The 72,089-nt window shown below is 40.3% G+C and overlaps 1 protein-coding gene across 1 annotated transcript; it reads left to right on the top strand.

Annotated features, from left to right (window-relative positions):
* Positions 1 to 19,901: 19,901 nt before the first annotated feature.
* tab2 (TGF-beta activated kinase 1 (MAP3K7) binding protein 2) lies at positions 19,902 to 71,551 on the top strand. Its single transcript, XM_038294337.1, has 5 exons — positions 19,902 to 20,226; positions 58,218 to 58,410; positions 62,188 to 63,856; positions 71,146 to 71,306; positions 71,400 to 71,551. Exons 2-5 carry the CDS (start codon positions 58,309 to 58,311, stop codon positions 71,523 to 71,525), a joined length of 2,058 nt encoding a protein of 685 aa, XP_038150265.1. The 5' UTR covers positions 19,902 to 20,226; positions 58,218 to 58,308; the 3' UTR covers positions 71,526 to 71,551.
* Positions 71,552 to 72,089: the final 538 nt, after the last annotated feature.

The following is a 72,089-nucleotide window of genomic DNA, read 5'->3' as shown; positions in this document are numbered from 1 at the left end:
CTCATGCAGGCACCATAGCGTGGAAACATTATAAAGCCTTAATTAATGATGGCATCAACAGATACCTACTCCTTTCTGATCATTGCAAATTCTTTTAGACTCTTTTTTTTTAGTCATACATCATTTAGTCCATCTGAATATTTTAAAACTACTGACCATCTAAAGCTGGATTTGACTTTTTAAAAAGGTAAGGATTTTTTTTTTAAATATCTTTATCCAAAATTGAAAACAAAATAGAGCTATGTTTCTATTCTCCCTAACTGTATGCAAAACTCCACATGTGCTAAAGTTTACAGTAACTTCTGCATGCCTGGGAGCAGAACAGCCCTCTGCTGTCCCCAGCATCTCTGCATGCAGCCTGTTTGTTCAGGAACGCCTGTGTGACCCTGTAGTGGAACAGCAGACAAGCGGAGATGTTCTCTTAAGACAGGAGTAATGACTGGTGGATCAGCGCAGAGCAGAATCGAGACCGCTGACCCACGACAAGCTGTCCTTGGACCATGAGAAACAGGCGTCCTTTCGTGCCAAGAATGTGGGTGGCCTGCTTCTTCCTCCAGGAAGCATATCAGAGGAGTGTGCTGGTTGCAGCGGGGGGATTTTCTTCTTCCAGGCTACTTGTGTTCAAAGCATATGTTTCCCCTTTGGTCAAGTTGGCACGGCATGAGCATGCATCACATGCATGCAGCACCTTGCAAAAATATTCCTGCACTTTTACTTTTACTATTTTGTTACATCACACTTCACTAGTCTGACTTTTAATGGAAGGTTTGCATAAACAGCCGTTACCAGGCAGAACATCCCTTCTGATGTTTGCATCCTGCCATGTAAGACTGTAGCATACAGGTGCTGGTCATAAAATTAGAATATCATGAAAAAGTAGATTGATTTCAGTAATTCCATTTAAAAAGTGAAACTTGTATATTATATTCATACATTACATACAAACTCATATATTTCAGATGTTTATTTTGTTTAATTTTGATGATTACAAATGACAACAAATGAAAATCTCAAATTCATCATATCAGAAAATTAGAATATTACTGAAGACCAATAAAAACAAAGGATTTATAGAAATGTTGGCCAACTGAAAAGTATGAACATGAAAAGTATGAGCATGTACAGCACTCAGTATTTAGTTGGGCCTCCTTTGGCCTGTATTACTGCAGCAATGCGGCGTGGCATGGAGTCGATCAGTCTGTGGCACTGCTCAGGTGTTATGATAGCCCAGGTTGCTCTAATAGTGGCTTTTAGCTCTTCTGAATTGTTGGGTCTGGTGTATTGCATCTTCTTCTTCACAATACCCCATAGATTTTCTATGGGGTTAAGGTCAGGAGAGTTTGCTGGCCAATTAAGAACAGGGATACCATGGTCCTTCAACCAGGTACTGGTAGCTTTGGCACTGTGTGCAGGTGCCAAGTCCTGTTGGAAAATGAAATCTGCATCTCCAAAAAGTTGGTCAGCTGCAGGAAGCATGAAGTGCTCTAAAACTTCCTGGTATGTGGCTGCGTTGACCCTGGACCTCAGAAAACACAATGGACCAACACCAGCAGATGACATGGCACCCCAAACCATCACTGACTGTGGAAACTTTACACTGGACTTCAAGCAACGTGGATGAAGTGCCTCTCTTCTTTTCCTCCAGACTCTGGGACCTTGATTTCCAAAGGAAATGCAAAATTTACTTTCATCAGAGAACATGACTTTGGACCACTCACCAGCAGTCCAGTCCTGTTTCTCTTTAGCCCAGGCAAGACGCTTCTGACGCTGTCTGTGGTTCAAGAGTGGCTTGACACAAGGAATGCGACAGCAGAAACCCATGTCTTTCATACGTCTGTGTGTGGTGGTTCTTGAAGCACTCACTCCAGCTGCAGTCCACTCTTTGTGAATCACCCCCACATTTTTGAATGGGTTTTGTTTCACAATCCTCTCCAGGGTGCGGTCATCTCTCTTGCTTGTACACTTTTTTCGACCACATCTTTTCCTTCCCTTCGCCTCTCTATTAATGTGCTTGGACACTGAGCTCTGTGAACAGCCAGCCTCTTTAGCGATGACCTTTTGTGTCTTGCCCTCCTTGTGCAAGGTGTCGATGGTCGTCTTTTGGACAACTGTCAAGTCAGCAGTCTTCCCCATGATTGTGTAGCCTATAGAACTAGACTGAAAGACCATTTAAAGGCTTTTGCAGGTGGTTTGAGTTAATTAGCTGATTAGAGTGTGGCACCAGGGGCCATCAATTTTGAACCTTTTCACAATATTCTAATTTTCTGATGTGATGAATTTGAGATTTTCATTTGTTGTCATTTGTAATCATCAAAATTAAACAAAATAAACATCTGAAATATATGAGTTTGTATGTAATGTATGAATATAATATACAAGTTTCACTTTTTAAATGGAATTACTGAAATCAATCTACTTTTTCATGATATTCTAATTTTATGACCAGCACCTGTATACTGTGCAGCGGGAACAAGTTCAATAGCAAATAGTTAGTCGCTTAATGAAAAAAGCGAGACTCTTCACACCCAAATTAATCATTACTACAAGAACTGGAGGAGGAGAGCTACAGGAAAGAAAAACAAACAAAGAATAAACAAACCTAAATGGGAGTTATTAGTTGTGCACTTTAATTAGAGTTTTAATTTTTACAGATTTGTGATCTTAAAAAGAGGTGAAAAATGATTTCCTCTTAATGGTTTCAAGTAACTGGGTCAGCTAGAGGACCCGCCTTTACGTCAGCATTTTCTTTCCTTTTGATTGGTCAGTTAGAACAAAAGATTTACAGCCAAGTTAAGCTAGATACAATCTGCATTTTAGATACACTTTTTTAAAAGTTTTTCTGGCCTCAAAGTGCGGAAACTAAATGGAGATACTAAGACTTCCTGCAGAAAGATAGAAGAATGGATTTAGTTTATAAATAATCAGCATCTTTGGACAATGTGATATATTTTCAAGCTTAATGCTCTATTTTATCTGGTGATTGGATGCATATTGAATCTGAATCGCTACTGATGATGTAAATGTTGTGGAGCTATCATAGAGTAGAGGATTGGCGTTGTCTTTATGGCCTTATATATTGTATTTGGACATCAAGGGATAAGAAGTAGATTAAATTGAGGGGTGCCCACTGAAGTCCTAGGTACTATATGCACCACCCACCACTGGTGACATATCAGCCATTCAAAATGGCCCTTCCCAGTCAACTTCCAGCCACTGGCCTTCTCCTGGGCATGCATATTTTTTTACTCTGACTCCACCCTTTCACTGAATTACAGGGTCTGACCAGGAGATGACGCTTCTCTTTAGATATCCACAAATCATGACAGAAAGAATATTTTAGATATTTAAAAAGGAATCTTAGGGGACCTCAAATGGGCATAGAGTGAAAGGTATTCAGGTCAGAGACAAACTATTTTCAGCTATTAGACTGATATTCAAAAAACTAAAACTTCACATTACTCTGAGGCTCCATTCATCCAGTGAAACATGGTGGTGGCAGCATCATGCCGCATACATGGTTCTTTTCCAACTGTACATAGTTGATGAAAAATGAATGTTGCTAAATAAAGGAAAACATTTCTTGGCTCTTTTCAATTAGGTTCCACTAAGCATTGTTCAGCACTGGATTAAGGTTGATGCACCTGCAAAGTCTGCACAGACACATTCCTGCAGCTCAGGAACCATTAAAGCCGCTGCCTGTAGCTTAGGAACCTACAAGAGGTGGTGCAGCTTGAGACCCATGGAGGGGTCTTAGAGACAAGCAGCGCCCATAGAGGGGCTTTAGGGAGAAACTCTCACAGAATTCCAGAACATCAGGGAAAAGTTCATTATGGGGCTAAGGGGTCCCTGGACGGCACAGAGCGGAACAGTCAGGGCAGTGACATGAGCTGGCAAATGTGGAAGTAGCGAGTCTGACTGGGTTTGTTTACGTAAGTGGCCTAGGACCTCTCTAACATCAGATTCTAGCTGACTGACACCACTGTTGATCTGGCAATGGGTCAATTTTTGGCCAGATTATTCTGTAATGAGCAGAAAAAGGATGAGCCAGAATTCAATCAGATACAACGTGAGACCTTTAAACAGTTTATTAGAATTTAAAACTGCTGCAGGTCAGGAAGGATTCACCAGAGTCAGCAACCGGAACTTCTGGAAGGAGAATGGACAGTTGAGTGACCAGAGAGAAACAGAGGGAGATGTTTCTGGTGTTGAATTCTGGTTCAGTAACCTTTTCTATGTTTGGTGAGAAACTTTGTGTCATGGTTTTGGCGCTGATGGCTGGCTTGATTGCTCTTTTCATTCACCTGTCTAGTTCTGTCCTGTTCCTCATCACTGCTCCTCTATCTATATATTACTGTATATTCATAGGACAAATCTATTAATAAGATTCTGTTTATAATGGTATTCATCTCTACATTTATTCAGTAGAAACCCATGTCCTGTATTTATGGAACCATTATTTATCCTACACTTGCTGCTATTGCACTTCTAGTTAGACCTAAACTGCCTTTCGTTGCCTTGTACCTGTACCTGTGTAATGACAAGTTGAATCTAATCTAATCTAATCTAATCTAATCTGATCCACCTGATCATTCTTCTATTTAAACTGCTTGGTCCCAGCCACCAGTGCCAGATTATTCTTGAGCCTTTGGTTTTGAAAGTTCTCTAGCATTTCTACTGTGTTCTGATTGTCTGATCCTGATCAGTTGTTGTATTTGGACCTTTGAACCTGCCTTCCACAGTCTGATCTGTTTGCCTGGCTTGTCTTTGGACTCCTGTTATATTCTTCTTGTGGACTGAACCTGGATCTGCCTCTTGATTTTGCCCTTTGGATTATTATGCCTTCCTTGTCAGCTCGGAACTGATCTCCTGTCAGCTCTGCAGCCTTCTAGGCTTCTGCATCTGGAACTCTCTGGCAGCATCCCCTGCGTCTTGTTAGCCAACCGGCAGGAATTGTACTCGTTCTTTGGGCACGGACTGAACTGTCAAACCAGGTTAGTGACCCACGTGCTCATTATCATCCTCCGTCAGATTATTGTAGTCACTAACCTGTGTTTCTCTCTCCGGAGCCGCCGCCACTACAGGTCTGTTTCTGTCATTGTTTGAATAAAAGCTTTTTAAATATTCCACTGTCTGTCTTGCCTGAATGCTGGGTCCTACTTTCTGAGCCAACATAGATGCAGGTTGGCGTGTGATGTCAATGGTGAATCACTGGTGATCCAAAAACACACTACGCTGGGTCCGATGGGATTTAGGCAGCCTCAGAGAACCAGGGGGCAGAATCGAGTCTGAATCAAGCAGGCAGACAGGTAACAGGAATGCTGGATAAAACTCACCAATGGCTCTAAATAATCTGGCACTAGTGACTGGTCTAAGAGCTGGTTTTTTAGTCAGGTGAGCAGGTGAAACTGATGGACGCTGATTGGAGCTGACAGGTGTGTTGAATTCTGAATGAGAGCAGCACTAGTGCCAGGAATCATGACACACGTGGGACGTTCCATATCTTCATGCAGTGTAAAAAACGCTCATGATTAACTTTTGTTTTAATCCTGATGCCATTTACCCAGGCTGTGTTTATGGGGCTTGTAGCAGATGTGAAGAAGCTGATTTGTGGCAGGTTGTTCTGGTCCTGATGGAACATAGAGCTCAGATAACCAGGTCTCTGTGAATCACAGGGCAGATGATGAATAAAGGAAGTTCTTCTAGTTTGTTGCATGGGAAATACACATTGGAGAGGTCTATCAGCAGTGGTGAACACACACAAGCGACTCGGGGCTGCCTCTTCTTCCCAGCATGTTTTGATATTCATGAGGTCCTGTCTGTTAAAACAGCTTTTCTTTGGTAAAAACAACATTAAAACACAAAAAACAGATGCAAAACAAAGCGCACAGCAAAGCACCATCTTACTGTGGAGTAAGGCGCTTATGTTTGTTTTCTCTACAACATCTAATTCCAACGGAGATATATAAATTGGAGGTTTTAGTAGAGAGGTCCATGGCCTGTGAGTTGCAACGATTCACACAAGGAAAGTGAGCAAGTGGGAGTTTTCTGTGGGAAAGGGTAAGGGGTAGTAGTAAGTCCACTTCCCCTTTTTTGAAGCTTCTTAAAGGAAGACATGAGCTGCAGCGGCATTCACGAGGCTGGAAATTCTTAAGAATTTTGACTCTGTTGTCCTTTCTTGCTGATTCACAAAGCTGACACCCTACTCTGCATGCAACAAGCTTGTCACAGAGTGTGGAATCTATTGCACAAAGCAGTGAGAGAAGAACATAAGAGCCTGCACTTGAGAGAAGGGGAATTCTGCTCCCCGGGCCTTAAGCTCAAGAGTCAGGGGTCACGTTCTGTGCAAGATAGCAGGGGGCACGATCCCTGAGTGTGTTTCTACGCGTGAGTCACCGCATTACGCCGACACACTAGACGGCACATGTTTCCACCCAGTTCACTGAAGAACAAATGTGCCGTCAGTTTTCACGAAGGTTCCCACAGGCCTCTGTTTTCTCGCTCAGCCCCGTGTGTGGGTTCATGCAGCAAGCAGGAGACGTGGCTGACACCAATTATGTTGTAAAAGACGAGTTAAATGGGCCACCTGTTTATGATGTCCGCGCAGAATGAACAAAAGAGCGCTTCTCATTGAAAATAAGTGACTGAAATGTGCAAAGGGAAACAGGAGGACCCGATGGTTTGGTGGTGAGCAGAGAAGGCCTTTGAAGTATTTTGTTTGTGTGACTTTAAAAAAAAAAAAAACTTTACTGGAACAAATGAAATTCTGCAAAGTAATGAGGTGATACTGAAGCATTTTAATATCTGACATGATATTTTTAGTGTATTCTAAAACCGGTCGTCTCAAAATCCTGGATTTGAGGTTTAAAATGGGGCGTCTCGGACCGTGGTGTTCCTAAAAAAAAAAACAGATGCTGCCATTGCTGACTAAATCCAAATTTGTTGTACCACAAAAGACTCATTCAAAGTCACACTCAGTTATTTAAAAATGTCAGACACCTTAAAAAATGTGTTCATTTTTTATTTTTGGACCATCAGCCCTTTTCATAGACCTGTCTGGAAATAGCTGCACTTTATGTACACACTACATACTATAATTCTATACATCCTTCATATTTCAGTTTTTTGTTTTTGTTTGTCTACGTAATATGTATGCCATATAAGAGATTACTTTTTATGGTTCATTTTATGGTTTCAAAATGACAATAATTATTTTCCCTATCAAAATTCAACAATAAATTAATATTAAATGTATTTACAAAGAATTTAAAATGAGGTTAACTTTATGTAAAATTGTATTTTAGAATAGGCCATTTCTGGTTAGGAGTTTATTATCCAAGGAGCTCCCTGAGACTCTAGGACAGAGGATTGTTGAAAATAGTGTCAGGCTGTGTGGAGGTTTGTAGTTCTGGTTCTGCTTGAGGTTTCTTCCTGTTAAAAGGGAGTTTTTCCTCTCCACTGTCGCTTCAAGCATGTTTAGTGTGAGGGATTGCTTTTGAATCAATGAGTCAATGCAATCAACTGGTTTTCCTTAGATAGAAAACTTTGAATCAATCTGACTGGATGATCTGGTGAACTGGAAAGTGCCCTGAGATGATGTGTGTTGTGAATTGGAGCTATTTAAATAAATTTAAATGATTTGAGGACCCAAAAGCAGAGACTGAAGCTGAGGTGGTTTCTTGCATATGTAATAACAACTGTTGGCAACTTGAAGCATAAATCCAGAAATAACTAATCAAGGAATGGTTGAGCCAGAACAAAGGGGAACACGGGTTAAGGATGGATTGAAGCAATAAAGAGAAACCAACAAACAGTGGCGGTGTTCAAATTTATGGTATACGTCTTCCGAGGACGCGGCCTATCTGGACTTGATCATTTGAAGTCTGAGACTGGAAGAGTTTTGGCTGTGAATTCAAACAGGTCTAGCATTCAGCTAGCATTTCGTGACAGTTTTCACACAAAGCAGGAAAAGAATGAAGACCAGAACTTCTCAAAACTTTCTTTTTAATTTTCTTTATTTTTTATTTTAAAGTGAACAAAGGCTACATGCAAGAGAATATAGAGTGGAATAAAGGTGCCAACCACCGGGAGCAGGAACAAATAAAATCAAATGTAATGATAGAAAGTTAAATAGTCATTTAAATAAAATGCTGCTGTCATTTTACACATCTCTGCTGTTGCTGCTATTTTCAAATATCCATTAGTGTAAAAATGTCCATAGCTGGATATTGGTTATTTATTCTCCAGGTGCACAGTTTGATATTGTTAAAACACTTTGCAGTACAGTATGTTATTGTTTATATTTTAGCTCTTCACTATTATTATTATACACTATTATTAAAGCCTCCACTATTACACTATTATTATTATTATACATTTTTTAAGGTTCAAATTTGTGTGACCATTTTTTCTCAATAATCTTTTAGCTGCTGTACATTTCCCCATTCTGGGACAATAAAGGGATTTTCTATTCTATTATATAAAAGGGGTAGAAAGATATAAGTAAATCAAAACTATTTATATATAAAAAATATATCTGTCCTATCCGCCCTTCAAACTGGGCAAAAGAAGGACGCACTTGTAGGCCGCATAACGAGGTGGAATCCGACCAGACCTTGGTGCCGTGCTATGACCTAATAGGCCTTTGAATCTGGCCTTCATTGGATGCATGAATTCAAACAGAGCCAGTAACTGCAGAGGAGGAGTATATATGCCAAAAAGAACAATGCGTGGAGTAATCAATTGCTTGAGAGCAGGTGTGGACAGAAGGATCTAGAAGGGAGCTAGGGGAAGGGGACTGGTGCAAGAGGCCAACAGAGGGTAAACAAGAAATATATAAGAATTAAAATACAACCAGAAAACAACTAGAGAGACCAAAATGAAACCAACCTAAAAAAAAAACACAGAATGACATAAATCAAAGTATAACTTAAAACTCAAAAAGAAAATTTAAACAAAACCAAAAAATTCCAGAAAGGGCAGAATCATGAAAAACTGAATCATGGGGGTGGGGGGTGGGGGGGGGTGGGGGGGGGGGGGGGGGGGGGGGGGGGGTGGGGGATGGGGGGGGATCATGTAAACTAAACACAAATTTGTCTTTGTCTACTGATGGCCCCCCAACACACGCACGAAAAATCCCTCCCCTCCCAACAGCTGTATACCTTTTTTTATGAATATTATTCCATTATTTATTCCTCTAGTTTTTTTCTAAGTGACTAAAGTATGTCAACATGCACTCAGAATCTCTCTCCTTCCTCTGTCATTATACCAAATCTTCCTTCGTTGCAACAATGACTGCTTAAATGTATGCATATCATATTATGCTTGAGTTTTAAAAGTGATCAAAAAGATGGAAAACAGTTCAGTGCAGCCCCATAGAACATGCAGGAAGCCAAACCCGGTCAGGGGAAGACAGAGCAGGCAGGAACAATTCGGGAATCCAGGGGTCCTCAGCTCGATCAAAGGTTCCGATCCAAACCGGAACAGAGGGGTCCAGGCATCCAGGAATCAGAAGCAGAAGTTTGCCCAGACAGACACGCACAGATGCAGACAGGCAGGCTCAGTGGTTGAGGGACAGAGACAATGGTTCCAGTATTTCTGCAGGACTTTAAACTGGTCTCCTCCTTGGAGCCAGGTTTGAGGGAATTAAACTCATCCTCCCGGGGTTCCAAGCCAAAACCCTGAGGGCTCCGCGGAGAAGGACCAAGACATGATCAGAAGACAAGACAAACACCAAAACCCTCTCAATCTGCTGGCCGTCAGGAACCTGGACATGAACCATGGAATAAACTAAACTCATGAAACAGACAAACTAACAAGCATAATACCAACAATGATCTGGCCCTGATAGCTGGGCTGCGTCGAATATAAAAAAGAACCAGGATGAGATGAGTGATAATTAGGAGCCGGGCAGAGATGAGCAGGTAAATGACATAAACAATTAAGGTTAGCTATCAGGGCAGATCATGACACTCCTAACCTGTAAAATACAAATCACTTTGCACCTTCTTTGAGGATTTGCTCTGACATAAAAACGTTTTAAGACATGTAATACTTCTAATGATCAGTCCCTAAGTAAGGTTAGGGTTAGCAGACTGAAAGTCTATGAAAAAACCTAAAAGGAAGCCTGTCCTGGTGTTTTTGGTGTAGTTATTATGCCTTTATAATGATATAATATTATATTAATTTCTTTAGATGATGATACTATGTTTGTGGAGATAGCAGTCTGTCACGTTACGATGTGGATGAAGTTAAATTGGCAAGTCTGTGTCATGGTTTTATCTAAAGCTCGAACCCACATGCAGAGAAACCAATTCAGAGAGACACAGATGAAAAGTTTTACGGGTTTATTAAAGAGTTTAGGCTTGGTGCGGAGTAGCTCAGAACTCAGCTCGACCAGAACTGGAAGATGAAGGGAAGACAAACGATTAGTTTAGGCTCAGTGGGAAATTTTATTCAGGGATATGGAGAAGAGGATCTAGTGGTTGACTCACTTTTCCTGAGAAGTTGTAGGATCTTTGACTCCAACCTGTGTGCTGTTTTCCAGTGTTATTCTGATTCGGTGGAGGGCAGAACAGGGTTGGTGAACAGAGAAACTGGCTGCCACTCAGTTTTCCTGCGGTACTTGAACGGGTCGTAATGGAGATGATTCCCTTGCTCAGAGAGTTAACTCAACGTCCTCTTCAAGGAAGAAGGATCCAAACCTCCTGTTTGAATCCCCAGCTTGGTCCAAGGCTCAGCTGATTCCTTCAGGGAGAGAAGGTCCGGAAAGATCCAGTTTGCAGGAAGACTTCCCAAAACTGGCAAAGACTCTGGCGTCAAGGTAGTGGCAATCAGCAGCTTAAGAGCACTCCGCTAATGTGGCAACCATCATCCGGTGTGTGAGGAGGCGGACCAGATCCAGGTGCCTCCTGCTGATGGAAGGGAGAACAACACAAAAAGACAAACACACAGACTGGAGTCCTGACAGTCTGCAACGACACGATTCAAATTTACATAATATTTAACACAGTCATTAAAGCGTCTTTTATCATTCAAAATCAAATATGTGTAGCTTTTAGCCAGGCTTTACTGGTATTCCTTCATTTAAATCATGTTCAAAGGGATATTTTACCCTCGAAAAGCAATAGGTCCACATAGAGCAGGTATGACCTTTTTAATCATTTAATCCAGGGGTCTTCAAAGTTTGCCAGGCCAAGGACCCCCAGACTGATGGCGAGATGGAGCTCGGACCCCAAATTATATATATTGTATGAAATAGTGTTCTATCAAACTGGCCCTATAGTCACTCTATTACAAATGGAGTAATGTAACAAAAGTAATTCCTCCCTGGGATTATTAAAGTATTTCTGATGCCTGGTTGATGGGACAGGTGTTGTGAATGAAGCGGTGTCCAGATTGAAAGAGCTCCTGTGTGTCTCTGAATGTGTGCACTGATGACTGAAAGACATCTTCTGCCTCCATTTATCTGTTTACTACAGTGTGCTGAATTCATGTTAGTGTGGATTTAAAGACGTTTCAATTAGTGGAAAAAATTGCAGGGGGGAATATAAAAAAAAAAATAGAATCAGCCAAAACTTTTGCGACCCCCATCCAGTACCTCCGTGGACCCCCCAAGGGGTCACATACCTCCTGTTGAAGACCTCCAATTTAATTGATATATTAATGTGGATCAGTACATTATTTCTAGTTATATCAAGCTTTATGTGAATCTCTTACTTTTGGTTACGTTTCACTAAAAAGAGAACGTCTGAAGATGATAAGACAGAAATCTTTCTTCCATCATCATTAGCATTCTTGTAGCAGTTGTTGACTTTTATTTATTTATTTTTTAAGTAAAAAATAAATAGAAGACTAAATGCATCCAGCACACAGTGAATGAAATTCTTCAGACGTAAAGGTTTAAAGCCCTCCACAGTGGAGCTCTGTCTTGTACTACCTGGCAGCCCTTCAGCTGCTTGAGTGCCTGACCAAAGTGTGTTTACTTCCCCCGATGAGGTAGCTCATCATGTTTGGTCTTCTTCTCCCCGCAGAGCCGCTGGACCTGAGAGCGCTTTTCAGGTTCAAGTCTGTTTGGATGTTTATGTAGCTGGAGTGGTTCAGTCCAGACCGCTGAATATCATCATTATTTTGATATATATCCAGCATGCAATTCATTTAAATCCAGTTTATTTATAGAGCACCAATTCACAACACATGTCACATCCAAGCACTTTGCAGATACATTTCAGTCTGATCATCCAGTCAGATTGGTTCTAAGTTTCTACCAGCTGAATTTGCAAAGAGAATCATAAAATATACTTGTTCTTCATTTCATTAAAAAATATGCATATATATACACTGCACTAACCTTCTAAAGGGGATAAAAATATAACCTGAATTCCCTACAGTAACTGTATTTATTAATCTGCTAAGTTCTGGTCTGGAACAGGGCAGGGGCGGAGCTACTATTAGGCTAAACTAGCCGATTGCAGAGCGTCCCCGAGGGCGACATAAAACCCCTCCCTTTATTGTCCCACAATGGGGTAATTGTGGAATACAATTAACACACATTAAATGTACAGTATAGTGGAGGATATTCTGTCATGAAACGCGGACAGCTGGACCCAGTATTCAAGGAGAGACAGTAAGTAGGAAAGTTCAAAAAGTTTATTGAATAAAACAAAAACTAAAGTAGAGCTGTGGCTCGCGGACACTGCAGCATGGGGAGCGGGGCACCGCCCAGTCACAGACACTGTGCAGGAGAAACACAGGTAAGTGACCACGATCACCTGACAGAAGATGATTATCTGAGTTGGCCACTTACCTGGTTTAACAGTCTGGTCCAAGAATGTCCCCAAGTGCTGCAGTCCCAGAGGACATGCTGGAAGCCGATCCTGGTCAGGGATCCAGAACAGACAGGAACAGACAGGGACAGGATCCAGATCAGGCAGGAACAGAACAGATGACAGGATCCAGACTTCCAGGCATCCACAGGCTCCCAGGAGGGAGCAGAGTCTGACTGGATCTGAAAGCGTGACCAGGTGGTCACGCACAGGAGCAGACAGGATCAGGTGCAGCTGAGCAGGCTCAATGGAAGAGGGTAGCCGAGACAGGACGTGGAACCAGAACTTGATGCAGGAATTTAAACTGGTCTCCTCCCTGGAGCCAGGCTTACTGAGATAAAAACTGAACCTCCCCACATATTGAGCCAAAAACCGAGAGCACTCCGCAGGGGAGGAACAGTGGACGATCAGGAGACGAGACAAACACTAAAACCCTTTCTCCACTGGCTGCTAGGATCCAGGACATAAACCAAGGCAAAAACTGAACGGACAGACTACAGAAAGACAAGTAATGATCTGGCACTGAATGCTCAGGCTGAACTGAATATAACCAAGAGGACACAGGTGAGAGGAATAAATTATGATGAGGCAAGGAGGGAAAACGGCAGGTGAAAGAGATCATCAATTAAGGAGGAGCAAACAGGCCAGATCATGACATTTTCAGGAATTATTGAAAAGACCCACCCTCTCCACTTGGAAAAAAAATGCAGATGCACAACCCTGTACTCACTCCTGAGAAGCCCATTTCTCCTTGTGCACGCTCTGTTTAAAAGTTGCTGTTTGCATCACTCATAGAAGCTTACTTTTCAACAGAACATTTGCTATTTTTCCACTGTAGACTCACCACGGGTAAGTGAAAATGGGGACATAGGACGTCCCATGTAAACATATCACTAGAATGATTGACAATTAGGAGGACCACTTGTTTAGTTCATCCACCCAGAAAAAGAACATCCTCCAATATACCTTTAATTACTGAGTTGTACACACTAGTCATCTTTTTTACTAAATCCTCTTGCTAAAACGCCATCAGAATGCAATTCAGTTCAGTTTATTTCTATAGCATCAATTCCCAACACATGTCATCTCAAGGCACTTTACAGTTCACCAGATCATGCAGTCATAATGATTCAAAGTTTTCTACCTAAGGAAAATCAGTTGATTGCATTGACTCATTGACTCAGAGGCAATCCCTCACACCAAGCATGTTTGTAGCGACAGAGGAGAGGAATTCTCCATTTTAACAGGAGGTAACCTCCAGCAGAACCAGGCTCAGTGTGAGTCATGATCTGCTGAGGCCGACTGGTATCAAAGAGACAGAGACACAGTTAGAAAAGGCAAAATACAGCCAGGCAGACGAGCTCTAAGCTAGCTCCCATGTAAGAGGATGAAAGATAGCACATCGAGCCAGTCACAGTCAGAGAAATAGGACTACACTGAAAAACAGGCAGATCTCCAACATCTATAAACAAAGGTGTTGATGGCAGCAGCACAGCTGATATTTCTCTCCAGGATGGAGTCAATGTATGTCATGCGTATTGTAATTATATTTATTTTATTTATATATATATATATATATATATATATATATATATATATATATATATATATATATATATATATATATATATATATATATATATATATATATATATAAAGATAAAAATATATACACATATAGCTCTTCTGTATATATATATATATCACTACGGCAGCGGCAGCCACACGGAGGGGTGCTGTATGGGGGGGGGGAATTTAAGTAGATTCTAAGGGCCCTTGACTGAGGATGGCCTTAAAAGAAGAAGATAAGATTTGTTCTGTTATATTTTACAAATATAAAAAGAAATTCCAGCAGTGAAATAGATCATTTTTGTGTTCTCCCTCATTTTTAAGCAGTAAACAGCGAAACAAAGCATTGATATATTGTCCTAAACCCCCATCCTGCATCGCATCACGTCTCCCCGTCTGTCACCGGCAGTTTGCTCGTACTGGGACATAAGTGCGACGCGGACCTCATTTTACATGAATGAAAGAAAGCAATGCATTCTTATAGCAGTTAAAAAGCTTACCCCTTGCTCACACTGGCTCCGGTGCGGTTACCGAGCCGACGGAGACCGCAACTCCCGCACACACCCTCTCACACCGCCCTTTTGACTACGGTGCGGTGCGGCTCTGCGGCTCCGGCAACAGGTCCGGAGATTTAACAGAAGTTCACTTGAGTTCACGTAACTTCACGCGATAACACGGCCCAAATAAGGATATTTGCGAGAGCTTGTTGCGGAGGGCTCCGGCACGCCGCAAGGATAGCTTTCTTACGGAATTTTCTGCAGCGCCGGAGTGTCTCGGTAACCGCAGCCGGACAGCTTAGCAGCCGGTGAGAGAGGTTTACGTCTTTTTAATGACTTGGAATCACTGCGGCGCCGCACCCACCGCACCGCAACGGTAAGACCGGAGTCGGTGTGAGTCTGGGGTAACATACATTTTTTATGTGTGTGGGGCCCAATATCAATGTTTTCATGGGGCCCCAAATTCCTGGTGGAGCCCCTGGCAACACACAACCTGCAACAAAAGCAAAGCGGACACCTGTTTGGACATATTTTCTTTGCTGTGTTTCTAGGAAAACCTCATGCTGTGGGGTTCTTAAATCAGTGGATATGGATCATCTTCACTCTAAGATGAGAAAAGGGACAAAAAGAAACATGGAAAGGAATTTGAGTAAAAGGGAGAGAAGACGTAGAAAAAAGTTTAGGAAAAAAGGAGAGAAAAACAAAATCAACAAGAAGAGTGGAAGGGAAAATAGAAGAAATAAAATGGGAGAGGAAGGTGATGTAAAAAAAAAAGGAAAGGAAGTAAAAAGGAGAGAGAGAATGTATAATAACAGACAGGAAAGAGGGACAAAAAATCAAAAACAGTTATTCCATTAAAGGTCTGAATGTATCTACATAGTCTAGCATAGTTTGTTGTCCTCTTATTTCAGAGGGCCCCATACATGAGGGCCTCTGCATGAACAGACAGGGCCCACCCCCTTAACTAACAATAACTTCACTTTATTTTCATTTAGAATTATAAATTGAAGTAATCATATGCATTTTTAAATAATTGTATGTTTTAAATGACATTAATTCCTTTTTTATAGGACTTTTAATTATTAAATTTTGTTTTTATTGATCATTATATTTAATATTTGAATCATGTATTAGATAAAACATATATTTCATCTCATTAGTCTATAGCATATTCATGTATGCCATGACCTATTTTCAGCCTCCGTATAACTCAGGGTACGACTGTTAAAAATCATCTTGTCTCCAGGACAACGTATAAAGACCAGTATAGGCTCAGCAGACCCAAGGAATCATGGGTAACTGTTTCCTCTAAAGCAGGGGTTCCAAAAGCGTGGGTCAGGGCACCCTGGGGAGGTTATCGATTTCACAATCATTACAATATGATCCCTGACCAATATAGATAGCCAGATTCTATAGAAATATTTAAAATCAATATTAACATAAAAATGAATGTCCCATGAAATAAATAGACATGTACCATAAGATATGTAACATTAATTTATTTATCAAATATTTCATCTTAATATAAAATATACTGTAACAATGTAAACTTTACAATCAAAAAGGAAATGTTATTATTATGAATAAAAATATGTTGGAAATGATTCGCTAAATAACTAATTATCTGTCATGATTCTGCACTTTTTGTTTCTGTTAAATTTTTCTTTTTGAGTTTTCAGTTATACTTTGATCCATGTCTTTCTGTGTTTTCCATTTTCCATTTAGAGTTATTCTATTTGTTTTAGGTGATATTTTCTAGTGTATTTCTTGTTTACCCACTGTTGCCAGTCTCCTTCTCCTAGCTCCCTTCTAGACTCCTCTGTCCACACCTGCTCCCAATCTGCTGATTAGCCTTGTCTTTGTTCAGTCGCCCATTTATACACCTCCTGTTCAGTCACTGTTTGCTGGTTCCTCGTCGTTTCTTGGCTCCTTGCGTGTGTTTTTCCTGATGTCCTTCTGTATTATGGTAATTATGCATTTCGTTATTTTTTGGATTTTTGCTTCAGTTGCCACCTTTTTGCTATTAAATTGAATAAAAACCACCTTCAGCTTCAGTGTCTGAATTGGGTCTTCTTTAAAGCTCCACTCTACCTGACGATATCACTTAAAAAATATATTTCAGAAGTAATGTTATTAATCTGCTTGATATATTTGGATCAGGGGTACGCAACCTTTGAAATCCAAAGAGCCAATTTGGCTGAGTAAAGGTTGCAAATATTTTATAACTATTTAATAAAACACAGTTTATTACTGTTTCATTAAATTTCAATATATTTAGTGTGAATTTTTTTTCCATAAGATATTATTTGATGTAAAAAAATATATATATTTCTAAGCTATTGATAACAAATGAAAATCTCAAGACCTAACTGGTTCTTGTAGCATCATTTTGCTCTGAAAATCAAACCAAATATTCTTTAAGAAAGAGTCCAAAGCTTTTAATGCTGGTATTTGTTGTTATACTGCATTAGGTGCTTCTTACATAATTTAAGCCCACTTTTAAGGGCCCTTTGTAAACGTTACAAAAAGCCATCTGGTGCTTGAGTGCCCAGGTGATAGAACTCTTATTTAGATAAATAAATGAAATAATTACTATATATCTTTAGGGGTCACCATTCTGTGGCATCTTTAACTCAGGGTCCCCGTCCAAAAAGCTTGGAAACCCCTGCTCTAAAGAAGCCTCAACCCTAACAGCTCTTCTTTAACAGTTCAAGGTTCAAGTTCAAGGCAGGGTTTGGTATTAAAACGAGCTGTAAACATCTTAGAAATATCTTTGAGTTTGAGGCTTTATAGAGTGGACCAACAAATCCTTGAACTCAATACTATTTCTGACATTTTGAATTGAAAATGGTTCCTGGGTGGGAAGCAAAACATCTTCAAACTTGGAAACAAAGTCCAGTGGATTGTTTTTTAACTTTGTTTGGAATGACTATGACCTGGATGACTGAGAATCTTCACCAGCATCTTATGATTAATTTGTGATTTAAGGAAATAGGCTTTGATAGCTTAAATCGGACCAGCAGCCAAGATGGTAACTCTGGGGGGGGGGGGGGGGGTTAACTGAACCACAGCTCAGGTGGTGGGACTATATTAACAAAACTGGAAATTCAATTCAGTTTATTTGTCTAGCGGCAATTCACAACACACGTCATCTCAAGGCACTTTACGGTTCACCAGATCATCCAGTCAGATTGATTTAAAGTTTTCTATCTAAGGAAAACCAGTTGATTGCATCGACTCATTGACTGGAAGGCAATCCCTCACACTAAGCATGCTTGTAGCAACAGTGGAGAGGAAAAACTCCCTTTTAACAGGAAGAAACCTCCAGCAGAACCAGGCTCAGTGTGAGCGGCCATCTGCTGAGGCCGACTGGGGTTCAAGGAGACAGAAGCAGAGACACAAAAAGCAGCTGTAAAAGGCGGCCCCGTCTAGGGGAAACACATCTAGAAACAAAGGTGTTGATGGCAGCAGCACAGCTGATATTTCTCTCCAGGATGGAGTCACAGCCAAACAGGAACAGACCAGATAAAGCTACTATGAGAAAAAGCAGAGAGAGCAGAACGTTAGAGATTGAACTAACAGATTCTGCAGAGTGGGAGAATAGAGACAGAATGAAGCAGAATGATGAAATGGGGGTCCCTATGTCCTCCAGCAGTCTAAGCCTATAGCAGCATAACTATAGAGATAGCTCAGGATAACCTGAGCCACTCTAACTATAAGCTTTATCAGAAAGGAAAGTTTTAAGCCTAGTCTTGAAAGATAAGTTATCTAAAAACATAGAAAGTTGAAGCTGGCTTATCATATTCAAATATAAAATCTCTCTGGAGAAACTTTGACACTGAGAAGGAAAAAGCATCAGGAATAAATAATGTTTAAATTAAGTCGTATCACATTTTAGATAACTGCGAGTGTTTCATAGTTACTGTAGATAAGTTAAATTCTATTCTGGTTCTGGATTTAACAGGAAGCTTTGGTTCCTTTAAAATTGAAAATCATTTCTCTATATTTATTAACAATGTAAGGTATAGAAGGTACAGATACTTGTGTGAAAATGTAATGAAGAAAAAAAAAAGGTAAAAAGCTGATTGAAAAGTTAAAATGTTAATAATTCAATTTAACAATTATATTGAGGTTTATAAACTAAAAAATTTAATTTCCAGTATCAGCATTAATGCCTCCAAGGTTATGCTGGACCAAAAGAAAAGTTGTTTCTTTCACGAATTTCTTATAGAAGTACTTTTGTTATTTTTCTTAATATATCCGGGGACATTGATATTCAATTTTGCCATGAAAATATCAACATTTTTGTAATGTTACAAAGGTATTAAGGTCTTGTCCTGGATTCCAATAACACTATTGGCTTGAAATTTGGATTTTCAAAGGATTTCACTGAGTGACTTATAAAGGGTTAGTGGTATTCCTTCATTCAAATCATGCCCAAAGGGATATTTCACCCTCAAAAAGCAACAGGTTCACGTAGAGCAGGTGTGACCTTTTTATTCATTTAATCCAGGGGCCTTCAACATTTTCCAAGGACCCCCAAACTGATGGCAATGCAGCGGGGACAATTATACAATTAAATATACTGTATGAAATTGTGTTCTATCAAACTGGTCCTATAGTCACTCTATTACAGATGGAGTAATGTAACTAAAGTAATTTCTCTCTGGGATTAATAAAGTATTTCTGATTCCTGGTTGATGGGACAGGTGTTGTGAACGAAACGGTGCCCAGCTTGAAAGAGCTCCTGTGTGTCTCTGAATGTGTGCATTGATGACTGAAAGACATCTTCTCCCTCCATTTATCTGTTTACTGCAGTGTGTTGAATTCATGTAATGTGGATTTAAAGACATTTTTCAAAGTATTTTACTGAGGTCCCTGTAAAGGGTTAAGGATCAAATATAGATGAGAATAGAGATTTTAACTTTATATCAGCTGTTGTAAAACCTCCTCCTTCAGCAGCACAACTTTGGAGACTAGGGGGGAGAAAAAAAGGAAAACAGATTGTTCATCTCGCGATAGCAGCTCGCTGAAGCCGCCGCCATATTCTGTGACAGTATTTTGATTCGTATCTGCTGGAAGTGAGGAAAAAGAGAAAAGTGAAGGGCTGCAGAGGGGAGGGGGGGCTGTCACTAAGTTATCCAGGAGTCTGTGTCAAACAGCGGAGGGCCGCGGCTCGGTTCGCCTCCGCTTCTAGCTGCTTCGAGAACACGGGCCCCGGGGCCTCGGTGCTGCGGCGCTCCGGACCCCTAACGGCTTCTCCCCTCCAAGCTCCGCGGCCCTTCGGAGGTCCGGCGGCGGTTACAGACGGCCCGGGAAGCGGCGGAGGAGACTGGGAGGTAGGCTCCGAACTTTTCCATTTAGTGTCGTTTTTTTTCTTCTTTCTTTTCTTTTCTTTTTTTTTCTGGAGGAGAAAACAAGCCGAGCGGCTTTAACGGCAGCTCCTGTTACGCACGAGCCGCAGAAGAAAAGTTTGATCTGTGGAAAAACTTTTTGTCTCCAGAGCTAGCAGGGCTGCTAACTGTGAGGCTTTACAGGCTGCCGCCGGAAAGAAAACACTAAAAACATTTTAAACCGTTTCCCCCCAACTTTAACTCTACTGTTAATGGCTGAAAGCGGTAATTATTAGAGTATTACATGTTTAGCAGCTCATGTTAGCCCACAACACTTTTTCCATTGAGCTCTCTGCTGAAAACTAGCAGAAATTAGTTAAGAAGGAAAAGTTTAATCATAATACTTGGGTGTTTTGTTAACATATCAAATAGCTGTTTTTTCTCCTTAAAACAGTGATGTAAATTATATATATACTTATATGTAGAGAATTTTAATGGATTATTTACTTAAATATTGATATTACAGGTTGGGCTTTGATAGGCTGCTTATTGCTGTGATGTTTTATTTATTTAATTAAGTTATTCTTACTGTTTTAGTGTTTATTTTTCTTAATATAATGAAAATAGAACATATAACTGTAATTATATTCATTATTACTAAACGACATTATATATTATGAGTGATCCATTAAGCTGGTGAAGGTTGTCAGTCATCCAGGTCATAGTCATTCCAGAAAATTAAAAACAACCTCCTGGACTTTATTTCTAAGTTTGAAGACGTTTCTCTTCCCATCCAGGAACCTTTTTCAGTTCAAATGTCAGGAATAGCTTTGAGTTTGAGCTTTTATACAGTAGCCCAACTCGGAAACCAAGTCCAGTTTGGAATGAGATTAACAAGATATTTTTGATTTTGATTTTCAGGCTTTTCTATGTTTAAAAAAAAAAAAAAAAATTTTTTTTTTTTTTTTTTTAGAAAAAGTTTTAAACGTCTAGCTGTAAATCTGATGCAAAGAGGAAGAATTAGTAGGTCGTCATCCTTTGAGAATAATCCACTGATGTGGCACAGTAAAACAACCCCACAGCATAATGCTCCCTCCACCTTGCTTTATAGTACATGCAGTTTCCTCTTCATTCATCTACACTTGTATATTTTTTCAGGAGTTCTCCGTATCACTCATTAATCTGTGGCCTAAAGGCCAATTTATGCTTCTGACGCCGTCAAATCTGTTTCTGTACGTGACCACGCCCCCCCGCGCAGAGGTTCTGCAGCCGTCGTTGCGGACCTAAAAAAAATCCTGACAACACGTGGGACGATCATAAACCCGCGCAGACTTCAAGCGGAAGTGCGCAGAGAAAAAGCAGCTGTGATTGGTCCTTGGAATTCCTTTCCGGCTGTCTGTGTGGTCGTCCTTCTCGATTCGGTGCCAGGGCATACTATTTCTAAAAACCGAGGAACAACTACAATGGAAAACCTAAGTGTCCTCCTTTGTCTTTTTGCCAACTCCATTAACAGAACCTGTTCCTCTTCCATATCTAGCAACTCTAGATCCATCTCTGTGACCGTGATATCTTGCAGACGCGCCATTGTTGTTTTGGAAGATAAACACTACAGCGCTGCTGAAGTACTCGTGACCATCCGCCGAAGTTCTCGCGCATTCTCGAATAGGCTCCCCCTTGCGCTTTGACGGGAAACTGCTGTGCATCCCTAGAAATTCCAGACCGATGGTGCAGAAGCATACCAGCAAAAGTGGTTCGCGACCAGACCCAAACAACATTTGATGTGTGTGGTTGCAGAAGTCTAATCTGCCCTTTAAGCTCTGATGTTGTGATTACGATATGTCCTGCAGCCCAAAACTCCAGCATCTATTATAAGAAGGGTGATTGTTTAGCTTTGATGTCCTTTTGTGGATTAGAGGGAATCCTACAATAAATTCAAAATGGAGCAAACAAATGTTTAAAAACAAACCAACATTGATGTTAAATAATTCATGGGTTTAAATAGAGCAATAAAAGCCGTAAAGTACCACGGCATTGCCACCTATAAACTTCTGACCACTTCTCTCATAAAACACTCTGAGAAGTTAAGAAAATAAATTTGTTTGTGTTGCACAGCTTTTTTTTTTTTTTTGTTTTCTCCGAGGTAATAAACTGGATGGGATGGGTAGAAGAGTTCAGAGTTTATAACCTGTGTTTTCTGTCTGTGTGACAGTTATGATGTAGGCTTTGGTCTGGGCTGATATGTCGTTGTTAGGAGGATCCATTTGGCCGGAGTTAACCGGACAAGAGAAACACGACGTGTTTGAAGCCACTAAAAGTGTCCTGATAGAAAATAACTAACAGACATACATTTGTTTTTTGTTTTTTTGTTTTGAGGGGGGGGGGGGGGGGGGGGGGGGGGGTTATTATGTTTGTTTTTCTGATTTAGTTTGATGGGAAAAATATAATAAATAAACACTTTCTTGGCATGGCAATAAATTGTCTTGGGTTGGAATTGTCTGCTCTTTTTGAGCATCCGAGTCGATATGGCCATGGTGCATTTAATTCCCTCTCCGGGTATCCGTAAACCAGGCTTTCCTTCGGCAGAGCTCTGCTGACCCTTTGATTTTCCTTACTCTGATTAGATTCAGACCATCTTAGGAGCAGAAAGTCGCTTCTCTCCTGAGCTCCAAATGCGTCCGATCCAAACCTGCGCTATCGGCTAAACTGTGAGAGTCATTCATTAGCAGTTTTTGCCTGTCTTGACTTGCAGTCAACACTGCACTTCCTGACCAAAAAACTGCCATGGTCGACTGTTTATAGGTGCAGACCCCTAACTGAAACCATGTGTGCCTGTAGCTGGGCAAACATGTTGCCAGGAGACCTCGCTGGTTTGCCACTCTGCAGAGATCCTGCAGGAGCTGTTCAGAGCTTTATGATAAGTGCTAAATCAGGATTCTTGTGCAGAAGTGTGTGTGTTGGGGGCGGTTCACTTATTACTATTATTTTGATTTTGGGGGGGGATGATAATCTGCTGCTATGGTAAAAACTTTTAAGAGAAATATGCAAATCAGTTAAAGAAGGGCTTCATTGTTTTGTGCTCGTCGTTTCTTCATATAGATGTGAGGAATCCGCCTTTCTTTGGAGCAGTAAACAGACTGGATCCAGAGAGGAACCCATTTTATGGCTTGTTGTGGTGCCAGTAGTCAGGAAAACGGGTTTCATCTGAAAGAACAACTATTTATCGTTCCTGGGTTCCACATTGTGCGATCCATAAAAAAACCCAAATGGAAACTCATTCTTTTTCTTTCATTATGGGTTATGAGAGTCCTTGGTGTGAGTAGAGACTTGTTAACCCCGGAAAACCATTTCATATCAGTTTCCCTCTAAGGCTGCAGATACAGGTTTAGTGTGTTTCCAGCTAAGGTCGGTCACATGACCTCCCAGACTGCTTGGAGCTCGCTCTGTTTGACAGATAAGGTTTTACAGACGCTGTGTTTCCTCTCAAATGACACTAAGGTGTCACTTTGGGTAGACCTGTGAGGATAAGTTCTTATCAGGTAGGTAGAGGGTGGCCTGGATCCATCACATTCTGATTCAGGAAGAGGGCTCAGTGTTTTTTACCCCCCCACCCCCTCCTGACTGTGTGGCTGTTAGAAAAGAGGCTCCTGTTGGAGCCCCCTCCCCCTGCCCACTTCTTCACTTTAAAAGGAGGCTTCCATTACACGCTGCTCAGGCCTTATGGTTCGTGCAGGGCCTATAATGTATCGGTTGGTACAGACGCCACTTAAAGCAGGACTCAGTGATATGAAACTATTTAAGAGATTAATGGATTATTAAAAACAAGTAATTATGTTATCGAGTAGTTACCTAGACTGTTGGTGCACAAACTGTAAAACACCACATTTTCTAAAGTAGTAATCACTCACAGCAGGAAACAATGTAAATATTTTTCAATTTATATAAGGGCTGAAACAATTGGATTAATCATGATTAATCGATTTTTGACATAAAAGTCAACTCATTTAGTAATCGATTAATCGTTAACTGGAGAGTAGAGGCTTTAAAACATGCCTTTGGCTGACAGAGCGACCCATCTAGAGCAGTAATTATACCAAATTTGTGGGATGTAAGTTTTCATGTGTATTTAAATTGTATATTTTTCATGTTTTTGCAACTTACTATTCATATGAAATGCAGGATTACACATTTTTATTTCCACATTCCAAGGTAACTTATGTTAAATTACTGGAATTATTGATTTTTTGATTGATGGAAACAATAATATATAGATTAATCAATTATCAATCCAGGGGCCTTCAATGTTTTCCAGGCCATGGATCTCCAAACTGATGGCGAGATGGAGCGGGGACCCCCTAATTATATATAGTGTATGAAATAGGGTTCTATCAACCTGGGCCTATAGTCACTCTATTACAGATGGAGTCATGTAACTAAAGTAATTTCTCCCTGGGATTATTAAAGTATTTCTGACTCCTCATTGATGGGACAGGTGTTGTGAATGAAACGGTGCCCAGCTTGAAAGAGCTCCTGTGTGTCACTGAATGTGTGCATTTATGACTGAAAGACATCTTCTGCCTCCATTTATCTGTTTACTACAGTGTGTTGAATTCATGTTAATGTGGATTCAAAGACATTTCAATTAGTGGACAAATTTACAGGGGGGAATAGTCTAATCAACCAAAACTTTCACACACCCCATGCAGTGCCTCTGTGGACCCCCTAGGGGTCGCGGACCCTTGTTAAAGACTTCCAAATTAGTAAAAGAATAGACGGCAGCAGCCATGAAGTAAACAGGCTCTCTCTGTTCAGAGTTTAAATCACAGATAAACCTATGAAGTGTCTGGGAGTTATGTAGGCTCTCCAGGGCAAGAACAGGTCTTCATTTTCACTTTCATCCAATGATTGTCCACTGATGGTCGGGTTTAAGGTGATTGGGACGTTTAATGTGTCTAACTGGAGACTGCGGGAGCTAAATGAAATCATTGTCATCTTGAAGATTACAGGACTAGAATGTGAGGTGGTGCATTAGTAATCCTTTGACACACCAACAAACTCCATGAGTTCAGCCATGGCCTTTCTTTGATATAGAACCAGTCCAGCTGTTTTCCTCTGGAACCAGAAGGAGATTTCTAGCTTCACCAATGAATTTCAACTTATATGCTCCCTTCATCTTCAGTTAACTGAATATATAGATGCATTTAGTTGTTCCTGAATGATTCAGTCCTTGTCTTTACAAACAGGTGAGCAGGTCTACCCAATACAGTAACCTGTGTTGTTCTTAATTCATCTATGTAGTGTTCATTCCGATTGGAGGAATAGTTTCTGGAGCCCCCTCCATTTTGGTGGAAGCTAATAACACTTTATTACCTCCACTTGCTGTATCTGAGTCAGCTGGGTCTGTCATGAACTGAGTCAGCCTGAGATTGTAATCTGATTTCTATTTGATTTTCAATCAAACTACACTAAACTATGATTTTTCCTTACCTCAAATTTACATTACGTCCAGCTCCCCGTAGGGCAGCTGCGAGCAGACGCCATGCTGAGAAAATTAAATTTTAATTTATTTTTGCCAGATGCTGCAGCTATGCTGCTTTAAATATATAAACATCACATTGGACCAATGGGAAACGACAAAAACCGACTGTATTTTCATAAAACCTTGCAATATTAGGACATTTACATGTATTTATTTTAGCATCTGCCTACATTAGATCAGGTACTGGGGTCTAAAATGGTCAATTCATCAAAATATAAACAAAAAAGATGGCTTCTCTTCCCTCAGTGCAACCTCACTCATTTTAAAGCATTTTCTGATACGGTTTCTAAATATTTAATAAATTACCTTCTTTTTCTTTGGTGAAAATTAGTATTTATTTGTTTAGAAGTTTGTCCTGGATGATGGCCAGGTGACAGACCCTAGGTTTTCACTTATGTTTCGATGCATTGAAAAACATCTGCTAATATCATAATGAACAGTCATTAATGTTTGCTTTGAGGTAAAGCTGATGAACCACCCTTATCCGGCATGTTGTTTTCCAAGTCTGATTGCCTTCAGCTGAAACACCATTGTTTCTATGCATTCAAACATTTAAAGGGAATTTTTCCAGGTGGATCATCAAAATAAGTGGTCCTCCTAACTGTCAATCATTTTGCTGATATGTTTATGTAAGGCCGTCCTACATGCTCACCCCCATTTTCACTTACCACTGGTAAGTCTGACATAGTGGAAAAATTGCAAATCTTCTTTTGGAAAGTAAGCTTGTATGAGCGATGCAAACGGCAACTTTTAAACAGAGCGTGCACCAGGAGAAATGGGCTTGTGCACGCTCTCGCACACATTTAACAGGCTTTCCTTCTCTGGAGCAAGTATAGGATTGTGCATGTGCGTATTCTTTTTTCTTTTTTTTTTTTTAGTGGAGAGGGCGGGTCTATTCAAATGTTTGCAAAAATCCTCCACTACACCTTTAAGGGAAAAATATCTGTAATATGATTCAACAAATTTTATTCAAATCAATAAATATTCCTACTTCAATAAAAGTAATTTAACATATTGATTATTAAAGTTATAATAATGCTTTCTACATTAGGATTGCAAGTCGATAATTAAATTGATCTAAAGGTAATATATCTTATGAATTCTCTTTTCCTCAAAGCAAAGTTTTCTCTTGTATCTAAACATGAAGGAATAGATATGTTTTTACAATGTGCAGATTAAATAAAGTAATAATCGTATTTTATTTAATGTTTTGTTCCAGCTGTATTAAATGCTGACTGAATAAACAAATACATGTTTTACACTTTATCAAACTGTTTAGATAAAGACAGGAAGGCTTTTAGGTTAACGAACAAAAAATGAAAAGTGAAACTCTTCCAATGAACAGAGATGTCACTCTGATGTACTGTTGGACTATTTAACCGTTCATTGTAATGAAGAGCAGAACTTTTTTATCTTGTTACAAACGTTTAACATAATGCCTTCCACTTTCCTGTCATCACATCCTCTCCTTCCAGTTACAGCAGAGAAGTTCTGCTGCTCCTCTGCAGCACAGATTAATGGGAGCTATTTGGATGAGAACATGATGCGTTTTCCCAGAGTTTATATTTACAAACAGAAGCACAGAAAGTTCAATTTTCATCCTTGGATCCATTAAAAAGTGGAACTAATCTGGACCGGACTCTGGATCACTGATCTCTATTTATTCACTGGATTGCTGATTGCCCATTGATAGTACCAGGTGGAGTGAAGCCACCGGCCGCCATATTGGTACTCCCTTGTTAGACCGATCGCAATGGAAACAATACGTGCGCTACAGCATATGACAACGATTATTTTCTCATTTTCAGGGAGGGTTAAGACTTTTAAAATAAAGATAAATTCATAACTTTGACACACACTTGCTGTTTCATAGCATCAGTAGATTACTGTAACTTATAATTAAAAAAGTAAACAAATAAAATTGCATATTCAGTGTGAAGTCCATGAAGTCTCTAAATCATGTAATAGAACATATTATAAAATATCCATCACAATAGACTGAATGTGGTAATGGAGCAAAATAATACAGATTTGCTGAAAGTGTAAAGTCATATACTTTAATGCTGTTTCTGCATTAGCCTTAAAAATGTTTGAGTTGCTTTTTTCCCCACTATAACATGCAATATATTTCAGCACATGTCTTTTTCAAATGAGAAATACAACAAACTCTACAAAAACTACAGCATCATCCACTTAATAAAGAATTATTACATTGACATTTCACAGTGAATTACTTTTGATTTACTCTACTTTCTAATGTTAGACACAATGTCAATGGCTAACTTATTCAATATCTTTGAGTCAGTCTGAGATAGCCAGACTAAAGTTACGCTACATACTACACTATATGATACATCGTATCAGCGTATTCAGCGTATACATGGATTTTCTTGCTTAGTTCATCCACTGACTGTGAAACTACGTGTGAAACGTCTTCCCACAGCTGGCAAACTGCTTGTTTTTGGAGCCAAACGCTACACAAGTAGGCATTTTTATGGAGCCTCTCAGTGGGTGTGGGAGAGGCAATATGGTGGCTGGTGGCCTCACTTTTTTCGGGCAATCAGCAATCCAGTGAATAAATAGAGATCAGTGCTCTGGATCCATTCATGGTTCTGCTCTAGAATTATTTCTCTTATAAATACCACCCAGGATCAGTTTAAGAAGGAACAGCGGTGCCTCCAGTGGACAGTGGTAACTACACCACTGGAACAAATTCCTTCTAAGGAATATTCCAATCCAATTAATTCGATGGAACAAATTTTTACCCAATAAACAATCAAGCGACAATTAATTGTAAGATATTAGTTTATATCCCTAGTCTGCAATCTTATTTATAGTTTTTTTCCCCCTCTAAAAGGAGTATAGAATAAAAACAAATCATCTTGGGTTAAAAACAAAATAAATGAGTTAACTGCACAGTACACCAGAGCTCACATTAGCTGGTTTATTGCAGAAATTATCCACTTTGATTATTACCTTAATTGTCTTTCCTAATATGTTGTGTATCTGCAGCAGTTTTAAGCTACAAACATGACAAGATAGCCTGTATTAACCGTCTCATCTGTAATTCAGACGTGTGTTTAGCTGTGAGAAGCCAAGTTTTACTAACGGCTTAAATGTTAAAGAACCAGTTCAGATAAGGAAGCAAAGATATATGGAGATTAGGTAATGGTTGAAACCAGCTTATAAGTGTTTGATAAATGTGGTGGAGCGTTATAAAAGACAAAAGTCATGTTGCTGCTCTGCTTGAGCTGAGAGGGACCTGATGTGAAAACTAGAGCTTTCCACTCCTTCAATGCATTTTTCCATCCCTGTCTGATCTGGAAAATTAAGATAAGTGCCACTCTTAGTTTCCATTGAAGTTGCATTATTGTTTCTCCCTGGCTCCTCGTGTTTTTGACCGTTTTTCATTCATGGTATATTAACATATTTAGCATAGATTTGAGTCCTGCGGCTCTGTTTAAAAGGCTTTAATCCTCTGGGCTCGTAAATCTGCGTTTCTTAGCTGTGGGCCTCAAAGTACAGAGACTGAAAAGATTCAACGCTTGTGTTAATAAAAAAAAAAATCATAAACTTTCTGAATAAATTATGTTTTTCGATTTTGTTATGATATTTTGCCAGTTAAGCATTTATAGCAGTGAATCTTTAATCTGGGATTGTTCCCTGCGTACGGCGTGCTGGAGGTTCAGATCTGGATAGATCTCTGTAGCACCGAGGCTTGCTATTCATCAGCATGAAATCATGTCAACTTTTTAGACTTTAGACTGACTTTTATACCCGTGTCTGAAAACAATCCCAGATGTGATGCTAAGCTGATCCTTTTTCATTCCAATGATTAGAGAGTTTCATTTTTCAATTAATGTTTAGGATTCTGTTGCACATTACAAGATTAGTCATATAAACTACTTTAACACTTTAATCTCTGTATATTTTATGTCGATAAATAAAAAAAAAGGAGCCGTTCAGATCACAGCCAAGCAAACAACACATTATGATTATCCTTAGATTTGTTTATGTTCGTGTAAAACACCATGGAGGATCATTTGAGTCCAAACTACCCGATTTTGTTCTCAATCACAGTGAAGGGCAGAAAATCATCTTGTAGTTGGTGCCTTGAATCAAGTCATTAAATAATGACCTGTTTTTTGTTTTTAAAAGACGTTAACTCTGAGCCAGAAGCATCATCAGTCTATCTGCAGATATTCCCCACTTTTCTAAGTTAATGATACTGGTTTTCTCCTTGGTTGCATTCATTTTTCCAGGCATGACGATGATGATAACGAAGAAGACAATGGCATCTTAACAGCCCAGAGGTTAGAAGGAATATTTAGCACTAATATTTACTTGGTTCTTTTTCCCTTACGCACGTGTGGATTCTGCTGGGGTTTGATGTGGACTTTGCTGCTGGTCTCTAAAGGGTTTAAATTAAGGTTAAATTAAGGCCTTAATTGGCATTAAAATTCATTAAATGTGATCATCATGGCATTTAAAATGCTTTTTAAAAACAAAAACGTTTATAAAAACAATTTCGACACATATATTATATCTAATATAAGTTGTTTTGTGTGTTTGCACGGAACTGCTTCCGATTAATTGTAAAGCCGTATGTTCGGAAAAGAAGCTGGAGAGAAAAAGCTGGAGAAATGGGAAAATGCAAATTTCAAAAAAAGTGCCTGGAAAACGAGGAATTACATGGCTGCAGCCTGTCGACCGTATATATAAAAAAAAAAAAAAAAACTGTTTTCTCACCCCTCGTGGGGTGGTATGTGTCATCCTCAAGCTCGGGTCTTCTACCAGAGGCCTGGGAGTTTGAGGGTTCTGCGCAGTATCTTAGCTGTTCCTAGGACTGCGCTCTTCTGGACAGAGACCTCTGATGTTTTACCTGGAATCTGCTGTAGCCACTCTCCCAGTTTGGGGGTCACAGCCCCCAGTGCTCCAATTACCACTGGCACCACTGCTGCTCTTACTTTCCACATCTTTTCTAGCTCCTCTTTCAGCCCTTGGTATTTCTCAAGCTTCTCGTGTTCTTTCTTCTTGATGTTGCTGTCGCTTGGGATTGCCACATCTATCACTACTGCCTTCTTGTGCTGTTTGTCGATCAACACGATGTCTGGTTGGTTAGCCATCACCTGTTTGTCAGTCTGGATCTTGAAGTCCCATAGGATCTTAGCTCGGTCATTCTCAACTACCTTAGGAGGTGTCTTCCATTTTGACCTTGGGACTTCCAGCCCATACTCATGGCAGATGTTCCTGTACACTATGACAGCTACCTGGTTGTGGCGTTCCATGTATGCACTTCCTGCCTGCATTTTACACCCTGCTGTTATGTGCTGTATTGTTTCAGAGGCATCTTTGCACAGTCTGCATCGGGGGTCCTGCCTGGTGTGGTAGACCCTGGCCTCTATTGATCTTGTACTGAGTGCCTGTTCTTGTGCTGCCATGATTAGTGCCTCTGTGCTCTCCTTCAGTCCAGCCTTCTCCAGCCACTGGTAGGATTTTTTGATATCAGCCACTTCTTCTATTTGTCTGTGGTATATGCCGTGCAGTGGCTTGTCCCTCCATGATGGTTCTCCTTCCTCTTTCTTGTCCTCGCTTTCGGTTTTCTCCTGCCTGAGGTATTCACCAAGCCATTTGTCTTTGGGGGCCATCTTTCTGATGTACTCCTGGGTCTTAGTTGTTTCATCCTGGACAGTGGTCTTGACACTCACTAGCCCTCGGCCTCCCTCGCTACGCTTGGCATACAGTCTCAGGGTGCTGGATTTGGGGTGGAACCCTCCATGCATTGTGAGGAGCTTTCTTGTCTTGATGTCAGTGGCCTCTATCTCCTCCTTTGGCCAGTTTATTATACTAGCGGGGTATCTGATGACTGGTAGGGCATATTGATGGCTTGGATCTTGTTTTTCCCATTCAGCTGACTTTTCAGGACCTGCCTTACTCTTTGTAGGTATTTAGCTGTGGCAGTCTTTCTTGCCATCTCCTCGTGGTTTCCGTTAGCCTGTGGCACCCCAAGGTATTTGTAGCTGTCCTGCACATCTGTAATGTGGCCTTCTGGTAGTTCAACCCCCTCGGTTCTGATCATCTTCCCTCTCTTTGAGACCATGCGACCGCACTTGTCCAGTCCGAATGACATCCCAATGTCGTTGCTGTAGATCCTGGTAGTGTGGATCAGTGAGTCGATGTCTCGCTCACTCCTGGCATACAGCTTGATGTCATCCATGTAGAGGAGGTGACTGATGATTGTTCCGCTTCGGAATTGGTATCCGTAGCCAGTCTTTGTGATGATCTGGCTGAGGGGGTTCAGGCCTATGCAGAACAGCAGCGGGGATAGTGCATCACCCTGGTATATGCCGCACTTGATGGTGACTTGTGCTATTGGCTTTGCATTGACTTCCAGACTTGTTTTCCACAGCTTCATTGAGTTCTTGATGAAGGCTATTAGAGTCCTGTTGATCTTGTACATTTCCAAGCATTCCAGTATCCATGTATGTGGCATTGAGTCATAGGCTTTCTTATAGTCAATCCAGGCAGTGCACAGATTTGTCTGCCTGGTCTTACAGTCTCGAGTGACTGCTCTATCCACTAGTAGCTGGTGCTTGGCTCCTCTGGTGTTACTGCCTATTCCCTTCTGGGAAGGGTGCATGTATTGAGCCATGTGCCTATTCATCTTAGCCGCTATGATGCCTGACAGGAGCTTCCATGTTGTACATAGGCAAGTTATTGGCCGGTAGTTGGATGGGGTTGTTCCCTTCTGGGTATCCTTCATGATCAGGATTGTCCGTCCTTGGGTTAACCATTCTGGGTGGGTCCCATCCATCAGCAGTTGGTTCATTTGTGCTGCGAGGCGTGCATGAAGTGCGGTTAGTTTTTTCAGCCAGTAGGTGTGGATCATGTCAGGGCCTGGTGCTGTCCAACTCTTCATACCTGCCGCTCTTTCTTGGACATCTGCCGTTGTAATGGTTACTGGTTATATATATATATATATATATATATATATATATATATATATATATATATATATATATATATATATATATATATATATATATATATATATATTAGGGCTGCAACTAACGATTATTTTAAAAATCGATGAATCGGCCGATTATTTTTTCGATTAATCGATGAATCGGACAAAAAATATTTTTTATATTAACCTCTTTATTCCAAAATAAACATTTTAGACAGAACAAACAAGCACACAAGTACAGGTTGCTGCAGTTGTTTTTTTTCTTCTTCCCCCGTTTCAGTCAAGTGGATGTGATGACGGCGGCGGCGGATGACGCATTAATGGTGCGACACAACTAATCGATGATTAAATTTGTTGCCAACGCTTTTAAAAGTCGATTTTAATCAATTTTATCGATTCGTTGTTGCAGCCCTAATATATATATATATATATATATATATATATATATATATATATATATATATATATATATATATATATATATTAGGGTTGTCAAAAGTATCGAAACTCAAATAAGTATCGATACTGAAATGTTGTATCCGGATACAATACTCGTTTTTAAAAGTATTGATACAGTGCCGTCACCAGTGGCACCTAAGCAGTCATTCAGCTAAAGGTTCCTACGTGCTCGTCCTGTTAGCTGTCTTTTTCTGCGCATGTACACTTTAAGGCTTGTATTTGTGGTGAGCTACGGTTTCAGACAGTCATTGAAGCTCACCTTTCTCTTTGGGTTCTTTGAAAATGGCCCGAGGGTTGTAAGAGCAAACTGTACGAAGTGTATGAGAAGAAAAGAAAGGCCTCAGAAGAGGCAGATAGATCCCAGAATGCTTTGCACGGAGAGCTCTCCTCGCAAAGCATTATGGGATTTGCTGTCATAGCGGCCCGCTCTTGCTACCCGAAAGCGGCGACTAATAACAAAGATGGGGCAGGCACCCCGCTGTGGAGGAGGAGTTTCGTGACCAAAGGGGCAAAAAGCAGTGATCATCTGTCTGAATGGTCAGTTAACTGAGTTCACTATAGTCCACTGTATAGTCACTGCTGTATGTGGGCACAGTAAGCTCGTATGAGCTATGAGAACAGAACATTTTAAAGTGTGCACGAGGAGAAATGGTCTCATGCACACTCTTGTAAAAAATCCTCCATAATACCTTTAAGCCAAAACTGTACAAAAATATAACCATCCATTTAAGATGAAAAATCTTCTTTCTAATTTAGTTTTTACTTGTTTTGCCATTTTAAATTCATTTCAAACATATAAATGTTTTTCTAAAGTTTAAATCCCATGTTTATGGAGGAATGTTAATTTTCTGAAAGTATCTCTCTAGTTTAATCTAGAAGCTAAAACTAGATTTGCACAGTAAGCTAACTGATAGCTGCAGCACTAAAAGTGAGTCTTGTTCAGCTGAACTGAAAACAGGCCTTTATTATCATGCTTGTAAAGCTGATGCTAACACTGTGAAATAGTTAAAGTCAAGCGTTTTAAGCTTTTTGTTTTGGGCGGCTGTCTGTGCAGAGACAGAGCTATGAAACAGGATAGTAGCAGAGGCATCAATTAAAGGAACATGGTGGTGCTCCTAGGCTGGCTCACTTTGGCTGCACCATTTAAAGTAATTGGAAACAGAGCTGCTGGTGTGTCGCTTTAGAAAGACTGCTTTGGAGCTCTTTAGCGTTGTTGCCTTCTTCCATTTCCACCCCTGCATTATTATTTAGGGCCATTAGCTGAAGTGTCCAACCTGTGGGATTGTGTCGTTTCTCTAAATGTAGAACAAACAAAAAAAATCCCTTTTATCATATAAAAGGAGCTCAGGCATCAGAAAGCTGTGTTGAATAAGTTGAAGTGTGATTTACTTTAATTTAAAATCATCTTCTTATTTAAGGATGGTCCCTGTTGGGCTTTTAGATCTGTTTAGTTACAGTGAAGTTGCTTGTTTACTTGGTTTCATTCACAAATCCTCCAGTCCTTCCTCTTGCACCTAACCGCACCGCTGTCACAGCGAGAACGACTGTGACTGGGCGCCGTGACAGTTAACAGGAAGACGGGTCAGTAGTTATCTCTGGCCTCAGCACTGCTTTTTGCAGACAGCAGAATACACGTGTGTTTGTGACACAAACACTTCCTCTCAGTGAGTACTGCTTTTATCAACAGAGCAGTTTCACATTTGACTTTTCGTATGAGGAGACGGAGGCGTCTTTCTGTTGCTAAAATAAAATGTTGATGCTCTAAACATAAAACGCTGATTTATCTGCAGGTGATTTTATAATAAGGAAATAAGCCAAAAACTGTTGCTGTGATGAATTGCAAATGGCAGAATACATAGAAAAAATATATGTACATAAACATGTTTGTTTGTGTGTGTATATATATAGATATATAAATTTTGATGGTTTTCAATCAATGGGATGTGATTCTTGAGTTATTATATCAAATTATATATTGGATACAAAATTTTTTATGTCCTATGAAGTAAAAAAACGTCCCATAAAACAAATAGATGTAACATCTTTATACATGATTTAAAACATTAAATATTAGGGCTGAAACAATTAATGGGAATAATCAATTATTGAAATAATCGTCCACTGATTTTGACTGGCGACCTGTCCAGGGTGTACCCCGCCTCTCGCCCATTGACTGCTGGAGATAAGCAACAGCACCCCGCGCCACCCCACTTGGGTTTAAGCGTATCAGAAAGTAGATGGATGGAAACATTCTGCATTTAAAATCAAAAACATTTCCGTCTGTCAATATGCTCCATCCTGAATTCCTGAAGTGGAAACGTTTTAGTTTCACCTGGTTTAATTTTGCACAAAAAAAAATCTTCTTTATAGAAGCTTTTACTATAGAATTATTGAGTAATTGAAAAAATTATTCACAGTTGGTTAGTTTTAGCCCTGTTAAATAATACTTTTATATTTTAATTTGTCAAGTTAAATGATTGAATGTTGTGTATATTCTTCAATATGTTTAAAATGATTAATTTGATAATTAAAATAATTAAAAGATGAATTTATCAGATATGAACATAATTAATCCACTTTGTATGTATAAATATGATGTATTTTCAAGGGGTACCGGTCTGTTGCATTGTTAAAGTTTGAAAAGTTTAGGGAACCACTGATCTAATTGATTACCAAATTAGTGGACTATTATTTTAGGAATTTATTTATCATGATAGTTCTAACTATAATAATAATAATAGAACTTTATTAAACTCACACTGGAGATATTTTCTTCTGAATTTAACCCATCACCTTGGGGAGCAGTGGGCTGCCGTCATGGGGCCCAGAGAGCAGTGTGGGGTTAAGGGGGTCTTGCTCAGAGAGCCAGAGTGGCAGTCTGTGGGATCGAACTAATAACCTCAGGATTCCAAGCTCCATGCCCTAACCACTAGCCCGCCACTATCTTCGCAAACATATCAGTTTAACATATAGATAATGATCCATTGATTGTTCCTTGCTAAGCTTGCATTTTTTCTCATTAACTAGATTCTTCCATCTGTGTGCTTCTTCTGAATTCTCTCTAAACCCTTACTGATAACAGAAGCTGAAGTTGGTACATTGTTCTTTGTTTTATAGTTGATCTCTTATCCTCCTTTAAATGTAAAATGAAGATGGATTTAAATTAGTGGTGGGCCGTTATCAGCCTTAATGTGCTGCGTTAACGCTTGGCTCTTATCGAGCGATAAAATAATTATCACCATTAATCTATTCTCACAGTTGGGTTGGGAGCTGGATCTATACTAATGATGACTTTCACCTTGATATTTTAGCCTGGATGTAAATCTTTGGGCGAGAACAAATCAGTTTTCAAACTTGAGTAGGCGTACTGTGAAATTACCAGATCTAACGTGACATGCTTTTGGAGCCTTTTAAGAATTTGATTTTTTTTTTTTTGCTAAATTATTAATGTTACTGATCTAAGGTTATGTGATTATTTTTATTTATTTATCTTAATTGACCTTCCTCGTTAACAAGCAGAAGCAGCTGCTGTGGTTGGTCTGATTGGTTGGTGAAGGAGTGAGGAGTGAAACTGTTTTTCTATCACCAATTAACGTTTATATATTTTTTTTAGTAAGTCAACTTGGAGATTATTTCTGTTATTGTTATAAGTAAAGAAAACACCTTCTAAAACCAGATAACACTCGGCGAGTGCTTTTTATTTTTGAGTGAATCAAAAAACTCTTTCAAAAACTACTCTGGAAAATTTTAGATTTTTTTGGGAACTTATTAGGTCGCAAGAGTAGCTGTAAAAAGGTAGAAAAACTTCACTGATGACTTGAAGAAAAGCGCAAGGTTGGGGGATCCAGCCGATTACTCACAGACGAACAAAGAAAGCAGCCAGTGGCGCTATGATAAATGAAAGCACCACTGTGCTGCAGAGAAACAATCGATCGCTACAGAAAGCAAAGTTGTTGATTTTGGAAAAGGATTATGGCAAAAAAAGATGTTTATTGATGAACTTGAAAGTGAAGGGATCTGTATGATTGATGCAGCTATGAAGACGCCGGCTTTGCTTCAGGGAAAATGTATTGAACCGGTTATTATTTAGGTATCACACACGTATCATGAATTTATTTGGCAGAATTCAAATTAGTGATTTTAATCTAGATTTAAAAAAGGATTCCACTAATTCTAATACAAACGTTTATCCAGGCCAGGTCCACTAGAACCTTCCTTTTAGTCCATCCCTCATGTAGTGTCCTGGAAGTGAAACTAGATTACTACTTGGGTTAGCCTCATTAGGATGAAATAAACTTCCTGAATATTGCCACTCTGGGTCATGTTTTCAGCTGATCTCCTGATTCTGCTGACTGCATCTAATCCATTCTTTTGCATTCTTGATCGGATCTGGTATCCATCAGTGTCTTTTTGGGTCTCAGGCTCTTGCTGTGTCTGTTTGAAAACATATTGTCAGGGCGTGGTGGGCAACCAACACCACAAGACTTGGGATCCAGTCTGTTGTGGTGAAGTGTTGCTTTTTCAGGGGGAGTTTTGATAACAGTCAAAACTTGTCTCTCAAAGTAGACCCAGTATTTATTTTTTACCCTCTTTCTTTGAAAGGGTTTCACACTATCTCATTGGGAAAGCAAATTTAGAAAGCAAACATCTTAGAAAGCAAACAATACTCAAAGATCCCCCTTTTTAAAGGCAGGAACCTTTAGATATGATTAAAACTTAGCAGCACTTCTAGTCACATTGGATAAAAACAGAACAACAATGCAGCGAATCCTGAACATATGATCAGCACAATAAAACTGGACCGAAAGAAAGGGTGCTCTGGAGGAATGTGAACCAGCTTGAGGCGCGTGTGTGTCATGCATGTTGGAGAATAATAAGTTGGGGGTGGGGCTTACAGATAATCCTGTTCAGACTCGGGAATAGTTCCTTTAAACATGATTGAATCCGACACGCTTGGAGGACCAGCGCTGTTTTCAGTAGAAGGTAATATTTGTATTTTGTCAGACATGGAGGATCGGTCGGAGCTAAAGTCTGCAAACCTTACTGGACAGAAGTGGTTGTTCACAGGTGTTGAACGTTGCTTTTTGTTGTAAATAACTATTAACATGTATGGTTTTAATTTAGGCTAATTTATTCAGTAAAATATTCAACTTATATCTGAAAGTAATGAATACTTACAAATATTTGTGTTCAATTACTTCAAATGTAGGGCTACACCTCACAAACAGCATGTTTCCTGACAAGGATTATTAGTTGTTGATTCAGGAATTGTTTCGCATTACTCTGGTTTATATGTCCTTAGACTAAAGTTGGATGTATCCCCAGGGTTTCCGCAGGTCATTAAAAATCATTAAAAGTCATTAAATGATTATGTTTTTATTGAAGGTCTTTATTGGCATTAAAATTCATTAAATGTGATAATCGTGACATTTAAAATGCTTTTTAAAAAAAAAACATTTATAAAAACATTTTTGTCATATATATTATATCGCAATATAGTTGCGCGGAACTGCTTCTGGTTGATCGTAAAGCCGTATGTTCGGAAAAGAAGCCCGAGGCGGACAAAAAGCCAGATAATGGGGGGAAAATATGCAAAGTTGAACAAACGTGGCTGGAAAACGAGGAATTCAGGACATGGCTGCAGCCTGTCTACGATAAAGACAACGAAGGATTTAGCTGCGGGGGCTGGGGGCGCGCCGTTCGTGCTGCCTGCCACCAGGAGGGTCTCTGGAGACGGCGCCGAACGATGCGTTGGAAGACCGGATGCACGTCTCCAAGTGCACAGTGACCCATATATATATATATATATATATATATATATATATATATATATATATATATATATATCTGTCAGAAAGAAGGACTTTCTGACAGATATATACTGCACTTGGAGACGTATATATATATACGTCTCCAAGTGCACAGTGACCCATATATATATATATATATATATATATATATATATATATATATATTAGGCCTGGGCGTTATAGAAAAAAAGCTTATCGATAAAAAAAAATGCATATTGATCGATATCGATAATTATTGAAAAGATTTGAAACCATATTTTATGTGCAGCTCTGCCTGGACTTTTTATAATATTGCTAAATGATTTAATTTTAATAAAAAACACAAACACAGACTTCAAATTAAATCTTTATTTAACCAACTTTTTTAACCATAACAGAATTGTTTTAAAGAAAAATAACTTAAGAGACCTGAGTTATGTTATTAAATACTTACAAAGAATAAACTAAAGTGACCAGAAAAGTGACCAAAATAAATATAACAATTAAATAAATGCCCCGCCGCCGCCGCCGCCCCCGTTTCCTGCTTTAACCTGAGTTATTACTTTGAAGTTTCTGGCCCCTCAGCATTTTTCTCTCAATTGTTAGAACTACGTGGGAAACTGCCCAGAACTGAAAATATATATATATATATTTTCCCGAAATTCCCGAAGATTCCTCGGAGGAGAGCCGCGCCGGGGCCTACACAGCTCGTACTCCTGCGGGTGTGAGCGGCTGAGAGGAGAAAAAAAAAAGTTGGTTGTGTTATCAGACTGGTTTCACTGGTTGACTGTGATGACTGTGGTTTGTTTTTTGTCCGACTTGCCATGACCAAAATACTGCCAGACTGCCGAACTACAAAAACCTTTCCTTGGAACCATTTCCTCCGCCTCTCCTTGCTGCGACATCTTCATGTGCTCTGTGTTGTGGTTTGAGAGGGCGGCGCTTGGTGACGGCGTGCCTGGGTCCGCGATTGTGATTGGTTGGGAGGAAGTAGTGACTAGCATAAACCTACATGCTAGGCTACAATGAGAAGGAAGGAAAACACCGTTTCACTTTTATCGACTCTTTTTTTCTATTGCGCCACACGTCTATCGATCGATATATATCGTTATTGAATTATCGCCCAGCCCTAATATATATATATATATATATATATATATATAAGGGGATAGTCCAAGAAGACAGTGCTAAGATTCAGGGGCTGCATCCTTCAAAGGCAGCATTTGAAGTCTGATTCTGTCTCATTGCTGGGATGAAGGCGGCCCACATGGCAGACAACACATCAGTCCTTCTTTCTGACAGATTTGGGAGAGGGGTCCAGTTTGTTGTTCCCACGCTATCCCACAATTCATTGCAGGTTGAAACTGATTGTTTGAGCCATGGCTAGAACGGCCGAGGATTGATTTAGATTTTTGTTAAGTTTAACTTTCTGTGCTGCAATATAAGCTAAAGGTGTTTAAAGTCGAGAATGTAGCTTTGTAAAAGTCAAAGATTTGCTCAGATCATCAGGATGCTGCCTAATTGCAAATGACTTGGTTGAGACCAAAGTCAAGCTTCAGATACTGGTTTATAAATCAGACTACTTGTTGGTTTCTTAGGAGTTTCATAGCTCTGTGCTTAATGGTGTCCTGGTTGTTAGTGTAGGTAAACAATACATTAATTTATATCAATAGATTAAATGATTACAGATCCAGTTACATTGATGAAAAAAATAAAATTGCAAGATGATTTCAATTCACAAACCTGAATTAAGATCAGTGCCTAAACTTGGACACTTAAGAGGAAAAATTATATAAAATATCAAGCACATCTCATAAAATCTAGAGATGGACTAATAGACCGCTGTGAAATCTTTATGGGCTTATTTGGCTGCTATTGCTTAAAATACAACAGGCTATACTCCTAGAATTTAATATTAGCAAGCGGTGCTCATAAAATAGAAGAATTTTGTGTTTTTAAAATCTGTTGTTTTATTTGAAGACTCAGGCTGAAGCAGAATGTTGGCCAGACAGAAACCATGGCAACTGGAGTCGCACAATACGCCGCAATATTAGTTACTACTATTTTTGACGGCCAGGTATAATATCGATCTTTTAGTTCCTGGTATTGATTTTTTTTATGCAAAACATTTTAGCCTACAACTGAGCGAAAATGGGCTACCTTTGTACCGCCACTCTGTCCACAGACAGCTCTTTTGATGTGCGATGCAGCACTATATCTGTAGTTGAGGCAGTCACAGTAGAAGACGTGGACTGACTCAAACCCTAAGCAACATGGATACCAAAATAACTGAACGATGAAGCTCATCTGATGAACATATACAGAGGCTTCTTTTTTAAGATATACATTAAATTTTGATATAAGGAAAAATAGCGCAATATATGGTGATATTGCAATATAATGATATTGTATTGTGACCCAAGTATCGTATCGCGACACCCATGCCACTACTCTCCCCTATTAGTTACTATATTATATTACAAATGCCATGCAGGCAAGTTCCACATGCTAACAGTGTAACTGGCCTATTGGCTATACTTTTAATTTCTACTTTTTGCATGCTGTCTTGTCTGGTTTGCTTTTAAATTAAATATTTTGGTTAATTTTCCAAATTATAAAATTATTTCTTAGTTATAGAAAATTGTCTGGTTTTGCACTAATCAGTAACAGTGATGCTCTACTGCTGTTAATTATTTACGTCTTATTTTATATGTCAGATTATTAAAAAAAAAGAGTCAAGTATTGTTATTTTCTGCAACCTTGAAATGTTAGGGCTGTAAGGAAGATGGGGTTATGGTTATTCTTACTTCCACCAGTATTTGACCTGATTTCAAGCTTCATATTAGCATTTTTTTAATATGCTAATATCAATTAGTTGGTCTAAATTAGAAACTGCTGCTGCTATAAAAGCTTCTGGATTGAGAGTTTGTGTGTAAGAGTTCAGGGTGATCAAGATTGTGGGTGTGTTTACCTTTTTCTATCAGCCAGTTGTGTCCTTTTAGCCTCATCTCATGACTCTGCATTTTTGAGAAATGCTCTTTTCATTTCTTCTGCTGGTTGTCATATCAGCCGAGTACTCGTAGCCTAAAAACAAGCCAGTGTGTTTAAAGGAACACAGTCTTCACATACTGATAGTTACGGAGGTGTGGACTTCTTAGACTTGATGAGCTGTTGCTTTTTCTCTTTTGCAACACTGTCTCAAACTTCCCTGCTGGATTAGTGCCGTTATTTTTTAATTGCGTGGAGGGACTAATTATTCCTTGTGAAATATTGCCACAACCAAAGAAACAAAAGGGAAGAACCACTGGCGTATGATGATAAGACCATCCAAGTCGAGCAGCAGAGCATGACTTGAATGTTTTGAGATGGCTGGATTAGGGCTGAATGGTATTTGTTGAGTGGAGGAGTCACGTGATTTTGCTGCTATGTGTCTTTCGGTTGGCCTCAAAGTGGAGAATGATACTCCTAACAGCTGCAAGAAGCATTTCCGGTGGAGGGTTTTCTGCTTAGGCAGACACATGGAGATCCAGCAGCAAGCACACTCATGCAGGGATGCATCCGTCAGTGACTCAGTATATCTCTCTCCGTGCATGCACTCTTTTAAATGTAAATGTGCTGCTATTAGGGTACAAGTTATTGATTAATTAATTAATGTAAAGTTGAATGATCGTATCAATAAAGTAAAGATAAATATATACCAGTTTTCTTAAAAACTTGAGTTTTTTTTGTTTCTAGAGGATCCTTCCATAACATCAAAGACTAAATATATTTAATAATATTTAGGGTTAAAAAAGGTAGTAAATTAGGGTTGCACCGATTAAAGTTTTTTTTAGCCGATCACCAATTCCCTATCTTAAAGAGGGAGGATTTGCCATCAAACTTCTGGCCAGAGAAAAAACACGTAATATGTAGCCAACATTTGGATGAAGAATGTTTTCAAGATGACTTGGATAATAGCGCGTTGTGACAAACACCAGATACAGCACTGGGACTTGATCAACAGCCGATACCGCACCGTGACGTCACAAACCAGTAGGTGGCAGTAGTGTTCTTTGACAAACATGGATGCCTCCAGTAAAGCACATTCACATGAAACTGACTCTTAATTAAAAACACTTATTTATTGAACAGTTTGTAATAATTTCATATTTAAAGTACTTTCAGAAGTTCGAATTGTGAATATGACCACACTGTTACTTTAAAAGCCTGACAGCTGATTCTTATTTTGACCAATGCAGATTTCGTTTTCTAGCTGACACTGTCAGTTGTAATAAGATCACAAGACACACAATATTTCATATCTAAAGATTGGCCGAATCACTGTTTTGCCAAAATTAAGAAAATCCTGGCACCGATCTGCTGGCTGATAAATCAGAGATTTGTGCCAGCTGTATTAAATATTGATTAAATTTAGAAAAAAAAATTCTTACACATTTTAAAGCTGTATATTTCTAAGATATAACTAAACGGGAAACATTGAACAGAATGTAAAATTATCATAAACACACGGGGTATGTTGCTCTGATATACCTTCAGACTTTTTACCTTTGTTTCAATGAAGCGAATGCTAACTGTAATATAGCTTTCTGTTTTCAGTCTAAGCCAACAATCAGTGTTGGGAGAGATTTTATGCTGTTAGCAGAGCTTATAAACAGCTGGTTCTAGTTGTCTCTTAGTGGAATGTTAGAACTTGGCTCCATGAAGTGTTTTAACGCACAAAAGGTTAGCTAAAATGTTTATATTTAAAGATAACAGAACCACAGAAAGTTCTCTCTGCATCCTTTTTTCTATCGAACCTCATAAATAATGAAGACCAGGTTCTGGATCCATTCACGGTTCTGTTGCTGCATGCCTCCACCCTGGCATTGCCTCTCTGACAAATACCAGTGAGGCTCTGCTTAGGAATGAACAGCAGCGCCTTCAGTGGACGGGGGTAACATTACATCACCGAAAGAAATACCTTTTTAATTTATTTTAACCAGATGAGAGAAAAATCTTTTACTGTATATCCGTAGCTGCTATGCTTCTATTAAAGCTCCTGAGTTAAGAGACGCCGCAGCCTTCAGAGTCACGTTTAAACCCTAGTCCAAGTTCTTTTGTTTCCCTGGTCAATAAGTTTAGAATTTTATATTGAGAAATTATTTATAACAGAGAAAGTAAGACTAAAATCAAGATTTGAATCATCTATTCATTGCTGGGATTGTAAGGGGATGTTTGAAGATGCAGGTTTAGCTGCACGCCTGAATGTGTGAAAGGCGTCCTCTTCAAGGTGGGGCTATGTGCTGGGACTGACAGGGAAGTTATGTCTGGTATTTATGGCTTCTTGTATCAACTCCATCTCAAGGACGGGGCATGGTTAAAGCTCCCCAGGTATCAGCCAGAGTGCAGTCATTTTTTCTTGATGATTAGCTGCAGTCAAGTTAGTTGAAGTTCACACAAAAGTCCAAAAACTTCTGCAAAAGCAAAAGGCTGATATAGACGTAGGTGTATGAAGGCTTCCACTCTGGTTATTTCTAGTCTTCCTATTTAGCTTAGACAATGCAAAGCAGTTCCTGTCAGCTAAATCGTTCTGACTGATCCAGAAATGTGTGGGCGTTGTGCTGAAGTAAAGATAACCCAGAGAATCTGAGCTCTGATAAGCTGTCGATAGTGAGAGGAAGGAATATACAGGTTTAGCAGTGTGAGCCCAGTCCCTGTCTGCGATCCTAACAGACACCCTTCAGTTCAGGTCTGTGTGTGTAATATGACAGAAGGACAGTTGTTGGGAGCAGGAACATACCCAGACTGTGAGTCAGTGAACGTTTACCAGACTTTAAATTTGATGTTTCTGTTTAGTGTTTCCCACAGAGGCCAGTGATACTTGCAGGTCTAATTGATGATTTTTTTTTTTTTTCTGCATCACATTAACCATTCTGCCTCGACTCCCCCTTGTTTGCAGGCTCCACGAGGCTCTGTGAGTGACTGAACGCTCCTCAGTATCATGTTGATATTTCAAATGAGCTTGTCCTTAATTTGGACCTTATTCATGTTGAGGTGGTCATTGTTTTGGCGATCAGGTCTGCCTCTTCTTGTAGAGAAAAGCTATGAGATCTTAACTGAAGACAATATTTAGTCTATACTTATTTTTTATATTGTTAAATCTTTAACAAAGTTGACTTGCCGTCTACTTTTCGATGTACATTTTTAGGCTTCAGTTTATCTCAGTCTTCCTCTCTAGATGGGTCTGAGCCCTGGGAGCTCTCCTTTATACGCTGAACCCCCGGTGTTTACTGCCCCACATGGGGCTGAGATGGATCTATGTTAGATCCTTAAAATATCTTAATTTTTAATATATGGAATGCATTTCATTGCATTATTTTTAAAAGCAAAGAAAATGTTTGGAAGTGGAAACGATGTAAAAGCAATTCAGAAATTAAACGTTTATAAAACACCTTCATTAAAACAAAGTTTTGAGCCGATCTTTGCCAGTGTTAAATATTTTTTGATTTTTTTCTAATGTTAGCTTTCTGTAAATTTTTTTTTTTTTTACTTTTTCAATTTTTTTTTTCGAAATTAATTTTTTTTTGCAGATTTTCTTTTTCTGTTTTTTTATTACAAATGTTCATTTACATGTTCAGTTGCAATATCAATGAAACAAAATTCACTTCAACTAAAGGCTAGCATGTTTTCCAGGGTCCACTGAAACAGAACTAGGGACTTTTTCCAGGCTTTGATAAAAAGACACTGCTTTGCATCTGGATGAATGAAGGTTTAATGGTTCTTATGGATTGTTGACCTCAGTATGCGGATTTTAGCTGCAGTTGTTTGACAGGGAGTTTAACCATCAGCTGTCCATGGCAGCAGGATAAACAACAGACCTCCTTTTCTACTTCACCAGCTCATGTTGACGGTCCTCTCTTTGCTTTATCTTGCATCACAGCATCATGTTATTCTGCGTTACCCTTACAGCGTACGGCCATTGCGTCTCTGTGACCACTTCCTGAGGTGAAGGTGTCTCCGAGGTGGGTAGACTTTAACTCCCCTCTCTGTATTGGGCACTTTTAGCTGGCTGTCTAAAGAGCACAAAGCAACAAACAGGCTATATGTATGATCTCTAGAAACAGCAGGTTACAGCTATCTAATAAATTGTTTACAAATATTCAGATAAACTACAGACAGAAAACTCAAGTGTTAATTAAAAATGTTTCAGTTCTTCTATTTTTTTTACTCTGGAGTTGGTGGCCTAAATTACGTTGTTTAGTTGTTGAATAACTCTTCCCCCAATTAATAAATGAAACTTGAATTACAATTTACTGCATAGAAACACCAGTTATCTTTGGGCCATTTCCACATTATTTATATGTGTGTATATTTAAAGCAAGGCGTACACTGTACGACTTTTTGCCCTTTTCAGGATGATTGTGTATCAATATTAACAAAGGCGTTACTGTATCTATCAACGTAGCATCCATATTTGAAGGCTTCGGTAGCTTTAGTAGTTTCAGGAAACACATTCGCTTATATTATATTCCATAAAGCTGTACCACTCTAATCCTGCTTGTAAACAAAAAAATTTGTTGTGTTTTTTTCATAATGGAACTTGGATCTTGAACTTTTCTTCATTATTTGTTACACTTGCGCTTGTGGTGCTAACTGGCTTAAGCTGAGCTTATTTGTTGCCCTTTTAGGGACGATTTTCCAGTCGTACGATAATTTTTTGATTGGTCCGACTTTCAGCCTGATCGTGCGTCATGTAGTGCACAGGGGGTAACGAGGGGCGATCAGCCTCTCACAACCACCTCCCCATCAGGAATCTTAAGGTCAGGAGAAAATCAAACATGTTTAAAATTCAGTCGGTTGTTGTAAGGTGGATCTTGGGCAAATCGCTCAAAGGGCAAACAAGGATTCTTCTTCTTCTTCCTCTCAGATGTAAACACAGCAGCATGGCGGGGGTGCGATGAGTGAAATAGAGTTCTGTCTGTAAGATTGACAGACCGTAGTAGCCACGTTTGCTCAGCCATGTCTTGGTCTAAATGCATTGTTGCCATTTCTTTGCTTTCAGCTCAAAATCGCACATATTCCTCATATTCCTCTCTACTCGTTTGGCTTCCAGATAGACAAGTCCGAGTACCGCCATCTCACTTCGGAGCTGAGTATGACGTTGTTTTTAGACGTACAGTGGGAGCAGGTAGATCGCACCAGAGCGTCAGGTCGCACAGTGTGAGAACAAACATCGTGAGCTGGGAACTTTTAAACCCTGCGGTTTCGTGGTACAGTTGGAGTTGTAGCTGCATGAAACAATTGAAAAAATCATACAGTGTATGCCCGGCTTAAGGATGCTCGATATGTTGGCATTGATATGTGGTCATATTTAAGCATATCTGTATGGGTCCAATAAGTGACACTGAGCAGATATTGACCACTGATACATATTTCCATGTATTTCTTTTTTTTTTTCCCGGGGGGTTATTTGTTTTAGTTATTCTTGTTCAGATTGTCAAACTGAAGCAGAGAAGCAGTACCAGCACTGTGGTTGGTCTTTAAAGTTGCCTGAAGCTAGTATTTTTATTAATGTCTGAAATGTCATGATTACGGAGGCTGACTGTAAGGAGATGACACAGTCTGCTCATGGGCTCTTTGTTACCTGAGAACTGAGCGAGAACTGAACCGCTCAGAGCCCTACTGATGAACTAGTACCATGTTACCACGGTTCGGTTTATACTCAACAGTTATCTCGGTTATTGCGCTCGGACCGATCTTGGCACGGCTTCAAAAGGGTAGTGTATATGGGTCTATAAACGGTTAAGTAGAAAAATGTGGATCCACGTGCACATTGTAGTACATATGAGAATGCCACAGAACCAGAACTGTTGATAAGAATAGCTTAACACATCAAACTCATTAAAGTTTCTCCAACTCTGGTAACTGTTTTCTAAAGTTGATCTCCGGATCCGATTGGATGCGCAACCCTATGGGCGGAATGCCTTCACAGGTGGACCTAATGGGGCCTTAGATGGTCTGACTGATCATTTGGGGAATTGCAACGAAAAGATAAGAGAAGTGGGCTTATTTTGTAACTGAAGGAGTGTATTTTTTTATGTGTGTCTTACCTAATAACTGCTCCAACCACGGCTGGACATTTCAGCATGCTCAGTGGTGTTCAGACAAGCAAACGACTACGTTATCTAGCAGCTTTAGTCTCCCACGATCTCAGCAGGGATTTGTTGGGTTTAACCTTTACCTTTCCTGTGATTTATGGAGGTGGAATCTGCACGGACTGTAATGACGACCTGCAGTTTGCCTGACACGAACAACATGTTTAGCAAATAGCTGTTATGCCGAACATCTTCAGAAAGGAAAGCAGCCCCTTCCTGTAACAAATGTTTCCTGAAATCAGATTTGGAAAATGGTGTTTTTAGATTATATGGTGCATGCTCGATGAGTCTCTGTCAGGGCTTGTCGGCTGGCAGTTAATGTTTCCACAATGTAAGGAAAAACACTGCACAGGACCCTGCTGGAAACACCATCGCTGCACACTTTTGACTTTCAATTCCAAATGTTTTTGGTAGACATCAAAACGGGTGATTAGTGGTTTAAAATGAAGCTTTTTCTATTTTAAGCTCAAGCTTTGTTTCTGACATAGTACTGTCTGAGCTAGGGCTGAAACAATTCAACGGATTATTAATTAATTGTAATTTTTTAAATAATTTTTTCATCTTAATTCATTTATAGAACTATTTGTGTGCAGCTTACAGTCTGAGTTTTTGGGTTTGAGTTTTTAAACAAAGCTCAAAGAAAGACATGCATGTTGCTAAATGGATTAGCTAATATTTATTGCATTTAATGTGGTCCTTATTTTAAATTGTGTACATATATATATATATATATATGTGTGTGTATATATATAAATATATATAATATTTGTCCTGTATCATATTTTACGATTCTCAGCTTCTTCCAATTCAGCCATGTTGAGAAATATAAGATAAGATGAATTAATTTTTCATTGGTTTTTATTTTTTAAATGTGAGATTGTTAGGTTTATATTTTCAGAATTAGTTCCCAAAAGGTCTGTTAATTGTAATTTCTCAATTTGAATTAGTGAAATGTAAAAGAAATCTGCTCCAAAGAAAAGATCAGAACTGGGCCGCTCTGACTTCCATGAAAAACTTGGATATGAGTCATATTAGTATTCCAGTACTTTAGTTGTTTTTTTAAAGTTAGTGTGGGGGATGGGGTTACTTTAATAAAGATACAACATTTATGTTAGAATCAAAACAAAGGAAGTTAAAAGTCCTGAATCTTGTTATTAACGCTGTTCCTCCAAATAAATCCTGTTTCTGTCATTTGCTGATGTGTAGTTTGACTTTGCATGATTCCGCTGAAGCTGCTCCCCCTGTTTGCTCCAAACAAAAACCAAACTGTTGTTTTTATGGCCGTTTTCAGCTGTTTAGAATAACTCCCTCACTGTGACAAACCTACGGTCATGTGAAAATAATAAGCCTGCTTATGCTGACGTGGTCATTTACATTCTCACCATCCGTTCCACTAGAACAAGCCTGAGGGGAGATGGATTATTATTTTGTTATGAAGCTGAAGAGAGGATTCAGGTTCTCTGTGGTCGTCTCCCCCTTTAACCTGCTGCTCCTTTAACAGGAGCAGCAGACGCTGTGGTCCTGGTTCTCATTCCCTGTCTCAGGTTTCTTTCTGCATATCTTCCCCTTCTTTCTCCCCCAACCTCTTTTCTGTCAAATTACTGTTCAATAAGGGCCACTAGTACCAAAAAAAACTCCTAAAGTAAGAAATCCTAGCAGCTGATCGAACTTAAAATAGTCTGGCTCAGGTTACCAGCCAGTTTTCTCTGTGCATCTCTAATACAGACTGAGAGGAAACGCGGGGTTTGTGCAGTCAGACATAGAGACACTGCTGCAAGCTGAGCCTTTGTGTTGCATATGTTTAACTTGATTAGCAAAAACTTTTTGGAGCAAAGAACCGTACAGGAACATGCCTGGATCGACATCATGATCTGTGCATCTGTCGTTTTCCTCTAAGATCCGTCATTAAGTGCAGATTTTTCAGAAACTGTTTACATATACGTGCTCAGAATTTTTTTTTTGTGTTGCTCCCATAAAATTGCGGAGGAATAAAAGAGGAGGGCAGTGTAAGCTGGAGGGAGGTCACGGTGAACTTAGCTGGGAACATATTTACACCAGACCAAGTGCCTGAGAACTTTGTCAAATAAGCACCTCCCTGTCCTAACCATTTTCTAACCCTTTTAGTAAAAACTGTTTACAGAGAAGAAACAAAGTGCAGGGGAAACAGCGCTGATGATACAGGGAGGCCCTGAGTAAGCCGACCTCTACGCGTTTCTAAAACCTGCCAGTTTCCCACAGTGCCGAGGGAGGGGCTGGTCAACCTACAGAGCTGTTGCTTTCGCCTGCTTCCAATCAACCACCATCTGCTGGCTGCGGTGCTGAAGAATTTTGGATTTCCTGCAAACACACACACACTCCCCCACCGAGCACACAATCGCTCTGGTACCCCTGTGTTTAAACGGTGGGCAGCTAAAAGCGGAGCAGGCAGTGGGCTCAGAGAGGCCCAGTGTTTAGCACAGTCAGGGCTCTGCACATAATGTTTTGTTTGTTGCTGTGCTGCCAGCGTTGCTTTGAACCAAACTGCCTGGGCTCCTCTGTAAGCTCTGCTTGCTCCGTGGATGTCTCATCAAGTAGAACTGGAGAGATCTCATTACTGAAGATCAACTCCCATCAGCTCCGCTAAAGCTTCAGCAGAACCTCTCAGGTTGTTTAGGACTTGATTTAATGATGAACAACATGTTCATTGAAGGCAAAGGGGAGGTTTATCCTCTGACTTTAAGGCAGTGGGAAATCACTTTGATTCAGTGGCTCGAGTCATTTTTGGATTAAAACTCTTTTCTTTTTTTCCCTCTGGAGTTAAACTTCCATGCATTCCTGCTTTTGTGATGGAATGGTAATTCCTTTGGTTCCTCACTCAGTCTGCACACATGGAAGCAAAGAAGCTCAGTTCTGGTTGCATTCTTTTAAATAAAAAAAAATCTGCTCCTAGAGTTTTTCCCATGATCCTCTGATCGATTAATTGCCACTAGTCATGGCTCCTGTTTTAGAATAGAAGTCCGTCAGCAAGGAATAATCAATGGATCATTATTTTGTACGTAAAACTAATACGTTTGCTGTGATTTAACGAATTTAGTATCATTAATCATCGCAATCACCGGGATCGGCAATTTTTACCCAAATATAGTAACCCCTCCCTCCTGCCATCTTCCAGCAGTGATGTCACGGTGCGGTAAGCCTAGCGCCATTCTCCCCGCTTTACAAGCAAAATCAATGGGAACTACTAGACACATCTGCAATCAACAACAATTATTGAAGATTTCCAGAGGACTTCACCATTGAAATTCACCAGAGCTATAGTGAAACTGACAATGCCCACGTGCATTGCAGCTGGATGCTGGAATACATCGGGGAAAAGTGAACAAAAAAAAAAAAAAAAGAGTTATTTCTCCTTTCTGATTCCTGATCCTCCACGGACGGGTTGGTCGTTGGATCGCCAACTTGAAGAGGGAGGATTTACCATCGAACTTCTGGCCAGAGAAAAAAACCCGTAATATGTAGCCAACATTTGGAAGAAGAATGTTTTCAAGATGACTTGGATAATAGCGCGTTGTGACAAACACCAGATACAGCACTGGGACTTGATCAACAGCCGATACCGCACCGTGACGTCACAAACCAGTAGGTGGCAGTAGTGTTCTTTGGCAAAGATGGATGCCTCCAGTAAAGCACATTCACATGAAAATTACTCTGAATTAAAGTTTGAATTCTGAATATGACCGAACTTTTCCTTTAAAAATAAACCATAATATTTTCAAACCAGGGTTAGATTGATGTGATGTCAGCTTAGGTGAGACTTTGGTGTTTAGGGTAACAACGTTGAAAGAACCTGTTCCTACGCTTTGAGCTGTTCCTCATTAAAATCACTGTGTTTAATTGAGGTTTCATGTGTTACACAAAGCGGTGCATTATAGCTAGAAAAATACATTTGTCCCTAATTACAAGCATCCACATAGCATCATGCCACCAGCACCATGTTTAACCATGGAGATGGTAGCTTCCTGAGCACTATAGGACTTTGTTGCAGCCTTTAGGCGGTGATATTAAATGCATCCTTCCTTGAAGGCTGATTTTTAGATCTTTAGATCAACATTCATCCTGTCACACATTCTCCCAGCTGAGCTGTGCATCTCACGGCGTGTTTGTCTAATTAATGTGCTCCTTGTTTACCCTCAGTTGGTGAGGACCTTCATTTCTTGGCACTTTTTCAGTTGGTTCCTCTTTTTTTTCCCAGCTGATGAAAAGAGCTTGTCGGGATTATTTTGAAAAATTTAGATCCTAAATGTTCTCGAACGCCTTACTTCTTCACAGAAGCACAAATTGTCACTCCCCAGAGGGATTTTAGTTGCACAAGTTTTATTTAGGTGCATCAGAGTAAAGGAGGTTGAGTAAAAATGCTTTTCTTTTCTTTTTTTTAAATCTCTGTAAAATAAAAATGGAAAAAGGCAAATTTCCAGCTAGTGTGCATTTTAATACCGTTCCTCTTGCCTTTAGATAGGAGCCGCTGTAATGTCAAGCTTGACAGGAGCACAGTGATTCCTAATGATACAGGCCAGCCCCAGCAGCACCCACTGCCAAGTCATCTCTTTATTTGTTTTAAAAACTTTCCTGGACTAAAACACAACACTTAGTCAGTAGCTCCTTGCTGCTGGGCTGCTCCATAAATTTGCAGAACAAATAGATGCGATCCTCACCGTTTTAATGCTTTCCTGCAGGATATGCAGCATTATGCAGGTGATCCTTTAACGTTCCACTCTCTGCATATTGGTTGTGACATTTTTCTTTTCCACTTCTTTCATCGGTGTATTCTGTAAGGGACAGCTCACAGACCTAATGTCAGGTATTAAGTGGATAGTTTTCTACAGGCTTGTGTTTATTATGTATCAGAGATTGATTTAAGTGATTAGACGTCTTTTTAGTGGAGTGAATGAGTTCATTGATGGTGTACGGCAGGCGTTGTCCTTCCAGAAACCAGTGTGGAGCTGTGGGTCAGTGCTTTGGCTCTGTGAATAACAGCCTCGGCAAAGGAAGCTTTGTCTCTATCAGAGCTGGCTGTGCAGCAGCTCCTCAGGCGCTGTTCCACTGCAGCCCTCAGGGACAGCGGGGCCTAATCTGCCAGCTTCACTCTGTCGCTGCGTTTCAGCGCCATGCAGGCCTATAATTACCTACAGTAAGGAGGTGTGTGTGCATTTTTGTGGTTGTTTTTTTGAGGCTGGGAGACAATCTATCCACATTCTGACCTATAGCTGGGTCAGTTATACGAGTAAATCTTTCCCACAGCTTTGCAGCTGCCAGGCCTCCTGAGTGGACTTAATAGTAGATCACCGCTCTATGATTAACGTACAAAGAACAACAGAAGGGATCCCCACAGCTAGCCGTATACAAACAAAAAGCTCCATTAGTGAATGGAATATATAATAATAATACATTTAATTTACATTGCAATTCCCATCAAAACATCTCAAAGTGCTACAGGTAAAAAGAGAGAGGAGAAGAAAAAAACATGAAGAAACATTTAAAGGGGACCAAAAGCTTTGTTAAAAAGAAAGGTTTTTAGGCCTTTTTTAAAACACTCATTGTTTGGAGTGTGAATTTGGATACTTTGGTTACGCTGCAAAAATTTATCTAAAAGTAAGTTCAGATATCATGGAATTGGTGTATTTGCCAGTAAAATTTGTGTTTTGACCCCTACAGTTAGATATATAACTATTATTTAGCTTATTTATTAATCTTTCTGGTATATTTTAGATTAAATACGCTGCAGCACTTCTTTTATCTGGCACATTACCCCAATTTTAGCCTCATTACACTGGCTCCCTGTACATTTTAGGATTCATTTTAAAGTTCTTTTATTATTTTTTTAGTCTCTCCATGGTCTTGCTCCATCTTATCATTCTGAGTTGCTGCACCTTCATGCACCGTCCCAGAAGCTTAGTGGCGATCCTGCTTTCCCTGTGGCAGCTCCAGAAATGTGGAACGACCTTCCATCGCAAATTAAATTGTCTACTTTCTTTGTCTGATTTTAAATCACTCTTAAAAACTCATCTCTTTGCCTTGGCTTTCTAAACTGTGTGATTTTAGTCTGTAATACATTATTTCAGATTGTACTTTTATTTTATTATAGATTTTAAAGTTCTGATTTTAATTTTGTCAGCTAAAGACGTGTTTTAGAATCTCTATACTCCAGTTAAAGGTATCTAAATCAGTTGTCCTCCTAACTGTCAATCATTCTGGGCATATGTTTACGTAAGGCCATCCTACGTGCTTGTCCCCATTTTCACTTACCGGTGGTAAGTCTGACATCCTGGAAAAATTGCTAATCTTTTGGAAAGTAAGCTTGTATGAGCGACGCAAACAGAGCGTATACCAGGAGAAAAAGGCTCATGGAAGTGGAGAGGGCGGGTCTTTTCAAACATTGTGAAAATCCTCCACTATACCTTCAATGATTAATAATAATAATAATTGAACTTTATTGATCTTACATTGGAGAAATTCCCTCTCTGCATTTAACCCATCCCCTTGGGGAGCAGTGGGCTGCCATTGTGCGGCACCCGGGGAGCAGTGTGGGGTTAAAGGTCTTGCTCAGAGGCAGGCTGTGGGGATCGAACTAGGTACTCTCAGAACACAAGCGCACTGCTCTAACCACTAGGCCAACATCCCCCAACTAAATTTACTAAAGATCACTAACTTATTATTTCAATGATAAATCACAAGCAATCGTTTCAGCCCTAGTTCACATTTTTACCTCCTTTTATAAGATGAATATAATAAAATTTTTTTAGAGCTGCTAAATTTCCCCATTTTGTTTGTTTTTTTTGCTTGCCTGGATGTTTAAAGACAAGAAAACGCCTGAGATGATGTTTGCTATTTCCGTCATTTTGATGGCCAGATATTTGCTCTTATCGCCCTCTAAGGAAGGACACTGAGAAGATAGAATATCTCCTTCAACTAGAGATTGACTGATCTATGGGGTTGATCTCTATAGATACTCATTTTATTCTTTAAGAGAAGCAGATCAATGTCAGAACAGCTATTAGATCATTTTTAAGACATTTTAAATCTGTTTTTTATGGTTGTTTAAAAAAAGAACGGTAAAGTTGACATCCAAAGCCGTCTTTAGTGTGTTTGAGTTAGCATTGGTGCCTTAAATGCAGCTCCTGCTGTTGTCCTGTTGCATCTGAGCATGTCCTGCTCCTCAGAGCAGGTCATGGCCTTTCATGATGCCTCTCCTTCCTGACCTGTTGCCCCTCCCAACATCAGCTGCAGGCGGATGTTTTGCAGAGATGATTCATGACTTTTCAGTTGTGACTCTCTACTTCCTCATCGCTCAGATCAAACAGATACAGCTGAAAACCTGAAGCCGGTGTGACTGGAGTAACACGTCTGAACTTTTCCTCAGTTTAATAATCAGATCTAATGTCTTCCTGGATCTGGCCTCTCCTTACGGTTCCTATAAGTTCTGCAGCTAAGGTCTGTGCTGTGAGCCTCCCTGTGGTTTCTCTCTCTGCGTCATGAAGCGCTGATCGCAGTACAGCAGAACAGGAAGAGCTTCTTGGTACAGGTTGTCACAGTGTTTTGATTGGCATGTTTGAAGCTCCCACAGGAGGATGTTTTGAAAGAGCGCGGTTACGAGGAAAGTGTGAGAAGACAGAAAACATGGCCGCCACGCACTTCAAGGTCCAGAGACCGCCTCTGTGCTTCTAATCATTAAACCTTGGGATTGATGAGGAAGTGAATTTAAATCTTTTTAATGTAAAGCTGTACAGTGCTAACGAGCTTCTATGTGGGTGTTTAGTTTATGTACTGAGAATGAAATCTCTCTCTACTCTCTCAACTGCGAATTGTTTAATAATTACTCAGCTAACAGTTCACTGCATGGTCTACATGGCTGAGACTGAGGAGGCACTTTTCACCAGGTCCTCTGCTATGGAGTAAATTTTGCTCCGTTATTGTTGCAAGCAAAAAACACATCCACACAAATTTTAAATGATGCAATAAGAAAACTTTGAAGAAAAAATATCAGAAAAAGCAGCAAAGTTACTCACAAAACATTTTTCAAATTATTTTATACATTTTATTTATTTTTTTTGTTTTTGTTTTTTGCATATTTAATTTCTTTTTCTATCTTTCAAAATTATTTTTACAGATTTAGTTTCGCCAAATTTCTCTTCGATTAAGTTTTATGAATTTCATTCTTTTTAAATAGACTTTTCCAGATTTTGCCTTTGGCTTTCCTCCGGGCTGAGGAGCAAAGACTCACTTTACTGTGGTCACTGAGGGAACGTTTGTAATTGGCTGGAAGTGAAAAGAATATGACATGTATGCTGGTGAAGATTCTCAAGCTGCATTCACACGAATCCCCTGTCACACCTTGACGACAGAGACCAGCGTACGCCTAAAGTACTGAAAAACTGGCATAAACGCTGGCATACGTTGGATAAGTTATGGGTAGGTTTTGTATAAGTTATAATCGCGCTGAAAAACGCTGACATACAGCGAATACGTTGAGACGTATGCCATCGTTTTCCATATGTGGGGCATAAGTTACAGGTGAATTATCTGATTGTTGACACACGTTAAGTGTAAGTTACTCATGGCGTCTAGCTTATGCTAAACCTATGAGTAACTTCTCCTCCAGACTTCATCCCCATCATAGGGTGAGTGTGATGGATCCTGCTTGCGTTCACGACCAACAAACTTCCTAGCAGACATGATGCTGAATCTGCTGCGACTGCAAACCTTCTTTCTGTTTTCTTTTTATTTATCCAGTTTTTTTGGGGCGGGTGCATTGCTACTACTGAGGGGAGCAGCTTTAACTGATGCTTCGTAATGCGTTACGCTGCCTTGCGTTAGGCTGTCGTTGGACATAAGGTCTGGATTTGTTATGAATACTCTATGTATACGCCCAAAATTTAAAAAATATATAGCAAGTTCAGCATATGCCGGAGCTTTAGGAAATTCTGGGAGGTTGGGCATACACTGGCTAACTCGGCAAGGTGTGACACGACCCTAAAAAGGTCTTACAATCTTAGATCTGGCCTAAAAATATTTTTGATTTTGTTTCGAGTTTGCTCTACTGATGAAGATAGATGTAAGTGCAATAATCTGCCAGTGCAGTAAGACAATGGCAATTGTTTAGACCTTTGGTTTTAAGAATAATAATAAGAATTGAATCAAAATCAAACTAACTTTTTGGCCGTTTTTGTACTTTGGGGGACCCTATGAAAGCTCAAAGGTGAGGCAGGCAACGTAGCAGGAATGTCAGACTTTCTGTTTTCCTAAGTCCTCTTTAGTAGAGATCAACAGAAACAGGTTCATAAAGGACGATGCAGATAGCTGCTATCATTTCTTTCTTTGCACATATTTCCATAATAAAAATGACAGAAGCCTCAATTTAAACAAAGCAAATAAAAATGTTAACAAATCCAACATTAACTATGGAAAGCAGACGGAGGAAGGAGATACATTTACATGCACGGCTGCTAAATTATCTGAACAAATCGGTAGGCTGATCTGGTGGTCTTTCTTTAATTTAGTGCTGAATCTCATGTCTGCAGAGCTGCTGCTGTTTAGACCCTGTAGCTCTGAGTAGTGTGATGTCACACCTTTCACGGCCTAAGCTGCTCATCTCCTTATTCTTTATCTTCGCTCCTCCTTCATCTCTGTTGGCCTGCTTCCGATTATTTTTTTTCTTTTTCCTATTACTTGAAATAATTGTTTTGCAGAGCTGCTTAATCATTGAACTAAAGAGAAATCCATCCATCCCAGACTACTGTTGAACCTCCTTGTTTCTTTAATAAATGAATAATGATGTTAGGAGGAGTTGGAGTGGCTGGTTTCCTGTGTAGTCGGTCAGAGTCTGTTTCCTCCCTCTGCTTCTCCTTTGTGGGGAGGAGCCCCTCTGACATGAACGCAGCCTCTTCTCATCAAGGCTGTCTGAAATCTTGTAAATCTTTAGGATTAATAAACCAAGCGGCCTCTTCCACAGCAGTTTATTTTTTATTAAAAGGGAACAAATCTAAAGCTGCTTGTTCATGCTCAGTATTATTTAGTGAACCCTGCTTGAAAAACCTTCCCTTCGTCACTTATTTGTTTGTTTTTTCCCTCTCTTTCAGTCCAGACGTTCAGAATGAAGTTGGGTCTGTGCCACAACTGATGCTCCCGTCTGCTGAACTCAACGATCGATCCTGACCTGGTAGCATACGAATGGCCCAGGGAAGCCAGCAGATTAACATTCAGGTTTTGCACGAGCTGCGCCAGAAGTTCCCAGAAGTCCCAGAAGTTGTCGTCTCTCAGTGCGTTTTGGAGGTAGAGAAATTCCTCACTCTTTAAAAACAAGCTTTTCACCAAACACTAAAGTAAAATGTTTATATTTTATTCACCTCCTCGATGAATAAAAACAAACATGATGTGATCTACTTTTGAGCATCTGGCATTTTAAAAGTGAAATCTAAATAATAAATAAATGTCTAGAAAGATTTCTTGTTTTTACTGATAAGAAAATAAAGTTTTGTATCAGAAATACAAAAATCAAGATTAAAAAAAAAAACATTTAATTGATCTAAAGGTGATTGATCTCATTGAGGGACATGATTAATTGATTGTTTTCTTTTATTTCAAGGACATTTTTCCATAACATGAAGGGATAAATCTAATCTAAAGTTAATTATACTTTAATTTCTTGTTCCAGCTGTATTAAATACTGACTGAATAAACAAAATGTGTATGTACTGAATTACTGAAGACATAAGGATAAATACAAAATGTGAAACTGTTATATTTTTCCAATAAACACTGATACTATTGTTAAAAGATGGGGTATGTCGCTGTGATATCAGGGCGACACTATTGAATTAACACACTAAAGGCTGGCTAACTGCTAGCATGTCTTTTTCCATCATGCTACATATGTTTTAGCGTAATTACCTCCACTTTCCTGTCACCGCATCCTCACCTTTTAAACATAGCAGATAATTCTGCTGCTCCTCCATGAAGCACAGCTAAATGGGAGCTATTTAGGTAGGAACTAAAGGAGTTTATCCAGAGTTTATATTTACAACCAGAACCTCAGAAAGTTCTTTCTGTATCCTTGGATCCATTAAACTGTTGAAACAATCTGGATCCATTTATGGTTCTGCTCTAGCAGGCCTGACTTTACTCCACTGATCTCTACTTATTCACTGGATTGCTGATTGCATGTTGGTAGTATCGGGTTAAAGGGAAGCCACCGGCCGCCATATTGTTACTCCCTAGTTAGACCGGTTGCATGGAAACAATACGTGCGCTACAGCATCGAGCAATGATGATGTTCTCATTTTCAGGGGGGCTTAAGACTTAAAATTTAGGAGTGAAAATACTAATCGTTTAGTATCGATGCATCAATCCAACAGCCGACAATCCCATGCATCGACATGTCCGCAACAGTAGCGATTCATGTTTTTTTTTTTCATCCGGTCTATTTTATCCATTTGCTCCTGAACGTTATTCTGACTCCCGTGCTGCGGTGGAGCTAAACCGATTTTGCCCTCCTACCTCACTTCCTCTAGCTACTACCCTCTTTCTGCCTACAGTATTTTTGATGCAAGGCCTTTCAGAATCTTTAACGCAGGGGCATTATTATTTTTCAGTGAAGAGGTTTTCATAGGCCTAGGTGGAGAACAACTTTGCTACTTCTGTTTTTTTTTTTTTTGTTTCTCAAATAAAATGCATAACGATATTACAGTTTTCATTGATTTATTTCAAATATAAAACATTGTCTAGCCTGTAAGGAAAAAAAGAAAAAGGAAAAGTTACCAATTAATCGTATTGTGGTGTATTCTTGAGTATCGAAAATAATCGAATCGTTGGGTCACGAAATTGATACTGAATCGAATCGCCATGATGGGTGTGATTTACACCCCTAAACACATTGCATAGTCATTATGAGGTCAGTTAAGTCTCTAAATCATGTAATATAACATATTATACAAATCCAATACAAATTATACAGATCATATCTCTCCTATCCTGGCTTCTCTTCATTGGCTTCCTGTTAAATCAAGAATAGAATTTAAAATCCTCCTTCTCACATATAAAGCCTTAAATGGCCAAGCTCCATCTTATATCAGAGATCTGATTGTTCCTTATGTTCCTAACAGAGCACTTTGCTCTCAATCTGCAGGTTTACTAGTGGTTCCTAGAATTTCTAAAAGTAGAATGGGAGGCAGATCTTTTAGTTATCAGGCTCCTCTCCTGTGGAACCAACTACCAGTTTTAGTCCGTGAGGCAGACACCCTGTCTACTTTTAAGGCTAGGCTTAAAACTTTCATTTTTGATAAAGCTTATAGTTAGGGTGGCTCAGGTTATCCTGAGCTATCTCTATAGTTATGCTGCTATAGGCTTAGACTTTTGGAGGACATAGGGATCCCCATTTCATCATTCTGCTTCATTCTCTCTCTGTTCTCCTATTCTGCAGAATCTGTTTGTTCAATCTCTAACCTTCTGCTCTCTCTGCTTTTCCTCAGAGTAGCTTTGCCTCGTCTGTTCCTGTTTGGCTGTGACGTCATCCAGGAGAGAAACATCAGCTGTGCTGCTTCCATCAACACCCTTGTTTGTAGATGTTGGAGATCGGCCTGTCTTCAGGTGTGGTCCTGTTTCTCTGGCCGTGGCTGGGTGGATGTGCTCTCTTCATCCTCTGGCATGGGAGCTGCCTTGGAGCTCGTCTGCCTGGCTGTGTGTTTCCTGGACGGGGCCGCCTTTTACAGCTGCTTGTATCTCTGCTTCTGTCTCCTTGAACCCCAGTCGGCCTTGGCAGATGGCCGCTCACACTGAGCCTGGTTCTGCTGGAGGTTTCTTCCTGTTAAAAGGGAGTTTTTCCTCTCCACTGTCGCTACAAGCATGCTTAGTGTGAGGGATTGTATTTGAGTCAATGAGTCAATGCAATTAACTGGTTTTCCTTAGATAGAAAACTTTGTATCAATTTGACTGTATGATCTGGTTGAACTGTAAAGTGCCTTGAGATGACATGTGTTGTGAATTTGGCGCTATATAAATAAACTGAATTGAATTGAATTACTATAGAATTAATGTGTTAATGGAGCAGAATAATACAGATGTGCTGAAAGTGCATTTTTACTGCGTGTCTCCGTAGGAATGGGGAGCACCAACATGGTAGATGATGGCTTCACTTTTTCGGGCAATCTGCAATCCAGTGAATAAATAGAGATCAATGCTTTTCTCTAGCATTATCACTCTTTCCAAACCAGTGAGGCTAAGGTTAAGAATGGACAACAGCGCCTCTAGTGGACAAACTAACATTACTACACTGAAAAAAATTCCCTCTAAGCGGATGATATCAATAAATTGGACATAAAAAACTTTAATCCTAACAGTAAAATGACAGTTTAAAAAAAAATGTTTTCTTACACACCATCATCTTCACTTTAATATTTCACACATCCTGATGCCTCTGGGTTACTATGGTAACTACCTACCATGCAGCAGTGTACCATATGTTTAGAGACATTATTTTAGTGGGTATGGGGTATAGGGGAGTGGAGGCCTAGTGGTTAGGGCATAGAGCTTGAGCTGAGGTTCTGAGTTCGAAACCCAAACCCACAGACTGCCACTATGGGTCTCTGAGCGAGACTCTAAACCCCTGATTGCTCCCCAGGCCACACGATGGCAGCCCACTGCTCCGCAAGGGGATGGGTTAAATGCAGAGGTACATTTCTTCAATGTGAGATCAAGTTCAATTATTGGTTTCCTCTCTCCTCACCACTGACCTTTGTTTTTGTTCTACCAGCCTGTGGTTTGTTGAATAGCTATAAGTAATGCAGCCTAGTGGAGGATGGGCAGGATAAATGTACTTTTAGAGGGGGAGATATGGATAGACCATAATGAAGTTGTTTTAATGTGTTTTATGTTTCCTATCAGCATTGATCTGCATGTAGTTGTTAGCAAAGAGCTGCTGATATTCATGTTTACTCAGAGATCAGTGAACCTGCACAGCCAGAGTGTGAGTTTGGACAGGCGTCTCTCTAAAGCATCAAACTGTAACCCATTCATTGCCATCTAATGAATCCTTTCTTTTCCTTCTCCTTGCAGTGCAACAACAACCTAGACGCTTGTTGTAAGTACTTGTCCCAGGTCAGTCCAGGCTACCTTTACAGCGACGGAGGCAATCTGAGCTTTTCCGACGACCCCAGCTTGGCTCAGCTCCGGAAGCACATGACCCAGCTGAACCTGGGCCTGCAGTCTCAGAATGTGCATGCGGCCCCGGTTCAGGACGGCCTGAGAATGAACGGCAGCAGGACTCTGTCCCACAGCATGAGTGACGGGCCCCTCCAGACAGGACAGGCCCCCAGCAGTGACTTTTTTCAGCACGAGTCCAAGTCAGCCCCGGTGCAGGTACCCCCCACTCTCAATGTTTTCAACGTGATGGAGCCCAGCCGTAAGCCGCAGCCTCCGCAGAACCTAGCGCTCTACACTCTAGGACCCAAGGGTCATGGCGGGGGTCCGCAGCAGACCCCGCGCTTCAACCCCATCACAGTGACGCTGGCCCCGAATCCCCAGACCGGCCGCAACACCCCAACTTCTTTGCACATACACAGCGGGCCCCAGTCGGGCCTGGGGAGCCCGCAGGGCAACTCCATCTTCATCCGGCCGTATGTAAGCCAGTCCAGCTCGGGGCGGCAGAGCCAGCAGGCGGGGGGGAGGGCCCAGTACAGCCCCACCTCTCAGCCCCAGCAGCAGATCTACCAGTTCTCCCATTCCTCCCCCCTCCCCAGCTCGCGCCCTGTCCCCCAGCACTCCTCCTCACATACCTCAAGGACCTCTCACGTCTACATGCCCATCAGCTCCCCCACTAACCCCCAGGCGCCTGCCATCCCCTCCAGTGGAAGCATGGCGTCGTCGTCTAGCATCCCCTCCTGTCCCTCTTCGTCCTCCTCCTCTTCCTCAGTCATGCCCTCCTCCCAGTCGACCGTCAGCCAGTACAACATCCAGAACTTCTCCACCGCCCCTCGGAAGAATCAGATCGAGATCAAACTTGAATCTCCTCAAAGGAGCAATTCCAGCACCGCTGTGAGGCGGCCGAGCAGCGGGCACTGGTCATCTTCCTCCTCCTCCTCCTCCTGTCCTCCTTCATCTTCCTCTTCAACTGGAGCGGCTACTGTCACCAGCACCCCTCTGTCCATCGGAGGGCCGGGCTCCTGCCGCAACCAGCCAACTGTTTACATCTCTGCCAGCCCCCCCACTGCTGCTACCGCCCCCTCTGAGGAGGTCATGATGCCGCCGCCGGGCTCCCGCTCCCAGCCCAAGTTTTACATTTCTGCCAGCGACGAGGGCGGAGCCAGAAACCCTCCTACAGTCTACATCTCAGCTAACCCTCAGATACAGGGGCCCTCTGGCGCCAGGAACATCGGGGGGCAAGTGAGCATGGGCCCCGCCTACATTCACCACCACCCGCCTAAGAGTCGCCCCTCTGTGGGAGGCGGAGGCCCCGCCTCTTCGCCTCGTGTTGTAGTGACTCAACCCAACACCAAATATACCTTTAAAATCACTGTGTCTCCCAACAAACCCCCGGCTGTGTCCCCTGGAGTCGTGTCCCCGACCTTTGAGCCCAACAACCTCCTCAGCCTGCCGTCGGACCACCACTTCCCCGAGCCGGAGCCGCTGCATCTGTCCGATTCCGACCCGCTGTCGCCGCACAGAGAGCGGCCCAGCGAGCCTCGCAGGCTCAGTATGGGTTCTGACGACGCGGCGTACACACAGGGTGAGCAGCGCTTTCTATTTTCTCTTCTCTACAGGAAGTGATGTCCCATTTGTCGAATAAAAATAAGCCGAGACTTGTTTAGTCACCTTGTTAAATGGCAGAGCTCCTTCTTAGAACGCAATACTTTTCTTTTAAGACTGACAATGATTGTTTTGTTTTTTTACTTTCGGCTACTTTAGATCGCCAATGAAATGTAAATAATAGCAAATATAGGTAATAATATGTTGAAACTCCAAATGAGATTTGATCCTTAAAATATGAGTGCAATACAGTTTGTCCGAGTGGAGTTGCCATATGTCGATGTCATAAGAAGGGGCGGGGCCCTGAGCAGATCTGCTACCTACAGCGGCCGATTCAAGGGAAAAAAGCACTGATATCTGTTAAAATATTATAAAATATATATAAAATATATCTCTAGTTCTTTTAACCAAACAATAAGTATTTTTATTATTATTGTCGCTTTAAAATCTAGAGGAGTTCCACCATTTCACTGTAGTTGAGCTGCTCACTGTTATTGGAGATAAATCCTTGTTCAAAAGGTTTTATTCAGCGATAAAAGGCAATTTATGGTTCTACATCTTTCCTACAGTATCCTAGAATATTCATTTGGATATTCTTTTAAATTCCCTTTTTTTTTTAAACCAGAGGTAATACTTTTTACTCTGCTGCTGCACCTCTTCTCCCCCTGAAGGTGCCGCTCTTTTCACGACGTCGACATTGAGCAGACATGCACTGTAAAAATTTTAATGTAGGTTAGACAGCTTAACAAGCAATTAAAATGGTTTACATTTAAAATTAGTAAAATAAAGACCTGCTATTGTATTTGCTGTGCATAATATCTGATTATTTTATTTTAGTGGCAAAAATCATCATTCCACTGGCAGGTCAGCTCAGATTTACTTTCAAATGCACTGATTTTAAGAAACTAAATTATCTTAGATTAATTTCTACATGATTTCTTTCTGACTGGACAAAGTGGGCATGGTGTTTACTGGACAGACGCAGCGGGAGTAAAAAAGGTGCTTCCTGGAAGGGGATGCTCTACCTGGGATATATGGATGGCAGCTCATTTACACTGAAAGAATGCATGAGGATTAATCAGAAATATATAAATCAAGCAAAATTATCACTGTCGTAATGATTTTGTTGATTAAAAAGCATCTTAACAGTTGAAAGCTAAAATAAAACATTGAATGCTATAGGCCAGAGGTCACTTATTAGCGGACCGGGGTCCGGATCCGGACCCACCTGCTCGCTAAACCGGACCCAACCTGATTTCAAACATTTATAAATTACCGCATATTTGAGTGTCTAATTTCACTTGCACTGCTTTTTCTGTTAATACGGTAAAGCCCTCAATAGCGTCGGGTACCAGGCTGCACGTGGTGCCAATTAGCCAATGAGCTGCTGTCAGTCTGGGCTGCTGCTGCTGCTGCGCTTGCCACAGGTTTGCCTGCTGTGTCTAAAACAGCCGGGCGATGGGAAAGAAGGAGAAGACGATGAGAAAAAGAGAGCAGAGAAAGTGTGGACTGCTGGAAGAACTGTGGTGAACTGGTGAAAGAAAAGTGAAATGGTGCTCAAAGATGACCCTGAGCATTTAGAGCAGGCATCCCCAAACTTGGTCCTCGGGAGCTGCTGTCCTGCAGGTTTTAGAGGTTTCCTTGCTCAAGAACAGCTGCTTTTAATTGAAAGCTGATTAACAGGCTTTTGCTCTACTGCAATCATTATAATCAGTTGTGCTTAAGCATGGAAACCTCTAAAACCTGCAGGACAGCGGCCCTTGAGGACCGAGTTTGGGGATGCCTGATTTAGAGGATGTTTGGCTCAACCTGCTGCTGTGAAGCAGGATTCTCCACCATGAACAGAATCAAAAATAAATATGGATCCAGGCTCAAAATGAGCACCTTGATATGTGCTTTAGAATGGCTTAGTCTCCATTCAAACCCAGGTTTAAAGCCTTGCAGGGCAGCATAAAGCCCACTGTGAACATTAAGACAGAAAACGGTCAGTTCAGGTGTTTTATTAAATATGTGAATCAGGAAATTGTCTATATACCAAACTAAATTATTGTTGTTCTCTACTTCAAAACACACTCTAGATTTTAAAGATTTTGAAAGATTAGAATTTTATTCTCCGGACCTTCACTGTTTGATGATTTTCTTTATTCGGACCCCAGTGATTTTTAATTGCTTACCCCTGATATAGGCTCTTTATTTATTCCACGTCTTTGTTCATGACAGATGAAGAGAACTTCCCAAACGACACCAGGAACAAGGGACATTGTTTCTCAGCTGCTTTAAACTGGTTTTATTAGCGATTAGCTCAGTGAATAAATATAAGCTCCTCCTCTCTCTGGAGTTTCTGTTCAGTAAGTATTCATACTGTTGATTGGTCAGCTACAACGCTGCCAGATGATCCATCCTTCACGCTCCATAGCACATAGATGTCAGACAATACAGCTCAGCAGCAGGCTCCTCCTGATCATAATTTGCCTTGCATGTCTTGAGCCTATATAAAACATTTCCATATGTACAGCTTAGAAGATCACTTCCTATGGAGTCTAACAGCCATGTTGGATTGGAAACTACCGTAAAACTCATTAAAGCGGTTTAAACTTTGATCTTTCTCTGGTTTTTAGGCAGAAAAGGTTTTCCTATTTTTATTCTTACTCGTTTTATTATCCCATAGAGGCTTTAGTAACCAATAAAGTATATACTGTATAATTTGAAAAGTTTCTTACAAAAACATGGACTTTAAAAGTATTTGTTGAGTGGGGCTGTGTATACTTGCTGTCAGCGCCGTGGCGGAGACTTTTCCACACGGAGGATAAAAGCAGAGCTGAGCTGCAGAGTAGGGACCGGTGTGATGACTACAGCGTGAGTCCTCCACAGTAAAGGCTCTGTTTGCCCCCATCAGCCCCTGACTACAGATCCTGTAGTGAGTCAAACATGTGCATGCAGAGCACTGCTCTTTCCTTTTTTGGACTTTCAACTGTATCATGTGTGAGTCACTGGCTTTGGCTCTGTGGCGACTGCTCCACTGAACACTTGATGTGCATTAGTTTTACTTTTTTTTTTTTTTTTTAACCCTGCTATTGATCGGCCGCCTTACGGCAGGCTGAGGTGTGTTTTAGAGCCACCTGATTCAGACACACCTGTCACCACATAACGGTTAATTTAACTCAGTTTTTACCTCCAGTCGCCAAAGATCGTATCGCTCTTTGTTTGACAGCAGAATATCATTTTTTTTGTGTTGCGCAACGTTTCTCCTCCTGTTGCGCGTGTAAAGACCTGTTAGAAATGTAGCTGCGCTGTTAGGCCGGTTCAGCTTGAAAAAAAGAAAAAGAAAACCTCGAAAGTTCTGATGGTCTTTTTTACTTTGAACAGATTTCTTTGTGTTTTTGGATAATCATTAACGTTAAAGGTATATTTGGTAGAACAAGAAAAAGAGCCTTAAGGTAGTATTTTGGTAACACCCCAATCTTCAAATCCTAAATCACCATGGCAACAGGTCAAATCTAAACCTTGATTGGCCTATAAATACTCATAGAGCTTATCTTTGTGCTTCTTCTCTCCCTGCCAGGAAGAGTAAATCAAAAGATCCTCCCTGAAATGTTGCGTTCTGATTTAGCTGTTGTTGAGTAAACTGGCGCCGCTGCACCAGCAAAGAGCTGTCGTCCCTGCAGGCTGGAGCTCCACCCGTTGGCCCCTACCCCTTCAGATGCTAGCTTAGCTCCTGACATAAAACACCGACAGCATCAGATCAAATATCTCCACTTTGACGCTTTAGAAACTTGTCCTAAACTAGAGGCTTTCTGGAGCGTAACGACGTTAGCTGGCTCTTATCTGCTCCATGTAAACCCACCTCCAACCGTTAAAGGGGCCCAGTCACTCCCCCCCCCCCACATTTGTAGTTTGCTTTAGTTCCATACAGAGGCTTTCAGATTAAATTGAAGAGCCCTTTTGCTTGTTGTATATCATTTCTGTGTTTTATGCCTCTTTTTTGGGTCCATTTGACATTAGACTTAAAGTTCAGTTTTGCCACATTTCATTTGCCCAGAAACAATTTTTACTTGCCCAGTATAATGTTTGATAAATATAGTTTCTAATATTAATTTCTATATCAATAAAACATGTTTGTTTTTTTAATGTTTTTTTGTAATTCAGTATTTTTTAAGTTTACAGGTTCCTGGTGTGTATATGCATGCGTCAGATAATGAACTCAAGCCTACATTACCGTGTTAAAGGCACACTATGCAACATTTTTCAGTAAATTAATGTGTTCCATAATGTTTTGGATGATTAAATGAGTCATTTCAGGTTGAACAAAGGTATTCTCGGCCGCCCTGGTGGTCTGTGGGGGAAATACCGCACTTGCAATTGCAGGAGCACCGACCCGCACCCACAGGCTCAGAAGTCTCGTGAGAGTCAGTCTTGCTTTACGGCGAGAACTGCTACACCCCCCAGTTAAAAGCATATTCGTTGCTAGCACAGTGGCGATCAATAAATCCAGAAAGACAGTACTTAAAATCATGTCATCTTATCTTCAACAAACTGGACTAAACCTAAGGATTTAAGGAAACATAAATAAGATCAAGTAGGTGGCGATATTGCTCCATTTGGTTGCAAGTCGCCAGTAAAACAAGAAGAAGAAGAAGAAGACAGTGGCGATCTTTGTGCAGTGCTGCTTTCACACCGGACGCAGCAAAATCGTGTCTGCTGCTTCATTTTTGCTGCTTGTACCAGCTTGTTCTGACGCGCGGCTGAAGCAGCTTTGCTGCTCTGGCTGAGCGGTGCAAAAGTGGCTCTGACGCGCGTTGGGCGGAGCTTCACTATCCTTTCTCTGCCTTGCAGCTATATTTGCTGTGATCAGTGGGAATAAAGTAGTTTTAATATGTTTTTAAGTGAGAAAATACACCTGAAAACGTAATCAGTGCAGTCAGTTCATTCAGATTATCATCCTCCCTTACAATATTTTTTCTGTCGGAGCCGCTCAGACCCCCACATACCAGCGGTGCGCCGACAGAAGGAATCCCTTCATCAGCAGCCTCTGGCCGGGTCGCCTCCTCGCGGTTCACCGCGGCAGCTGGTAGGTGTTTTTTATCTAAATAATCCAAACTGCAGGCAGCAGGATAATAAAAGCCAACATATTCTGCCGGCAGATTTCTGCATTTTAAGTTAATTTAGGCGTCAATAAACTGTTTAAGAGGAGTGATAATAGCGCTCTGATCATCAGCGCTGTGTCTCTCTCCCTGCCAGCTCCCAGATCAGCTTCTCTGATTGGTTGACGCGGTGCGTCGAGCAGCAAAAATTTTATTTTTCCATCTCGAGCAGCAGCGCGTTTGCGGCGCGTCAGATGCTAAGTCATTCGTTGCGTTCGCCTGTCTGCTAAGCTCAAAACAACCGCGCCTGGCTTGACGGAGAAACCAGGAGAACAGCTGTGCATATTTACGACAGTGCACTTTTACTTTCGCCCTCTGGGGGGAGCCTCGCTGGAAAATCAACACCGGTTGCATAGTGTACCTTTAACATGCTTTACAATTCTTCCTGCACATTCTTTTCAAACTAAACTTTGCTTTAAGCTGTTGTGTGCTTGGAAAAATATAAATTGTAATGTTAAAAATCTAACAGGTTAAAAACTAAAGACAGAAGTCAATGTCACAAATGAATAACTTTTATTTTAGAGTCACGGTATGTTTATACAAGATAATACTATTAATATAATGTGACTTTTCTAGAGAATCATTATACATAGTTATTTTATGCAGGGTTTCCACAGTCTTACATAATTTCAGAATTCCCTGACTTTTAACTGACTCAGGATTAGTTTTCCCTGACAAAATAAATGCAGCAACAAGACAATAATAATAACAGGTCACCAATTTAACAAGTTTAGCTCTATAACATTTAAATGCACCTCTCCAACGTCTAAGAGAAAAACATTTAATGACCATTTTTTTAATGTATGACCTGCATCACTGAACAGAAGACTGTCATATGATAGCCATATTTACATTGTGTGCATGGCATACAATTATGCCAATTTTCCTAATACCTGACTGATAATTTTTAATCTACAGTTATCTGGGTGGAGGGTAAAATAGGTGGTGGGTGTGTTACTGTACATACATTTTTTTGCCTTGTTGTTGTTCCCGGACAAAAATCACGCCATCTGGAGGAAAATCACGCGGATTGTGAACAAAACAACAAAAAGGGCGCCGGCAATGCTTCTGGGTCATTTTTATCGAATGTCATGATTTTAAAGTAATTTTGAGTGATAAATAAATTTTTTTGCGATCATTGCACTTGCCTGGCGGGCAAATGCGGGGGATGGTTAACATCAAGCCCTGATATATATATATATATATATATATATATATATATATATATATATATATATATATATATATATATATATATATATATATATATGAAAGTGGCTCTATTTATTTGCCTTATCTGACCAACCACCTCTGGATGTTTCCTGCCTCATGCTGTTTTTTTATATTAGATGTTGGTGGAAGTAAGGCTCTGGAATGGGGGAGTTTTCCTAGTTTACTTTGCAATACCACAAGACCAGAGGTATGATATTGCACATGGTCACAATGAGTAAGCCAGGATGTAACTTCCCCAGCAGAGTACCAAAAGAAATGAAAAAAAATCTAAAATCTAGTGTGAGGAAGCAGGAGAAATGCTGAACACCAAGAGAAATGAAACATTTGTAGCCATCAGAGGACAGTGTGACTTTTTAAAGCCTCTGCAGAGCACAGATCTATAGGGGCTGCCAGCAGGTACAACGATGCATCTGCTAATCATGCCTGGCTCAAACATTTTGTTTTAGACTGAAAAGGACCAAGTAAACATTATTAGAGACCAACATTTCACGTATATATAACTTTCTTTGAACAGGAACATCTGACTCTGTTGGGATTTCTATATGTTTAGTGCATTACTGGGTCCTGTAGGAGGATCCCTGTTAGCATGGTTCCTAAAGCCTCGACCCATCCTCAGTGATCTCTGCAGGGCAGTGATGGAGCATATGAACAGATACAGAGAGAAAAAAAAGAATAGATGCTGGCATCATGTGGTTTTTACACCAAACATTACAAGTCAGCTTGACTGTGGTGGTGGAGGTTAGAGACAGGCTACTTCCTGGAACAATGTCACTTCTTCCTCTACACAAAGGTGGCCTAACGTGTTTCAGCTTCCATTGGTGACATTCTAATGTCTGTCTGAATGTTGAGCCAAACCTCCTCCTAATAATGAGTTTCTCTTTCTCTCTGCCTTCAGCGTTGTTGGTTCACCAGAAGGCTCGAATGGAGAGACTTTGGCATGAGTTGGAAATGAAGAAGAAGAAGCTGGAGAAGCTAAAAGAGGAAGTCAATGAAATGGAGAATGACCTGACCAGGAGAAGGCTGGAGAGGTCCAACTCAGCCTCCCAGATTCCTTCTGTAAGAGGATTGTGTCCGGATTTCAAACCAGCATCCTCAGGTTTTCTAAATAAGGAAGAAAATGACAAGTCTTCTCTTCTGTTCTTCCTTCAGATTGATGAAATGAAGAATCTGCGATGCAAAAATAGGACTCTGCAGATTGACATTGACTGCCTCAGCAAAGAAATTGATCTCATCCAGACAAATGGTAGGAACCAGTTTCTTCTGTCACTCCTCTAATTTTCACTATTTAGTCTTTGATATTTTCCAGTCAAACATCCTTTTTTTTTTTGCGTCTCTGTTTTGTGAGGCGGTAAGTAATTAAGTAAATAAAGCAGGGAAGCAGCAGCCGGCTCACGTCCTCTTTGCACAGCGTGCTGTTAGCTACCAGTTCTTCCTGAATTGCTTCCTGTTGCTGCCGGGTAACGAGAGATTTACAGCCCCCACGACAGGACGGCGCTGCCACAGGCCACACAGCGGTTAAGGAAGGATGTGCTGCCTCTCCTTCATAGATGCGTGATTGATAACGCACTTCATAAAGGATTTCTACATACGGGCAATGCTTAAGTTTAAATCTCAAGGAAGAATAAAAAGTAACCAGAATCCAGCAGCTTTTGTTTTTTTACCTTTAGCCAAGAAATCATGTGCATGATGGCAGCAATTGTTGATTTTCCGTTTCCACTGTCCTGATTTTTTTTAACCTTTTTATAAATGAAAATCTGTAAAACATTTAATTTAAATTCAATCTTTATTTAAATGTTATTGTCATCGAATTACATACATTTTTAACTGTCCAAATGTTTT

The sequence above is a fragment of the Cyprinodon tularosa genome, unplaced genomic scaffold (assembly GCF_016077235.1).
Source record: "Cyprinodon tularosa strain WSP-4 unplaced genomic scaffold, ASM1607723v1 ctg1099, whole genome shotgun sequence".
In the NCBI taxonomy this organism is placed as follows: domain Eukaryota; kingdom Metazoa; phylum Chordata; class Actinopteri; order Cyprinodontiformes; family Cyprinodontidae; genus Cyprinodon; species Cyprinodon tularosa.
This window is presented reverse-complemented; position numbering and strand designations above follow the sequence as displayed.

What these genes read in the sequence shown, in the direction of transcription:
- tab2 (XM_038294337.1), top strand. Translation starts at nt 58,309, where the DNA reads ATGGCCCAGGGAAGCCAGCAGATTAACATTCAGGTTTTGCACGAGCTG. An exon ending in TCTCTCAGTGCGTTTTGGAG is followed by an intron (nt 58,411 to 62,187) that starts GTAGAGAAATTC and finishes TTCTCCTTGCAG; the next exon opens with TGCAACAACAACCTAGACGC. An exon ending in CAGCCTCCCAGATTCCTTCT is followed by an intron (nt 71,307 to 71,399) that starts GTAAGAGGATTG and finishes TTCTTCCTTCAG; the next exon opens with ATTGATGAAATGAAGAATCT.